Here is a 71,160-nt window from a genome sequence, read left to right as displayed (position 1 = left end):
ACTGCAGTAACTGATTACTCCGCTCACATGAACGCATCCTCTCCAAGCGATCCCATTTGTGGCTCTGAAGCTGGCGTTCAGCGCTCTGATACCTCGGTTAGGTAATACGCCAGCGCCTGAGAGTTATATTGGAGGTGACACCCCATCAGGCCTATAAATAGCTCTGCACTTTCCCCCCAGGAGCCCAGCTGTAGCTTCCTCCGAGGCATTTGATCTCCAGTTTGTAGGGGACTGACATCACCCACTGCTGCTCTCTCTCACTCCTGCACACACAAACACACTAAGAAATAACACACGCTCAGAAAAGACACACACCCTCGGTGCTGTAGTGGCTTCATTACCGCTGGATATAGCATATGTGGGGAAAAAGCTTTCATCAGCGGCGACACTTTTAGGAGAGTGTCACTTCAAAGACGGTTGGCCTCAGGGTTTCCCTCAACTGCATTTAATGATGACTCACCTACTCACTTTGAATACTCCACTATTCAGAGCAGCCGGCTCGGAGGGATGCAAATTCTCTGACAGTGTGTGTCGCCCTTAAATAAATAAAACCAAGCACTTAATTGGAAGAGATGGGGATGGGGGGGGGGGGATACAGGAACAAGCATAACACAAGCCTCATAACAAGTTGGAGGATGAAGTGAGTGCAAACGAGAGGAGATAGAGAAAAGCCCTGCAGGCTGCGTCTGACCCCGGTGAGTCACTGTCTGTACACACTTCTCCAGAAGTGGGCATGACTCAGTAACGAGCAAAGCATCCATGTTGACTGTGTTCCTCCAATTTGGATCAGGTACCATTTTCATGCTCTGGTTTATTTTACTGGGGCTTTGTTGTCAAACGTGAAATCATATTTCTTTCTTCTACGATGGATATAGTTACATATAATTAACAAAAGGTTTGGGTTGCTGGTACCGAGCCATTTAGAAAGGCTTGTGGCTAATGTTTAATAAACTTAATTTCTTATGGAACAGTTAAATTACAGTTTAGGTTACCATGATAAGAGAACATTTATTTTACCTGAAACTACTTCCTTTTGTTAGAAAGCTTCCTCAGATATACTAAGCTTATAAGCAGGTACAACCCAAATTATTATGCTAAAAACACAGGTGTAAAATGGACTGCACTTTCGTGTTTAATAAATTTCATTTTGTTTTTCCCCCGCGAACAAAGATAAACTGTGGCTGGACTTTTTTCTGCCACTACGGAATTATGTAAAACATTCAGGGTTATACATCCTATACAATCTGACACTGGACTTCTGCACCTAGGCTATTTACAACAAATACAAAACCATCAGCTACTGGGACAAACCCCCAGTGCTGGTACAGGATTTTATTGCAATGTGATATTGTTTTGACTTTGGTGAGCTACTTGTTTCAATCTAAAAGTATGGAGTGAAAAGAAAACGATATTTACCGTTATTTCTTCCTCGGCTATTTTTATGAAAAGGTCACATTCTACCATCAATCCTCTCTCTGTATATTTTTGCATCCCAGACACAATTTTCCAATAACAAACAGTGAATCTACACTAGCCACCGGCCTATAAATAATTCATTTGGGGACAGGGATCGTTTTGCCCCCTCTGCCTCTCCGGTGCGCCTGTGCACCTGGTGCCATTTGGCCACGGCAGACGCGTCTCCAATTATCCAAGAGCGCATCCCCGGATTTCTCTGCGTCTGTCCCTTTGCCTCCACATCCACATTGATTCGAGCCAAGTCGAATCAATGCGGGGGACGCGAGAAACTCACGCGTGAATAACGTATAGTATGCGGAGGGGGATTGATGCGTATTTGCGCACAACAAAAATCAAACAACACACGAGGATTTGCTAGAAATGCTACCAGAATGTAGAAAGTAGGGACGGAAGTGTGTTTTGTGACTGTACAAGTTGCTCCTGCAGCTCATGGTGTGATCATTCACTTCAGTAGACTCGCTGCCTCTCCACCCGGGTCCTCCTCAGTCCAGATCACTATGTGGCTGCTCAGTGCGCCGCCTGCTCGCAGTCTGAATGGCCGCAGCTGCTGAAAGACGCGCCCCACACGCACATCTCCACTTGGCACCGCAGCTGTTCACCTTCTTCTGCACCTGACGCGCGCCGGGCGGCGGGTGCGAGTGGTGGCGGCCGCCCGCGTCCTCAGCACTCTGGACAGCGCTCGTCGTGGGAAGTTGGAGAGGACGCGGCGGTGCGCACGGATCTAACTGGAATGAGAAGCTGGAGCCGCTGGAGAAGACGTGCGCGACGCGCGGCCATGGTTGTTCCCAAGTGCGCATTGTCCACAACAGGCGCAGGTAACCCGAGGGTGGGCGCTCCGGTGTGAGACATGGACTTTGCTGACATTATCTTCGCTTTGTTCATCGTCGTGGTCGCGGTCGTGTCGCTGTTGTCCAACTTGTTGGTGCTGCTATGTTTCGTGCACAGCACCGAGATCCGCCGACAGGTGCCCGGTGTCTTCACCATGAACTTGTCCTTCTGCAACATCCTCATCACTGTGCTCAACATGCCCGCCACTCTGGTCGGGATCGTGCGGAACCAGCAGCCTTTCGGGGACTGCGTGTGCCACGCGGTGAGCTTCCTGGAGACTTTCCTCACCGCCAACACCATGCTGAGCATGGCCGCCCTCAGCATCGACCGCTGGATCGCGGTGGTCTTCCCGCTCAGTTACTCCACTAAGATGCGCTACAAGGACGCGCTGATCATGGTGTGCTACTCCTGGCTCCACTCCTTCACCTTCTCCCTCACGGCGCTGCTCTTCTCCTGGGCCGACTACAGCGACGTGTACGCGTCGTGCACCCTGCAGCCGAGGGACCGGGGCAGCGATAGGATTAAGTTCACAATCTTCACGGTGGTTTTCCACGCCACCAGCTTCATGCTGTCCCTGCTCATCCTCTGCTTCACCTACCTGAAGGTGCTGAAAGTCGCCAGGTTCCACTGCAAGAGGATTGACATAATCACCATGCAGACTCTCTTCCTGCTGGTCGACATCCACCCCAGGTACAGTTGCATGTCTCATTTACAAGTTTCTTCTTATAACTCTCACAATATGCATATAGTGTTGACACTGTTTGCCAAATGGACTAAACGTCCATTCCTGTTTCCAGCGTGAAGCAGAGATGTTTAACAGAGCAAAAGAGGAGAAAGCAAAGAGCCACCAAGAAGATCAGCATCTTCATCGGCTCATTCATCATCTGCTTTGCTCCTTATGTAATTACAAGGTAAGTGCGACTGACAGCAGCCATGCATCGCGTCATTTTTATTCAAAGCTTGTTATGACCTTGTGAGTACTTGCAGAGACTTAAAAATACACACATCTGTCACACACATTATCGGATTAAAGACAATCTAACACCTGAAGTGCACAATCACATCAGTGTGTGAGCTCACCTGACACCACACGGCTTATTTGGACCTAATGCTCAGAATTATTATCATTGATCTGAGCCTGGACACAGCTCATTGGTCAGCTGCACTGTGTTGATGTAAACAAGCCCCATGCTGCCTCCATTGGAAAACAGTTAAAACGTCAACAGACAACAACAAAGTGGCTCCCGGAGAAAAGAGGAGAAGCCAGATGTGTCTGCTGCTGATAAGCCGAGTGTGGTGTGTGGTGTGTGGTGTGTGTTGTGTGACAGGGGAACACGGAGCTCACACCCTCTGTGAAAAAGTGTCTCGATAATTGGATCAACCCCCTGAACCGGGCCTACGTACACGTCTGAGTGACAGCTGAGCCAAAACATCTTATTATTCTCAGAATTCCTGAACATGTGCTGTCTGTTCTACTTTTACCTGAGCACTTGAACACATCATCTCCTCATGACAGGTCTCAGCCTTCACACAGTACAGCTGACCATGTCCCCTGGGATGTTCTGAAAGGTCGTGACAATATGGAAGCTTAAACAAATCTAACAAAGCAATTAAATGACAAAACTACACATTTTTGTAGACAAATTATTTTGTGATTTGTGTATGACCTATGGAAGATAAAGAATGTCTATATTCAAATCTAATAAAGAAACAAAGTTGTAAAAGGAAGATTTATTAGTTATTTAAGCCAAACTTAAGCTTTATTTGCTTAATTTTTAGGCATTTCAATTCTTACAAACATGAATAACATTTTAAATCGTGTTCAACTAAATATGTTAAAGGAGCATACCTTTTTTTTACAGTATCAATTAAATTACACGTAAAAAAAATATGGTGGTCATTATAGTGACTCATGCCTAATGACTGCTTTTACTGTTTGAAGGAAAGGCTGAAAAAAAATACAGATCATCTCCTGCTTTTTCTACAGCATGAATAAAAATAGAAAGACCTTCCCCCTTTTGATCCTCTCTTCTATTGTCACACTGTCCCTCACGTGTCAGAGGCTGCTCTGGTGCTTTGTTTAGTCATGTCTTCTGCTGCCGCCCCTTCAGGTTGGCTGAGCTTCTACCTTTCGTGGACGTCAACCGCCACTGGGGAATCATCAGTAAGTGCCTCACATACAGCAAGGCGGCGTCCGACCCCTTCGCCTACTCCCTCCTACGTCAGCAGTACAAGAAGGTCCTGGTGTCCGTGGTCAACAGGCTGCTCCGGCGCGACCTCTACCCTTCATCCGGCCACAACAGCTCTCTGGACACAGAGAGCGACTACTGTCTCCAGAGGATCAGCTAATGGGCGAACGTGCGGACGTGACAGACGCACAACACACAGCGGGGCCGAGAAAAAACAGAGAAGGCTGCCTCTTGAGGAGGAAGAGGAGGATGGGCGGGGGCGAAGAATTAGGGAGAGAGAGAGAGAGAGAAGGAGTGGACAGGATATTAGACGGAAGCAAAAGGAGACTAGATGGAGGGGACAGATTGTGGGTTTGGGGGGGGGGTGGTGGGTGGTGAAGATTGAACAGACAGTAATGAGGGGGAGGACAAACAGGCAAAGAAACGGAAGGGGAAGGCGAGATGGGTGAGGGGGGGGGGACAGATAGGCAGCGACAGGGATGATGTGGCCTCAGACAGCATTGGTACACAAGGGATCTTTAATTCATCAACACACAGGAAAAGCCCCCCCCCCCCCCCCATACACACACACACATCCCATACACATGCAGATTCACACACAGACGAATCAATTCCATGAAACATGGGTTCAAGATGGCGATGAGGGACCACGCTGCCCGAGACGTCTCCAGACTCTGGGAGACAAGACGCCTTTTCGAGCTGGACCAACCGAATCTTCTTTGTCTTTCCTCTGCCGCAAACCCCCCCCCCCCCCCCCCCCCCCGGGGACACTACGTCGTCTTCTGGAGAAAGTAGCGTCACCAGACGGACGTGCTCTCCGGCGTCGAGGCTCAGCTGCTGCACAGTGTTGCCATTTATCTGTATTGACCGCGTTAGACTACTTTGCAGTGTCGTGTCAGTCACTGAATATTGATGCACTTTGTCTAATCCTCTCAGAGCTACTACAGATACAAGAGCCAAAGGCAAATGACATGTACACCACGATGTTAAAGGACGCGGCTGGTGAGGGTCTCTGTTTTTCTTATTGTCCACAAGGGTCATGAGAAGATCAAAACGGAGTTTGCCTCTCAGTGCTGTCACAACTCTCCAGCCTGCCTGCTGCTCCAAGTCTTCAGATACATGCTCTCAGCTGGACTCTGTACATAAGGAGTAAATCGTATATATTTAGTTGCAGGTTATTACAAGTTTGGTGCACAAGTATTTAGCCTAGGAAGTCCTCAAATGTTTTACTTAAAGTAAAAGTACAAATAAATAGACGAGTAAAAGTAAAGTTTTCTACTTGATATGACACAAAAGTCTAGTATTCAAAAGATGAAGACTTGACAATACCTACAATTGTATTATAGCTTTTAAAGAAGAATAACATAAAATATACACATATTGATCATGTACATTTAAAGACATTTAAATAATACAATTTATACAATAAAATAATGGTTAATAGAATCCACAATCCCAGTAAAAACACATTAAAAACGCATAATCTTACACATTTTTCATAAATATCAAGATAAACCAGTATAATGTGCAGTGACCACATTATTTTTGAACAATGGGAAAGTGAATGGAAGCATCAGGATGAGCTCTTCTCTGGTTTGAAGTCTTCTCATGTGTTTTTTTTGCCGACAGTAATAAAAATGCAGCCTCACCAGTCGTCCTTTAAAGTGTGTGTGTGTATGTGTGTGTGTGTTAAAGTGTAACTGAATGTACTAGAGCTAGTCCACTTTTACCGGGAAAATGCATTTGTACAACTGTGCTCTGTTCTGCCAGTTGACCGGAGGGAAAAACGTTTCTAATGGATATTTACATGATGTTATTCTATATTTTGCACTGTACAGGAACAATGTTTTGTTTATAGATGAAGGGGGGGGGGGGGGGGGGGACGTGATGTAGCATAGGAAACGCTTTCAAAGTGCTTTAAAAACACACACTGTTCTGTGTTTGTGCCAGATTTGCATATGTGACTTTCTTCAGCTGCTCTAAAACAGAATAGCTGCTTTATTATTATGTTTATTATTATCAATACTGAGAAAAAAAAAATCTGTTTCTTTGGATGTACTTTACTCACGTGTACTTTTCCTCCCGTGAGCCACTTGCTGTTCTTTGACAGTGTGATTAGCCGTTAGTGGAATATGTGCAATAAAAAACTGTCAATTATTAAGCTATTAAAAATATGAATGTTTTCACGGAACCGCAGAATGTCCTCAGACTTGATTTTTACAACATTACATTCAAACGGTGCAGTCAATTAGGATTATAGAAACATTGTGGGGCAATTCTCAATATCCAAAAATCAATAGACACATGAAACATTATCACTATAACTCTTTGGGTTCCTCTTTCACCAGCAGCTTCTCACATTGTTCTGCCTCGGCGTGGCCCTAATTATATTGGAGATGATATGTGGCATGAAGAACGACCGCGGTGTCACGGCACAATCTCTGCTTCGGCGCCGTTATTGCCGAGTGTAATTAAATCGAGGGGGCAAAGATCCTTTTGGAAGATTAGTGATTCTAATTTATTCAGACTCAGTGATGACTCGGGCCTGATTGGACGCATGGAAACAGACCAACAGTAATTATTTGCAGCATTAGATGAAGGAATTTACATCTGGAAATCGAGCAGTTTTCTCTAAAAGCAGCTTAAACTGCTAAAAAGGAGAATGTATGAATATTAAATGACTTATTCCACAGCTGCTCTTGGAACTACTGTATATTATTATGGGTTTTTGATAATATGCAGTGCATTAATGCATTTTAATGGTGCGATGGTGTAAAAGAACTTTATGAACTTCACTTTATATAGTTTGGTTCAAGAACAACAGAAGTAGCCCACACTGATACTTCAAAACATTTAGCCACAGTTAAAACAGAACGTTTTCTTTGTTAACTTAGCCACATGGTTTTATACCAAATATATATCAATAATAACACAATTAAGTGTAGACAAACTTGACAATCATTTTACTATTATGATTATTGTTGATAATCATAATAGTAAATTGCTGATTATTAGGTTTTAGTTTGTTTTAACAGCTTCCTATTGGACAATCGGTGTCATGTGACTGAAGAAGGCCCCAATAATCAATATAAATCAATAGTTGAGGCTACTGCATCAGTAACGACGATATAAAGTTGATCTAACACTTTAATTATCTTTATCTTCAAATCCTGTTTACTGTAACAGAGAGAGAAGAATTCCAGTTGATCTTATCCCCACTTCACCTCTCAGCCATTTCCGCTGTAACCTGATAGCTGACCGTAATGTTTGTAGTAAAGTGACTCAGAGGGAGTTTCTGCACACACACACACACACACACACACACTCTCTCTCTCTCCCTGCGTGTGTGTGAGGTGCCACATCGGAGCATAACAATGTGTCGGAAAATGAGCATCATGCTTCGGATCCTGCTGCAGTTGTTCGCCCTTGCTTCGTGTTCTCCTCCACGGTGTGACCCGAGAGTCCGAGGTAAAGACCTTCTTCTCTTTGTATTATGGTCTCAAACTTTATTCCCATGTGTGCATCTGGACCTGCTGCACAATGTGGCATCTTTTTTTTTTTATTTCCACATGGAGCCGCTGCACCGGACTGAATCTCATGCAGTAAAAACTTGCTTTTAAAAATCTTTTGTGCAACTTTAAGAGACACAAAGCTGAAAATGATGATGTATTTCATGAGATCGTGTTGGTCTGTGACTCGTCAAATACAAATATACTTGATTAAAGCTTGCTTTTGTAATATCCCAGATAAAACCAGGAACATCTGTGAATTGAGATCCTTTGCACAGACAGATTTTAGAAAAGCTGCAGAAGCCCAGACCACATCTTGAGCACTACACTACTTTGCTTTACAGGCCAGATTGAGACTTTTATAGAAACCACTCTGCCATCTAGTGTCTGCCACCGCGTCAGCTAATGCTCACTGATGTGTTTTGCAGGACTGTGCAAGCCGACCGTGCAAGTCAAACGTAAGTATCCCTTGTGCATGGGTGTCACACTCTGGGCGGTTTCCCCCCCACCAGCTGCCAGTCTTGCTCAGTGCCATCCCTGGGGACTTTGGTTTGGAGTCAGTGTTTTTGAACAACACCAAAGTTGAGATCATAAGTCACACGCAGGGCGTAGTCTTGATAGAACATGGCCCCAGAGCCATAAAACCGTCACGGGTATTTTTAGATGATCAGTGGGGCTGTGAATTATTCAGATTCTAATTTCCAGAGATGATAGTAATATTTGGGAGTAGATGATTGAAGACAGCAAAGTGAGACTCGTGACCTCGGGTGTGATGGATGGAGATGTAGCGAAATAAGACTGATGAAGACTCCTGCTGAGAAATCCCATTAACATCATAAACCTTATCCATCTGAATCTGATGTTTTCTGTTCACCTCAGCCAAATGCACCGATGTCTCCCTGTCCTACTGCGACGACATGGCCTACACCCACACCATGTTCCCCAACATCCTCGGCCACAAGAGCCGCGAGGACGCCGAGGGGGGGGCCGAGTACCTCCTCATGAGCGTGGTGGAGTCCCTGCTAGGCGGGGAGTGCAACCCCGATATCCGCATGCTGGGCTGCTCGGTGCTGGCCCCCCGCTGCGAGAGCGCCAAGGTGCTGAGGCCGTGTCGCAGCACCTGCGAGGCCGTGCAGAAGAAATGCAGCCACGCCTTCCAGGGGATAGAGATGGCATGGCCCTACTTCCTGGACTGTGACCGCTTCTTTACTGGTGATGAGGAAGGATGCTATGACCCACTGGCAGGGCTCAAGGGTGAGAACAAGGACAATCAATCAATCAATCAATCAATCAATCTATCTATCTATCTATCTATCTATCTATCTATCTATCTATCTATCTATCTATCTATCTATCTATCTATCTATCTATCTATCTATCTATCTATCTATCTATCTATCTATCAATCAATCAATCAATCTATCTATCTATCTATCTATCTATCTAACTATCTTTCTATCTATCTATCTAACTATCTAACTATCTATCTGTCTATCAATCTTTATATCTATCTATCTATCTATCTATCTATCTATCTATCTATCTATCTATCTATCTATCTATCTATCTATCTATCTATCTATCTATCTATCTAACTATCTTTCTATCTATCTATCTATCTATCTATCTATCTATCTATCTATCTATCTTTAGATCTATCTATCTATCTATCTTTAGATCTATCTATCTATCTATCTATCGATCTATCTATCTATCTATCTATCTATCTATCTCTCTCTAGCTCTCTCTGTTTTCCGCTGAAAGAGAAGACACAAGTTTTCAAACCCATTTTGAGTTTCAGCTCTTTCTCAAACACATTGTCTTCAGACTTCTGGTTTGTTCACATGCTGGTGCGGCTCACCTCAACATAAAAATCCAAGTGGAACGCCTCAGCTCACCACATGAACCCTCGCTCCAGGTCCCCGTGGCTATTTTGCAAGTGTTTTCACTGGAAAGCCCTGTGATGTAAACAGCGTCTTTAAAGACAAACAAGGGAAGAACTCTGTCTGGTAGTATTCTGTAAAAAAAGCTGTTGAAGAAGAATTGAAGTTTTCCAAAGTAGAGGAGAAAAGACACAGTCATGCTGCTAGTGCTGGAGGAAGAGCTCATGTGTGAGCCACATGAGAACATGAACCACGGGAACATCTGCTCGGACAGGAGGACTTGATTTACACGTCGAGTCATGTCGTTTTGGCTTCGGTGTAAAAGTCGAATGTGTACACGCTCGTCAAAGTCTCGAAGTCGACCAATGAAACGCACCACGCGGCCTCGACCTGTTGCACTGTAATGAAAGGTTACACTTTTTTTATCGGTCTGCTAATTCTGTTTTTCCGGCAAGCAGAACGTGGTTCAGATGTCTGGCAGCAGGTGAATCCTGTGTGATTATTAACACATTCGCATCGCACTCGTGTTTGTGACTGTTTTTAATGTGACCCCGAGTTGGTCCCACAGTCGCACAACACAGTGTGTTGTTTCATGTTACAAACTGGAATGTTTCTGAGTTAAGTACAGACAGTTCCTTTCAGTTCAATCAAGCCTTTTAGCGAAGCCAACAACACAACGCCCAGTTGGACAGTTTCAGATCCGCACCAAATCAATCACGTTTGTTTGGAGAGCTGTTGAAGATTCATGTAAACCGATGATTTGCAAATGAATCCTCATTATCTCAGCATCACGTTGGTGGTAGTTACAGCTTTTTGTTTTTATGCCTATTTCTTTCAGGACAGCAGCTGTTAACATCCTCCCCTCCCATGAAACCACATCTGAATTGGATTTAATTGAAGCTGCACCAAACTGCACACACCCGAATATCAGTCCCTTAAATATTCCTGATTCTTGAATTATTGGTTAAAGTGTCATGATTACAGTTTTTTGCTTATGTCAAAATAAGCGTAAATACGAAAACAAGGACACATTAAAAGTTTTCCAAGGGCAATATCCTGCTGATATTGCCCTTGGAAAACTTTTAATGTGTCACCTGAGATAATAAGCTTCACATTTCATCAGGCGATTGGTTTTACATTGAATTTCATCACATTCCTCCTGGTTTTTCTGCTGCACATACCAGACTCTACGACCATCCTATTTATACCCTGGCAGCGCTGCAGGAATGGAGGCCTCGTTTTTTTTACTAGAGATCTAAACTGTCAGTCAGTAAAGCTGAGACGCACATGAATCAAAACCGATAATTCATTTTTCCAGCGGAGGAAGATGCTGAGGCTGTCGACGGCACGGAGATTCCTCCTCTGGAGGATCCCCTCGCCTCGCTGCAGTTCAAATATCACACCAATCCTCAGATGATCAGCATTTTGAAGAAAACCGAGGAGCAGTGCCCCGGCATCGCCAGGACCTACAGCATCGGACGCAGCATGGAGGGCCGGGAGCTGCTCGTCATCGAGTTCTCAAACAACCCAGGTCAACATGAGCTGCGTGAGTAGAACCCACCGGAGTCTTTAGAAATCCAGCAAATAGCCTTCTCACTGAGTTCCTGTAAATGTGACCCTGTGTAGTGGAGCCGGAGATGAAGTACATTGGCAACATGCACGGGAATGAGGTCCTGGGCCGCCAGCTGCTGATCTACCTAGCTCAGTATCTGTGCTCGGAGTATCTGCTGGGCGACGAGCGCGTGCAGAAGCTCATCAACACCACCCGCATCCACATCCTGCCCTCCATGAACCCCGACGGGTACGAGGCGGCTGTCTCTGGACTCCAGGACAGTAGCTACGGCGAGGAGGAGGAGGTCAGGTCTCCACGTTACATGTTCCAAACTCTGTGTGCATCATGTTTTGAGAGGTGTTTTGTCATTTCAAACACGCTCCCCTGTGAACTCCTCAGGGTCAACGATACGATACCTGGAATATCGGTCGAAGCAACGCTCAGAACATCGACCTGAACAGAAACTTCCCCGATTTGACCTCAATCGTTTACAGCCGACGCAGACAAAAGACCTACCGAACTGACCACGTCTCAATCCCAGACTATTACTGGTTTGGTAAGGTACAGTGTGAACCCTTCCCCATACATGCCAGTGACTTGTACTCGGTGATACGGCCAAGGGAGATGAACGAACTCGCATTTCTCGGTCTGAATTAAGTCTTAATGCTGCGATCCAGGTTGCACCGGAGACGTACGCGGTGATGAAATGGATCCGCTCCATCCCCTTCGTGCTCTCGGCCAACTTCCACGCCGGGGACCTGGTGGTGTCGTATCCCTTCGATCTGTCCAAACACCCGCTGGAACGCAACCTCCTCTCCCCAGCACCGGACGATCAGGTGAATGGGCTCCTTCAAACACAAAGGATCACCTCGAGATCAGGATGATGTGATTTTCACAGACTTTGCTGTCAAATACATTTATAATTTAAAGTTATTAAAAGCACAAGGGTTCATTAATAAAGTAGTAAATTCATTTTTGATTCATGATAAATGCTGTATATGGTGTCATACCTCTGTTCTGATAATCTCCAATAATTAGATGTCATAAAACCAGATTATAATATTAACATTGACTCAAAATCTGACCTTTATTTAACAAGAATCTAAATGTGGTATAAACAGGATAAACAATTAAATGAGAGTACATATGTTGAGTAAATAGATAAATCAGAGATGACACATATTGCACAAACAGTATTGAAAGAAATGCATGTACTGATTATGGATAAATAGAGGTTTTTATTACAAGGCCCACGTTCTTATTTTGTAAATAATTTGACATCATGACCGAAGGAAGAAGGAAAAAGTAATGCCCCGTTTCTTTATTTTATTTTGTAGGTTTTTAAGTTTCTGGCCGGAGGATACGCAAACTCCCACGAGAGGATGTCCAACGAAAACGCCAACTGTGGATCGTCACGTGACAAGAGTGTGAAGGGAATCGTGAACGGAGCCGAGTGGTCCAGCATCGCAGGCAGTGAGTCTGACAAGTGAAGTGTCCAGGAGCCACAAGGGGTCGCTGTACCATCAGTTATGATCAGGATGGGGGGGGGGCATCAGCACTGTTCTCCCAAGGGATTCTGGGTAAAGCAGTTCTGCTCTGTCACTGCTCAGGTATGCAGGACTTCAACTACCTTCACACCAACTGCCTGGAGGTGACCGTGGAGCTGGGCTGTGATCGATTCCCCCCCGAGGAGGACCTGTTCATCGGCTGGCACGAGAACCACGACGCTCTGCTCACGTTCATGGAACTGGTGAGAACAAGTCCCCACTATTCTGGGTTTTGTAAAAGTAAAGGATTCACAAGTACATCATTTAAACTAGTTGATATTGAATGAGAGGGATTTTTCTTAAATCTTAATTCCTGTGTATGAATGTTGTGGTGTCCCTCAGGTCCATCATGGCATTAAGGGAATCGTACAAGATGAGGGGGGGAATCCAATAAAAGGTGCAAGGATTTCCATCAGAGGAGTACGACATGATATAACCACAGGTGAGGATTATCCATTTTTTGTGACACGTTAGGAGTTACTGCAATTATCTGCTCATGTACAAATTGAATTGACATTAAGGAAAACCCAGAATCTCTCTGAAAGCTCCAGGATGTTCAGCTGGAAGTGACTGAAGGCCCAACATGGAGGCTCCTCATCCTTAAAGTTACTTAAGACAGTCGTCTTATGAAACCAAATTGAATATTTCTAGATCCAGATTTTTTATTGGATCTGCACCAAAATTTACTCTCTCATAAATATCAGTCCCCTTTATAGGCCTGAGTTATTTTATCACCAATATCCATGAGTTACTCTGAGAAACAATCAAATGACCTGTAACATTGTTCAGTGTTTATCCTTAAACGGCACATCGGGCCTTTCTGTCTCCCCTCAGGTGAAACTGGAGAATACTGGCGCCTCATCAACCCCGGCAGCCACATCGTGGGCGCCTCAGCTCCAGGCTACACCAGGGTCATGAAGAGGGTGGTCCTGCCTCGTCGGATGCACACGGCGGGCCGGGTGGACTTCGTGCTGCAGAAGGTGCCGCTGGAGCCCGACGTGCAGGAGGAGGAGGCCACCATCACGACCAGTTACGACCGCTTTGACCCTTACAACCAGTACGAGCGCTACACCAGGGCGGCTGACCTGAGCCAGAACCGCGAGGAGAGGTCAGAGAAGCCCTGGTGGTGGAGCTACTTTGTCCTGCCAGGTCGGCCCGCCCCCACCTGGCTGCTACAGCACTACTAGAGCTTTAATGAGAGAGGTCCTGCAGGTATACACATGCACACGCCAGGCTTCCATGTAAAGGACGTGCTGCTTTTGTATTAATGTATATACACAGCTGAAACGTGTATCGCTAGCTGGCTGGCCCTGAGCTTTCACACTTTTAGTGCTTGATGTTTTTATAAAATCTTAATATAAGCACCTCTAATCCCCCAGTGAGCGTAAATCAGGATTTCACAGAGAGCTTTGAGTCAACAGTGCTTCAGTGTACAACCGTGATCAAATGTAAGACTTATATTTGTATTTTACAGCATAAATAAAGAATTTTAATGTGATCTCACTGTGTCACTTACATTTCCACTAAACCTCATATTAAAGTTTACAAAGGTCGTTGTTTTATTCTGAAGGAGTGACCTGCATTTAGGGGTCTGGCTCAAGTATTTCATTTGCAGTCGGTAATGAAGCCAACAGGCCACCAGGGGGCAGGCTACACAAACTGCTGACCTGAGTCCCTACATTCTTCAGTAACAGCAGAAACACTTTCGTGCACGTGTGTCATGGTTGTAAAGTTGAGTCAAGGTTTATTGTTGTTGTTCAGTCTGTGGCAACAACTTTTAGCTTTCGGAGATTGTTCTGAAGCTTCATTTGACGCAGGTAAGAAAGTTATTAACTCATTTAACTCATTGCATTAACTATAAACTAGAATTATCAAACATTCTGCACATTAAACAAATGTATTCAACATTTTATGTATTGCAACAAATAAAAAAAAATATTCAGGAGACTTGAGGGTGTTAATAAACGGTTTTCTGAAAAATCCACCTCCTGCACACCTGAGAAATATTTTGTGATAGTAAAATTAATTTCTATTCATCATTTTTTTACGGAAGAGATAAGTTTAATTTGCATTTTCTGACTTCTATTGCCTTAAAATCATGATCATCTAAGAAACACCCATCACAACAACATGAATTCACCTATAAGCAGAAAGTGGAGTAGAGCCTACTCGAGCATCACCAGCTCCAGGATCTGCTGAAGTCCCAAATCTTATAAACAAAAAAACGCTTCTGAAGGATTCTTACGTGAGGTCATGGGAGAAGCATGGGGAAAGCATATTTACCCCCCCAGACAAAGGTCGAGGAAAACTGCTACAGAGGGATAGAGGGGAGTCCAGTTAGGGAACCACGTGACCCATGACAAGTCAGTGGGATAAAAAAGAAGGTGCCAGGCTTCTCAGGGGATTTACCAAACACAAACACATGATTTGGCACCAAACTCACAAAAGAGCAGAGGAGGAACCTCTATCTAGAGTCGGGCTGAGAAACACTGACCCAGTGACACAAAGGACAGACACACAAGCTGTGGAAATCAAGATATAGTGCAATTTGGAATATTCAGATTTCTAAAAGTAAATATATTAGAAGAGGGAGGCTGCAAGAAAGATGTTGGAAAGTTTGTTAACTTTTTAGTTACCTTTTTGGTTTGTTTGTTTGTTTGTTTGTTGGTTGTTTTTTGACATTTCCACCTATTTTCCTGGTGAACAATTCATAGACCTAGATGAAAAACAAATCAGCCATACTAAGGCACTGATATCTATGAGTGTGTACCTCTTTAGGATTGTTGGTCTTTGGTGTGTGTATATAAAGTTGTAGCAGGTGGAGTGTATGTATTTGTTCTTAATCTAAGTAAAGGTTGCGTCTATAGCTAAGTAAGGAATGTGGAAACCTGACATTAATGTCACAATAATCCCTCACATGGGTCTACACGGAGTGGTCGAACTGATTGTCACCCAAACCAAACACGGTGTCAAACCAGACCTGTAGCTTTCTGCCTTAAGGACCCGACTGCTTTGACTGGTCACATGCTTTCCTCCCAGCAACCATACGACGATCCCACATTGGACTGAACCCTCGTGCCTCTCTGGGGGCCAGCACCTCGAGCCACCCATGTCAGGTGGGGTGCCGGGTCACCAATTACCCGGCGAGGCTGAGAAAGCAGCGGAGAGCCGCCCCCGAGCTGCCATGTTGTGTTAGCGTCACGCTTCTGGCGAGTAGGTGAGCGACGCCCCACTGCAGCTCAGTGAACCTGCTCTCTGTTCTCAAAGGAGCTTTGATACGCTAACGTCCCTCCTCCGGATCAGTTTGTAGCTATGACTATTTATGAAGTCCACCATGTGAGTGTAGTGCCAGCAGGTGCCAGTGGCACAGCGGGGGGGGGGGGGGGGGGGGGGGGTTATTTCCTAATTAGTTTTTAACACTTAAATGATTTTAAGATATGACTGAGTATAAAACTTGAGATATGAAACTGTAATGTGTGAATATGGGCTGCAAATAAAAGGTGATTGATTAATTTGAAACCAAATTCACACCCAGACAAACACAGACAGGAGAGGAAACAACGTCCTCTGTGAAAAGACGAATATAAACCTAGAAGATCAAAATCAAAATAAACAGAATTGGAAAGGAATGTTTTCTGAACTGAGAGCTGTTCAGAAAACCATCAGCTGCAAATGCTTTTTCACTCTCGAGATAATAAGTTAATAAGATCTGATCTGATCTGATCTGCAACAGGTGTATATAAAAGCTGAGATGAGACAGAAGGAAACTGCTGCCGTCACTGATTCTTGATTCCACGATGATATTCAAACCACGGTAAGTGAAGCTCTGTGCTGAGAGCAACAATCCACCAGATCCAAATCCTCTTTCATTCATAAAGTTCCAAAACCTCCAAGATCATACATTATCACTCTCGTCCCGTCTTCCTCTTCCAGGGGAGATCCACTGAGCCCTGCCAAAGTCCCATAATTGCAAAAACAGCATTTCATTTCCCAATAATGGCTCAATGTCAAGTCCAATTCAGTCTGCCTGTTAAGCGGCAGCAATTACCAAATCGTACATGTGCAGACAACTCCTCCACCGGGTGATAATAAGCCACTTTCTTTGTTACGGACCCTGAACAAACTCGAGGGGGAAACACGTGAAGCAGAGATAATGCGGCCGGTCGAGCGTGAGCGTGCACAAAACCCCACCGCTCGCTCTACTGGAAAACTCCTCAGCTATGTAGAAAAAGCTGGTCCAACTGGGTTAAGGTGATTCCCACTTTAACAGTGTTTGGGATCCGCAGCCACAACAGAAGCCAACAATAGAAAGAAAAAAAAAATACAGCTGCTCGTCTGCAGGAGTCACCTCCACTTTGAACTTGGGAGGTAACGCCGAGGATTTGAGGGGCTCTTTGTTTCTGTTGGTGTGTTTGGGGTTTCTCCTTCGGCGTGACGGTCAGAGGTCGCCGTACATCGAGGCCACACAGGCTCTACCGTGACCCCCGCGGGCCCCGGGGACCGATCGTGTTTGTTGACATCTCACTGCAGAGTTTGATTTGCTCCCGAAATGCTCTGGTACTCTCTCATGGTGGAGGGTTCAAAGGGGAGATGGCACGGCGGCTTGGCGTCTGCTCGTTCAGCTGTCGACCCTCGCCTGGTGGGGGCGCCACCCTGACGTCTACTTCCATAAGCTCTTTGAACTCTCTGAACAAAACAAACTATGAAACTCAGGTTGAAAGAGGTATTTCTGTTCATTAACAAGACGACAGTCATGTTAACGTGTCTACCTGCTAAATAACAGCATGTTAGCATCGTCAAACGTTTTTAGCATTGATTTATTTAGATTTTTTTAGAAGTATCAGAGGCCGTAGAAATACTTTCAAAAGTCAAAAAAATGCTAACACACAGTACTCTTCACCTTGTTCTACGTCTTTTTCTAAACCATTCATAAAGATGGACGACATTGTTTTCTTAAACGTGTTTCACAAGATCCTAACCCAGTAGATCTCGTTTGGGATGTGGTAGAACAGGAGACTGGAAGCACAAAGGTGCACGTGAATGTCTCCAACACCTCGTGGGGTCGATGCCATGAGGAGTTATGACGGCTCTGAGAGCAAAGTGTGGGTCAAACCGAGCCCTTGTGTAGCTGTGCCACACATTTTGGTGCGTAAGAGAAAAGAAAAGAATACAAAGCAAAGAAGTTGGAAGAAAAATGTAACAAAACAATGTGGTCGAGAGTCTGTGATTCTCATCGAATCCTCATGTGCTGAGTGGTTCTGGGAAGCTGAGACCTTCTGCTTTGGTATTTCACCAACAACATGTCTGGAGTGAGAGTTGCTCACTATAAAAACTTGAAGACGCAGCCTCCTCCAACCCAACTGTCTCTTTTACTGGGGTTTAGCAAATACTTAGTACATTTGTATATTTACTCGAGGAGCTCAGGGATCCGTCAAACTTTGGACTGTGCAGTACCACACCGAGTATTTCTTCTCCTCTCTCTTGTTTCACTGTGTACAAATGATTTCTGTTCGTAATAGATGGGATGATTTATTACCTGTGGTTAACCAGAGCCCAGGCAGTGATTTATTGATAATATCCAACATGCTGTCATATACACAACAGACAGACTGAGAAGTAAGAGCATGAAGGGACTGGACCACCCCCCCCCCCCCCCCCCCCCAAAGAAGGAAAAACACAGTCTCACTAAAACTTGATAATTTCTCTGACTGTTGGGAAATTTCATGTTGGAAATGAGGATGGCATTTTAACAGGGAACAACTGCAACGTGTGTGTGTATAAAAATGACACCAAATAACAATTTAGGATAACACAGACATAAAGTTGTGTGTCCGTATCTTCCCCAGTGGTAAACCAGTATAACCATCTTCAATATAAAGAAAATATATAATAACATTTAGTCCTGAGGCCTGCAGAGCTCGGATCGATCGCTTACATTATTATTGCTAACATATATAACATATCATGTATTAATGCTGCATTTACCTGCCTTTGTGGTCATCGGTGCAAAACAGAAACATGAAAATAACCATTTTGAGCATTTTAAGTACAAATCAGATGTAGATAAAAGGTTCAAACTCAATGGAAGTGGATTTTTTTTCTTGTTCAATTGAGGTGAATTCATGCAAGTTTGATGCAAAAGTGCAAACTGCTTGTAAAGTGGGATTTCTGACGGGCTTCATTTATTCATGTGGTGCATTTCCTGGTGAAACGCTGGAGGGGGGGGGGGGGGGGGGGATTCTCAAGCACGGGTTTGATTTGACAAGAGCAGTGAAGGGGTCGGGACTTCAGTGAAAAAAAAACTGTGATGACCTGATTGGCTGAGGCCCAGGAAGTGATGACGCCACAGTCAGTAAATTAGTCCCTTTCTTGCAGGTGTCCTCTGAAACCACAGGTGAGATTTGTTATTGTTTCCTTTAGATGAAGTTTGTTGTTATTTCAGTGTTGTGTCGTTTTCAGGCTGCATTTTATTGAACTCTGCTCACAAGCACATGTGTGTGTCTCTCTGTGTGTGTGTAGATGACCACATGGGGTCAGTTGTTTGATTAGTGTCTTGGTCCACGCTTGGCACATGTTAACCCTGATTGGTGATTAAAGATTCCCACAATGTGATCGATCAAGGGTTGAAGCCGTGTCTTTCTGGAGCTTTTCTATCGTGTGGATGTGGGAAAAGTTTGGATTGAAATTGATTGTGTCAGAGGAATATTCTGCTGCTTTACCACGTGTTGTGTTTCACTGGTTTTCTTTTGGGCTCTGATGCTTGAACTCAGTGACGCTGGAGATTGACCTCAGATGCTCTTCTGTGTGTTTCTTGTTCTTAATGATTTGTTAGATGAGTCTTCGAAGCTGCTGTCAGTTTCTGATACTTGTACTGTGCAATGACAATAAAGTTGAATCTGATCTAGTCTGATAGATTCACATACATCCTCCTGCTGCCGTAGAGTAGAGGACTCTAGAATACTCTCGTCAAATACACTACAGATGACCAGTGCACAGAATGATCCACTTGTTATATATTATATTTATACCCTTAGCATATGTTGGAGATGTGTTGAGAGCATTGTTTTTGCTTTGGCTTTGCATTTTTAACTAAGCTTAAAAGGCAAATTCCTTCACGGCAACAAAATAATAGGGAAGATGAATTGTTTGCCTACTTAAAGTCAACTCTGCTCTCACAGCCCCGGATCCTCCCATGCGAGTTATTCTCGGCAAGGCACATGTCTAGACGCTGCCGAAATTTAGGGCCAGAATAAAACATGAAGCACAATTGAATAAGTGTTCTGATCTTAATGCACATTATCGCTGCGTCCCTCGGATGAAACACTTAAAAGTCAGTCATGAAGAAGAGGGCGCCTGAGGGCTCTTTAGGCTGGGTACATGTCCGGCTACTTTAGCTGTCATGCAGCGACATCTCAGAGCTTCGCCGTACCCGGCTTAAGCATTTAGCGGCGGCCTGTTAACTGAAACCGACAAAACTTCTGATTCAGCCCGATCTAGAATAACCCCCTGGCGGTTGTGAAGCTGTCCTGCCCATTTTCGTCCAGCGCGCTCGCACTGACGGAGACGCAGAGGAAGATGCCTCGTGATGTTACAACTGTTGCCCAGAGATTAGATCAAATGGAAACGTTAAAACGAGGAACCACATCTGGCTGACAGTTGTAGACGGGGAAGGGGTGAGACTTGTACTACTGCCGGAGAGGGCGCCGGATTAAGGGCGCACAAGTGCCGTCACATGAATAAAAGGAAGATGGCATTTGGCCACTTAAAGCCAATGGGTTCTCCAAAGGCTAAAGGTGTTGGATGATTCCGGACCAATCTGTTTGCCGAGAGTTGCTCTTTGCACAAGAGGCAGTTGGCCGGAATCGTGCGGAGCAGCAACATGTGGGTGATGAGATGTTTACAGCTGAGCGGACTGGGCACGTGAGGAGTCAAATCTGCTCACGACACTGGAGCAAATTTCACTACACATATCGGATCAGATGTCAGGGAGTGCAGGCGCTGTAAACATGGCTGCTTGTGCAACACATCCCGAGCTGATGCTTTCAAATCTGTGACCGTGTCTGTTCAAATGTCTGGTCGTGCCTTTTTTAAGCTTAAATCTTAGTCTCCTCATTTTATATTCTGTTATTTGATAAACTACACTGATATAACTCTTAATATTATAAACTAAACAAGCTCTGTCCCTATAGTGTTCTACATGCTAATAATGTCAACAATCTCCTATGCATATTGCTGCAGTAATGCTGTCACATTTATGACTTTGTCAAAAGACATTAACTCAAGATACACACATCACATGATTTATTGCTTTTTTCCAGCAGCTTGACTTTGCTCAGGTGTCGTCATGTGACCTCCAACCCAGACCTATCAGGGGCCAGAGTTGTGGACCAGGAGGCAGTGGATGGCTGGATAAAGACCAAGGACTCAACCTGTGCAGAGTGAGTATTTAATATGGAGTTTAAAATGCTTTCCAGTAAAGAAAAGAATGTCCGACAGCAGTCCCCTTGAATTCAATCAAGCTAAACAAATTATAACAGATATCAGGTCCTGATTCTCTTTTTCTTTTCATAAGGATCCATAAAAGATTCCCTGGAAAAGGATCTGGCCCCTAATCCAGATCAGCAACAGGGGATTAGCGGCAGCGAGAGGTAACGACTGTCTACCCCCCAAAAAAACACGAATGCCTCTGACAATGTGACCGTATCTTTTTTTTTTCTGCACTGGATTTCTTCTCCTGCGCTGATGCATCATGGTCCCGACTGTGGCAGCCAGCAGCTCCACTCTCAGACCTCACAGTGCAGTCTGCGAAAACCAACCCTGGTTTATAAAGGCCAGCGTTTCCATCACCGCGTGCTCACGCTGCAAGTTAATTAAGCATAGTCCCGTGCACATGAACTTTAAGCTCGCACTCAACAGTGATCTGCCGTCAGGTGCACCGGGGCTAATTATGCGATGATAAATCCTCCGTGGCACGAGGTAATTTCTCATTGCTCTTTAAAGATGGCAGAGAATGTGGCAGATAACCGCTTGAAGCCTTTGCGAGTCAGCGGCGGCGAAAGCTAAATGTGGCAGCAAGTGTCAGGCCGAATCAATACACGCTTCCCAGGATTCCTTTGGTGCCATAATCCAGGCTGCGGTGGGCACTGACCCCGGGGAGGCCTGGCTTCTTGTTTTCTTGCCCTGTTTTTTTATTTTTTTGCCGAGGCAGATGCACTCCTGAATATGACAGCGCTGAGCACAAGCTAATTACTGTAGAGGGCGGGGGGGGAAAAAAAGTGGAATTTGTGCTATAAACCACTTAGCTCGTATCTCAGACACGTTGAAACCTCTCTACCCAACGCTGGTCAGCGAGCTGTCCACTGGGAGGAGGATGACCTCATGTTCCTCACTAGCTGCACAACTGAACTCTTAATGCGGGGGGGTGCACTGACGGCTTTATGTGTCAAACTCTCCCTCTGGATACAGAGCTTTGGTCAGCAGTTCATAATTTTCTCCTTGAGCATGAGCTGCATTTTGTAGATGTTCCCCCCAACCTCCCCCCCCCCCCCCCCCCCCCCCCAGTGTCTTCCAGCTGATTTCACACATCCCATTAAGTCCTAATCTTTTATTATATGCCCTTAAAATAACAAGAGATAATCCTGGCATCAGCCTAATCAGCCGTGAAATTGAGGAATCTCCTTGACTAACTGGATTCCATCCCAGCAAGCTAACACACGATGCATGTGTGCGCAACAATGATGCGGGGAAAAGTCCATTTTCCATCCAAAAATATAAAGTTTATTCTATTTAAATCCTTTTGAATATTGCAAACTTTAAGTAATTTCTCCTCCTAGGTCCACAAATAAAACCACGTCTCTCCCGGACAGATCATTTAATCCGGGATGAGGGTTTGCAGGAGTGTGAAGGAGGACTTCCCCGAACATTCCCATCTTCCCATGTAAGCAGCGCTCGCTTACTGAAAGCCATCAGCCGGTCATAAAAAATGTAAAATTAACGTTTTTTTAAAGTGGAACATGATTCTGCTTTGAGCTTGGGGGGGGGGGGGGGGGGGGGGGGAGGCAGTGAAGCGCGACGCCTGCATAGGAAATGCGTTCGGTCATCCCCCTGGCAACAGGGAGGGAGAAAGGTGCACTGAGTGAAACGAGAGCAGATTGCTTTTATTCTTTATTTAGCGAGTTATTCTAGACACCGAGTCGCAGATGCCCCCCCCCCCCCCCCCCCCACTGCACGAATCCTTCCTGCTCAATTGAGGCTGTCCGAAGAAAACGTGGAAGGCTCGAGCGTCTTAAGGGAGGAAACGTGAAAAGCAGTCGTGGATTCAGATTTGTCTCGGATATGTTTTCACAGATTTCAGCTGTTCACATTTTATTCTGGAGATTAACAACATTACAAATCATTCAATTTATTATAAGTGTAAGAATGAAATGGTTGAATCGTGTGTGTTTAAGTTGAATGTATTAGTAAACAGCCGGGGTCCTTTTTTATGAAATGTGCTTTAGTTCACACTGATGTTTGGCCTCGGGCCTGAAATGCAGTCGTATTGATGTGTTCCGGATGTGTTGTGTGTAATGTGTTCCATATTGTCGTGTGTCGACTTCCTTCAGGATTTGGTTTAAATTTACCTCCTTTTTTCACCGACATTAGATTAATACAGATGTTTGAATATCTGCACAGATCGTACATGCACTGATTTACCAGATACTGCAGTAGACCGATGACACAATTATTGAACTACCGAGCAGATTTCACTTTCTTTAACATTGCTAGATGAGTTGGATCATGAGAGAATGAATCCCGGATCTTCATGAGACAAAATCTGGAATATGTAGGGGACTCATTTCTGAGAGTGTGTGAAAGTTAGTGCAGCCTGGGTGAATTTAAGGGAAGGATTCATTTAGGACAGTCTGGCCTCGGGGCAGGATTCCGCTCGACTGAGTGTGATTCTAGTTTATGTAATATTATGATTACAAGGCAAAATTATAACCTCATTAATGTCCAGGGTCTAGACCTTTTTAAATCGAAATCAAATTTAAACCATTTTTATACTGACACAGGAGATGGAGCGGGTTGTCTACTAATTGGAGGGTTGGTGGTTTGATTCCCAGTTTCAGACTTACTGGCAAAGTGTCCTTGGGCAAGACACCGAACCCAAATTGCCCCTGACGGCAGCAAGAGAATGTGTGTGACCGCGATAAAGCACTTTGAGTGGTTGTGAAGACTAGCTTTATAAATACACTTGCACATACTTAGTGTTATGATTTTGAATACAACAAATATTCATCTCTTTTGGCCTAAAGACGGTTTATTCTCTTTTGAAATGTGCCAAGGAGGGATTGTAGAAATACAGTAGTCGAACCCCATTTGTTCCCTGTTTTTAGTCGCTCCTCTCGTCTTCACATTTCATTTGAGCTTCCTTTAGGAACTGAGGACGTAAAGGCACAAATCATTTCCCCCCTTCTTGTCATCATCAATCATAATTACGCCACAATTTCTTCACCTTGGATCAATTTGTGCCGTTGAGATCAAAGAGTGGCGTTAATGGGCACCCCCAGACTTCTCCACAGGGTAATCTATATCATGTGGTGCGAGCGGCGGCCTTTCAAAGCCTCCGGTTCTCCTCGCTCTCTGCGTATTGTTTGTAACCGACACAGTTTCTCCCTGCAGCCTAAATGTAAATATATTCTTTTGTCCCTTCCACATGGCTGATCCCCACAGTCAGTCGCGTACTGTTGATCTTCATGGCTCCTGACAATGTACAAATGCCCCTGATGGTTGTATCGCGAGGTGGACACACTACTGTATGTCTTGGTGTTTTTAGAAAACCAATATTTAATTTAGGCTCGCGATTAAACAAGATTTGCTTCTTAAAAAAGCGGTCGCGCCTCTAATCGCTATCGACAGGCGAACAAGCTCTAATCATCATTAGTTCACTCACAACACAAACTGGGTCTTCAAAGGTTTCACCCACGGTGCAATTACATCAAATTACTCTCACCACTGGAGTGGAGGCGAGGGGCTCTGGTTCCAGCCCCCTCTTCCTGTGGACAGGATGTTCCACAACACCACGCTGGATGTTGTGCAAACGGTGGTCGAGAGCTCGCAAAGAAACGCTGCACAGTGTCGAGCGGGGCGGATGCAAAGGAGGGTGCAGCTCACAGGGGCCAGACACATTCAGGGTCAAGGATGTTGTTCATCTGCAGTTAAAGGAAGATGCAGAACAGGATTTACTGATTCAATAGTTCTGCTGCTTCGTCAACTTGTTGTTTGTCGATCACACTTTAAAAGTAAAAGAAACTTTCAAATCACTATAACATGCATGTCCAAAGAGCTGAATATAAAGACGGACGACCCGTCGCCACTTCCTCCCACTGTGCAGGAATTAGGCCCACAATATCCCAGTTACCAACAGGTACACACTTGACCAATCTTGAGGTTTTGTAGCATTAAATAACTAAATTAAACCACACTTATCTGGATCATGAATTATCTGGATCTACAATTATGAAAACATTTAGTAGAAAAATGTGGTGGTGTGTACATTGACTTTAGTTTGGTCCACATGGATTGAACATGGAGGCGGGGTTTATGACTTATAAGGCCATCGAGACACTTTGGCCTCAGTTTTGTGGAGCTGTCATGTCCTCTATTAACGAAAACCATTTCTCCTTCAGTCTACCTACTGGTCTTTTTTAGCGGTTTCAGGTTTAATATAAAAAAATCAATGTCTCCTGATCTGTCAACAGGTCCGTGACGCACTGATGAAGACTGTGGGTTGCAGCAGAAAGCTCTGGAAGAAAGCGAGTGGGCCAGACAAACATTATTATCTGACACTAAAAGGAAACAATCCAATTTTCATATCTACGTTTGAGTATATATTTATAAATTACACGTGACTTTAACTTGCTTATTCTGCACAGCATTAAGAGATTAATGTGCATGTGGGTGTGAGATGTAGCCACCTCGGAACGTTAGAGAAGCATCCGAGTGACGCTAATCTCTTCAGTTTCTGCAGATTGAGACCAAACACTTGGACGATGAATTAAATATCAATTGTTGGACTCCATCGGCCGATTCCATCCCGTTGCCCCCCAACTGCTTTGAACCACATCATAAAGTCGCCGTTGCTTAAAAAGACATTAGCATGCGTACCCAGGAGGTGTAACACTATAGTGCTGGGAAGTACAGTACGGCGCAGACTTGCGGCACATGAAAGGACACGAGCCTTACACGATGTGTTTGTAGTTAGCGGGAGGCGCTTGTTTCTTACCCCCATGTACTGTAGTTTAAGCACCCTGTCACTTTAAACTAGGCAGATCTGATATTTTTGCCGGCTGACTGCAGAGAATGCTAATGCCTTGGAAGTTGTATCCTGTGGCTGGTTTTTGGCTCAAATGAAACCCAGAGAGGCACGAGGAAGAGGCGAGCAGTGCCCACTTGAGAAAGGCTGGTAATGTAATCTCTCAACGAGTCCGTGTGGGATCACAGGGCGGGTTCGAACACGGGCCTGTCGCTCCGCACGCCATGTATTCATCCGTACGTCTAATATCAAAGAGATGAAGGTTGTTCGGGACCGAAACCGCAAAGTTCTACTGGACGATTTGACCACTTGTTTACTTCTGCTGACGTTTGTGGGTCTGAAATATTAGAAACAAAGTACTTTTACTCCACTACTGCTAAGTACAAATTTGAGGTATTTATACTTTACATTAGTATTGGCATTAAGCTACTTTTATACTTTTAAACACATTATTTACTTAAGTAAGGTTTTGAATGCAGGACCTTTACTTACAGCACAGTGTGTTTAAAGTGTGAAAGTAGTAATTTTACCCAAGTAGAGTATCAGAATACTTCCAGCACTGCTTTGAGGCGGGGACACACATTGACTGAATTGGCCATGAAGATCACTGGTAGTGTTGTCAGGCAGTAGATCAAATCTTTTTAGGTGAAGACTGATGACAGATGACCAACCCTCACCTCCCCCTCCCCTTCCATACATGAAAGAGAACCCGTGGTAGACTTCAGTTGTCACAAAAACTCAAAAGGTGTTTAGTTTGTCCAGTTTGGGCTTCTGTATAAACATTGCGGCCTCCGTAGAGAAGAAAAACAACATTTAGTGTTTGGCTTCTGAGACCAAATGCAAGTATCCAACATTATTTATTCAATCAGCAGCAGAGAAAGACTTGGTGTAGATTAGACTCCCATGGATGTTTGGCGTCCTCAGTAAGCAGAGCGTTGGTCGGAGAGTATCAGAGAAGGAAAGTGACCGATCTTCTTCCTGGTCGCCAAGAAACATGATCCCTTCTGTGCACGTTTTAACTTTTTAATTGAACTTCAGCTTCAGGCTGCAGACAAAGAAGCTACAGCTGCTGACCTCAAATATACCATCTGACGATGAAGGTTTAGCAACCGGTCAAATATTCATGTGAAGCCGGGCAAAGTTTGAGCCGTACATTTCGGCAGTACCGCCTGAGAACGTGAACAGAATTAACGTGACAGCGTGCGTTCTCTTTACAGTGCAGCCACATTTACAGCCGAGCAGCAGAGACGAGGCATCGTTGTCCTGTTCTCATCATCAGCTCCTGGCAACCCAAAAAAGGATCTGTCAGAACGGCTTTAGTGTTTTCTAGCTCAGAGGAAAACAGAAATACATTTTTTTACGCACTTGATTGTCTGTGTTTATCACAAACAAAAACCGGGACACATGCAAACAATGGCTGAGATTCGCAACAGAGGGAAATCAAGGGAAATTATGTATTGCAGCTCGTACTGCAAAAAAATGAAGGTTTGGTTCACTCTCCATTCCCGCGTGCTGCTCGTAAATAGCGCCTTTACAAAAGATTCAATTTTGATCTCCCTCGTCCCCTCTCCATGGTGAATAACTGGTTTCTAATTTCCAAATATGTGGGTGTTTAATGAGGCCTGAGACGTTTTATTCTCCCCGCTATAGCGCTGTCGACAAGATTGGCCGCTGCTGAGTGTAGTCATGCAACGCTCCCCGGCACAGACAACACTCCGGCTGCAGCGAGGCAAAACCTGCAGCCCAGAACTGCTCCACTTACGGGGCGGCTGACGTGAGGCGAGCAGACAGGCGAGAGTGGAAAGCCCTCCGGTCATGCAAAATGCAAAAGAAATATGACTTTATTGCGGCTCCCTAATGGTGACATAACAATCTGTTCGGCCACTTCCCCAGCCCCCCCCCCCCCCCCCCTCCCCCCACCACCTCCAAATCTCGGTGCATTCTGGGAGAGTGCTCCGTTCCGCGGGACGCTCTGAAAACGTCCGTCCGACCGTGTGAGCGAGTTTGAAATGCAGCTTCGGCCGGCTCATCTGCGGCGGCTTTTATTTATTTATCTTGTGTTGTGCGTGTCAGTGCAGTAAATGGTCCTGAAAGACAAAAACAACACACAACAATCTGTTAGAAACTGCTTGGCTTCGGTTTATTACACGTGCAGCGTTAAATCTATAACCACTAAAAGAAATTGGTCATGTTTAGTTTTTTTCTGCTTCCATGTATATGGATCTAAAGCTTGGAGGAAAGCAGCATAGCTTAGCATAAAGACTGGAATCAGGGGGAACAGCTAGCCTGCTTTGCACCAAAACTCCTAACACCACCTCATGTCCCATCTAAAATGCATGTTTGATGCCCGGCGATACGTTTTGAACCAGGAACATTTTGCAGCCATCTATTTGTGGATTTAAAAGATGAATGAAATAAACACAGACTCTTGTTTTCTCTTCGGCAGGGCTGTGGAATTAAAGGAGTGAATAATACATGGCTGAAAGCATCTGCCTTCCCCCCGCCCCCACCCCCCTGAACTGCATCTTCTTCTCTGGACACCGGGGGGGATTCCTACGCAAGTAAGCACAGATATTTATGAAGCGTTGTTTGACTTCAGAGGAAACGGATGACGATAAGTCACCTCAGCGCTCAGATGAGGATTTTAACATCACCGTCCACTTTAGATATAGAATAACATGGGAAGTCGACATTTTGGCTTTGAGGTTGTGAAGTTTGGTCTTTAATGGCAGGATTTTTCGTGACCTGCTGGAGAAGTAAACTGTGAGGTACTTGAATTTACTGATGGATGAAATCGGACTGAGGATCATTGATACCTTTACCTTTCAGCGTCTTCTAGAAATGTCAGCTACAGGTTCTGAACTACTTACTAGACTCTTGTTTCCTAATATGCTATTATCATTTTCTGCTACCTTTTCCACGGTTTTCTTATTTCTGTTTGCTTCTCTCTTCAGTCCAGAAGTAAATAATCTCTCTTCTCATCCTCTGCCTTTTGCGAATCTGTTTATATTCCATTGGCAACCATAGTTCTGCTCTGACCCTATATTGTTTATTCCTTAAAATCACATGCAAATACACACGTCATTACCCGCTCCTTCATATTTGATTATAATATGTTTTGATAGATTAATAATAGATTTAGTTCGAAGCAAAACGCCCATAAAATCCCACCTTTTCTTTTTTTAACGTAAGACTGAATTGACGTAGACGCCTGTCGACAGCGTTAAGTGGCTGTGAACTGTGACCTTCTCTGCACTCTGTTCCGTCTCGGAGCTGATGGCTAATGTGGAGAAGCGTGCGAATGGAGGCTCTGATGGCAGCTGACAGGTTGCATGAGTCTTTTGAGCGTCGGATCATGATGTTGACGAGAGGCTCGACCCCGGGCTGCTGTCGGGCTGGATCCACTTGTTGACTCGTCACGTGCCGAGCGGAGCATCTTCGAGCCTCCATCTTCACGGCGTGGAGCTTGTATGTTTGAGCCGAGTGTCCATCAGGGCAGTACCTCACACAACAGTTGGTTCTGCTGCACCAACTGTATCTGCACATCACTGGGTTGGTTTCAGATGAGCGGATCTCAAAGAAACGGCGGGGCTGTTATCAAATTATGTTTCGGAGGAGATTCCAACGAGGGCCGAGAGGACGAGTGGAACGGGAAACTGTTTTTGAATTTGCTCATTTTACCTGTCCGTGGACATTGCAATGATATCCTCATTGTTTTTACTTATTTTATGGCGAGTTCAAAGAGTCTTAGAATTGCTCTCCAGGGACAAATAAAGTTGTTGTTGCTCATAAAATGTAAAAAAAATATATTGAATAGATGTGACTGAACCCGACCCGTATCCGAATATTCAGGTCAGGTTTCCACACGTTAATTCCTACACGTTTCATTTGGCACCTGCTTCTTTCCTCTTCATTCTTGGATGTAGCTGCATCCAAGAAAATGTTTATATAATAATGGTGAGTCTCATATAATGTAAAGGGGCATATTTGTGCCGACAAATCCAAAGGAAATCATCACTCCCATCAGCCCAGTGAAACCCTTTAGTCTGGTCAACATGTTTTGGTTTCCTGACGAGCAAAGTCCCTGTTTCTGATTTAGTCTCACGGATCAAATCATCGGCATCGTCTCCAGATGCAGCAAACAGCTGTCTTCATGGGAAATTGGCTCAAACATCAAGTTAGTGACTCGCTGGTGAACACAGTGGAGCATTTAACAGCTTAAGAGTCAGACACATCCCTCGGGGGGGTTGGTGGAGACCAAAAACGAGTTAGAGGAGAGTAAATACTGGACTCAAATTCAGCCGGTGCAGAAACACAAACACATGGACTTGCATCAACAAACCATCAGAAACCGGGAGGCGGGATTTATGATCTATACTGCAACCAACCACCAGGGGGTGATCATGATATTTTGTTTGTTTTTTTGGCTTCACTTTTGATAGCTGTCATATCATCCGTCTTTATATAAAGTCTATGGAGTGAGACATCCTGTAGTCTTTCTTCTATCTGTGTATAAATGTGATTTAACCGGACCATCTCTTTGCTGTTCTGCCACCACCGTAAAACATCGTGTAAAACGTCACATCGTAGAACGAGGGAAGCCGTCGGCTCACGTCGAACGCTTGATCGCTGCTGAGACAAAAGGTCGTATCCCAGCAGCTGTTGTTTAATGGTTCTCCTGGTCCTCCTCAGCCGTGTGTAATGATTTAACTGCGGCGATGACACAGTGTGTTTAGAGCCGCAGGTGCGTCTACCTGGCAGGCAGCCACTCGGGCTGTTAGCTCACAATCCGATGATCCCTGTTTGGGGAGCAGTTGTCCTCATCGCTGCTTGTACGAGGCGCGCCCGCCGCCCGCTCAGTGAAACGTGTGTTTACAGATGATAAACTCCCACGACCGAGCGGTTGCACTTTGGATTTCGGGCTGTCACAGTGGATGAGCAGAGCGATCGCGCAGCTGCTCAGCCCCCGGGTCAGAGCCCGAGCTCGCCAGCACATGCTGCCGATTCAGAAGGAGGCCAAGTCGGTGCAGCACAGATGAATCACATTTTGTTTTGGTGAGAGATGTGGGTCAAGTTGTGTCCTGTTGCCCGAACTGCCTGGAAGAGGGTAGGGCAAATCAGCAGGAACTGCACCAGCAGTCAATTGTCTCACTCTCAACACAAGCGGTGTCATGTTGAGTCAGCAGTTTGTGAGGAACACGGCTGACGTTTCCTTGTATCATGTTTTGTCTGATAGAGAACTCTCACATGTGGCAAGAAGTGTATAAACAGTGCAGAGACTGACAATTCAGAGAAGACTGTGAGAAATAATGTGACGTGGAGACGAATCCGAAGAAGCCTCAGAAGTCTGGACATTTTCTTAAAATCTTCCAGAGGAGCCGAGCGTGAGATCTCAAATGTTGAGTGGGTGTTTCCTCACTCTGTACCCCTTCCCCACACACACACACACACACACACTCACCTCACTTGTTGTTGTGACCCAGACAATCTCCTGCTGCCTCATTCACAAGTGAAAGGCAAACTTCATAAAATGTCCGAGCTGGAATCCGTGTCTGTAAACGTCTCGAGTTGCAGGTTGAGTGGCGACAAGCTCCAAAGATCAGATAAGTGATTTTCATGGATTCATGTTTAGGATCAAAAAGTTGGGAATCATGGATCTAAGAGGTCAACTGGGTCTCTGGGGTCGATGAGCCTCTGGCTGCTGATGACACCACAAAGAGGAACAGAGTAACAATGAATAAGTGTTTTTAAGAAACACTTATTCACTGTGACTGATCTCGAGGTGTCACCAACTAGAAAGAAGTTCTCTTATTTAGTGTTTGACGGATGATTCACTCTTTTACCTCTGGGGTCGTTAAAGCCCCTGAAAACTTGGTTTCAAATCAAAACCTCAGCTCCTCAAATTGTGATAATTAAAACGGCTCTAACTTCTGCAGCAAACTGTGTGTGGTATGTCATAGTAAGAAGCTGATTGAGAAAATAGGATTGTAAGCAACATTTGTGAATAATGAGGAGCATGTTTGTAACTCTCCAGTTATCTCCAGTTTAATCTTGTCACATTGTCACACCAGTGGCAGCAGAGCAGTTTGCCGTCCTTCCCCTTATGACTTATTATATGAAATGCAGTGGAGCTTTAAAATGGCAACGTTAAAATAGCAGTGTTCTAAATGATATGACACTCGAGCTCATTCATAGCCGCACCATGAGCATCTCAGATCCCCTTCTGGCCCCGAGCAGAAACAAAAGTCATTATGGAGCAACTAATAACTTGCTATTGATCAGAACAAGAATCCCTCAGGGCCGAGAAACTGATATTCACACACACGCCCAGAGAAGATGCACTAGTGCCCGAACACAGACACTTTTATTCTGGTGCGAGCGTACGCAGACTCGGTGCCTCTGTGTTGCTCGCCGGTCACAGAAGCTTCTTTCCGATTCAGTCGATAGGCTTCCATTAAGAGGGGGTAAGCTGTCAAAGCAACCTGTGACCTCCTCTCGCCCTCGTGGAGCCCACTGGCCTGTGATGTCCGTATCAATATGAATTTCAGCCCCTTTGCAGCCCTCAGCTTCAATTCCCAGCGTCCATTAGTCTAAAGTATCTGTTTCCTCCGACTTGTGCTATTGATTTGGGTCTTTTTGTCCGCGGCATGTAGGCAGGTCTTAGATGGGGACAGCCTCGCATGCGGGGGGGCGGATTCTGTCACACAGGCGTCAGGGCTCCTCGGTATTCTGCTTATTAAATGATTTCCATCACCTCTGTCACCCAGAGTGATGCTTTCACTCTCCTCCCGGCCTGCAGCAGCCCTCGCAGTCTGTGAGGCTGAGCAGCTGTCCGGATCGGGTGACACGCAGTTTGAAGTTTGCCCTCGAAGGTCAGGGCTCTTCATCTCCGACAACACAATGAAACGACCCGTTGTTGTCACACATGGAGGAATATCACAGCAAATACTGACGCACAATATGGTCACAAATCCCTCAGGGTTATGAAGTTCCAACATGCATCTGTTACTAAAACGTGATGTGTAGTGCTCGGTCATGAAACAAGTTTCTATACGTAAAGTGAGTTTATTTTAAAACTGAAAAACATAAATTGAAATATCAGCGAAATTGAAAATCACACTAAGAAATAAACAACAACTAAATATTTATATTTAACGATCCACATTTTATCAATGTAAGAAATTACTCGTTAACATGGCATTGAAAAGTAAATACAAAATTATATTGAATAATTAAGGCCAAAATGTATGTATTGATCAATACTAATCAATATATTCTACATAATAACCTACAATAATAAAGATATTTAATGTAGAACATGAGATATGGGACTTTTTCCTCAGTTATCTGGTTAGACAATCTTTTTCCTTCAATGTACTACAGTACTATTAAGTACATGTTATTAAATATTTATATAAATAGAGCATTTGAATGATTTAAGAGTGGGACTGAATGTACCAAGTACAGCAAATATTTTCTTAATGAGCTAACTGAAATAAGTCACATATGACCCAAACAGTATTTTTATCATGTGTGAAATGAATAAACTAAAGTAGGGAAGAGTCAAAAAAACTTTGATGAACCAAACTATTCTTCTTATTGAAGATTGTTTATGAATCTTACCAATAACTGAATGAATATTTGTGTTTTCAACAAGTAAATTTGGCTTGTAATAAAAATGATATAATGTTGAGGGTGTTTGGGTGATAGTCATCAACTGTGAACTGCGCAACACCCCATCTCTCTCTCTCTCTCTCTCTCTCTCTCTCTCTCTCTCTCGCTCTCGCCCCTCATTTCCATCCATCACGTCCATTAGCTGCACCACTCATCCTTTTGGGGGTCATGGGGCCCCTCATTTCATCTCTCCACTATGAGGTGTTAAATAAATAAAACGCATTAAATCTCCCTCAACTTCTATAGGTGCATTCCTTGAAGAGTGGCTGAAGATTGTGTTCTTTATGCAAATGTCACTAAGGTGCACACTTGGAAGCAAAGTAACGAGTTCCTTTTTTAAATTAAGGAAATGGTGATCTATGTTTTATTAAATACTGCATCTGCGAGCTTTATCTTTCAAATAAAATAAATTGTTATTTAAAGCCGTAAACACAAAACTGAACCGAAGATGTCATTTATTTTTGACATCCAACAAAAGTATAATGGTAGAAAGTTGCACACACCTCTACATCCCCCAAAGTGAAGAGGACGTGACCTCAGCTGTGCCTTTTAAAGGGAGACACTTAATTGAGAGAGAGATCTGTCCCATTTGTTCCAATCCCAGTAAAGACTCTGGTTTCCACAGTAAATGCAAAGGAGTTATCCCCCAGGTGCCTCTTTCCTCCTCCCAGCTTCCTCCCCTCGGCGAGTCCCAGCGTTCCCAGTGTGTGAAGAGCATATGCTGACATTTGGTGGCTCCTCACTGCGGTGACATGTCTGCCACTAGGGGGCCCCCAGGCACGAGATTAGATATTCCTTAACACAGTAGCCTGGGCCCCAGGAGGGCAAGGTGGGCGACCTTTGGCTTTATTTATGTCGTCCTCACTCGTGCGGGACCTTTTCATCAGATACACGGTCATTGTAATCCCACAGCCCCCATTCAATTTACAGAGGCACTCTGTCACTGCAGACCACTAAAGTCGACAAAACGAGTGGATCAATAACGCCTCTGAAAGCCTGCCCCCCCGCCCCCAGTCACTATCAAGTTACCAGTCATAATGAATGGGGTGTTGTTTATGTTGTAAAGTGCAGCGTCACTGAGTCCTCTGGACAAACCCCCCCCCCGTTACACCACTGAGGTTTGGGCCACTGTCAAATTGAAATTGTGGAAATAAAAATGATAACATGCAATTTGGTAACTAATATCTTTGCCCAAGGTTGATAAATCTTTATAAGCTAATGGTTAAAACTAACTCTTGTGTTGCCAGGTTGTGAAACAAAACCTGATCCCTTCTCTTCTCACTTATTTGGTTCGTCAGTCAAATAAAGACCCTTCAATTTGTCACTTTTTCTTTATAAATAAACTGAATAATCTGAACCAGAGAACATTTCTTCAACAATTTACCATGGCAGTGTTTTAAATCAAACAAAACCTAATTTCTTTTACGAAGAAACACGTAAGATATTAACATAGAATTGCTAAAACAACTCAACAAATTAAACGCAGCCCGTTTTCTGAGCAGATGAGAAGTCAACACTTTGGACGCTTACACAGTTTAGACAAGACAACAAAGCACCGACTATAAACATTTAAAAAGTTAAACACGAGCCAAACGCAGTTTTCCATAACAAGATATATTGAACAAAACCGTGATACAAATAAGAGAAGAATTCCATAACAGGAAATGAGTGCAGCATTTCAAGCTGTGACATAATTTCCTCCACTTGTCATTCCAGTTTATCTACCAAGATTTGACTTACATGCACGATATGCCAACTTCTGCCAGTAGGGGGCTCTCAATTCCTAAAGGTAGAGTTTGATGACAATATTGTCTTCACCACTAGTTTCGGACCAATTCACTGATAATCGTTGGGTTTTTACCGGAAGCTGAATCATTTGCAGAGAAGAAGAAACCTCTGCAGGATTAATCTGGTCAAAACGCGCCAATGCTGCAGCTAATGTTTGTCTGGAAACTTAACATCGAGACTTCCAAAGGCTAAAATCTTTCATTTGATTAAAAACACAAAAAACAACCAAGATCTGTGGATTTAAAATGTATAACAAGGCAAATACAATGGAAACCCATGTGCAAAGGAGAAATTACACCATTTACAGGCAACCAAATAAAGCGAACTTCTACTTTGAGTAAACTTTCAGATGTTAGTTCTGAAAATGGCTGCATTGGAGCACTTGGGACAACTCAAGTGAACAAGTCAACAAATATAAAATCTGGCTCTTGTTGTATTTATGGGATTTTAATGGGGAAAACTTACATTTGTAGTACTTTTACTGCAGTTTCCTCTCAGCTCTAATGCAGCGTGTTGGCAGAATGAAACCCAGCCCCTTGCAGTGAGCGCCCGCCGCTGCCTCAGATCCAGCCTATCTCCGGGCAGCTTCTACAGTAATTGGTAGTAATTATAAATCCGGCCTGAGAATGCACAAAGAAACGCTCACGGCAACAAAAAGAAGAGGAAGAAAAACCAAGCCTGTTTTTCACCGCGGTGCCAAGAAGTGTGAAAGTAGATTAATGGGTCATTATCAGGGTTATTAAACAACTATTCATACGTGCGGGTCCGGTTACAAACGGGGCCAGGGCCGGATGATTGATATGGAAATCCCAATCAAAGCTGACACTCACTGTGGAGGAGATGAAATTGGGTCTGACAACATGTCGGCCTGTTTGAGACCGGGCACGAGATGAAGATCCTTTGGCCAACACACGCACACACACACACAAAAACACACACGGGAAGTACACACAGGGCTTGTAATACGACGGCAGTTTGTGCAAACTAAGGTCTCCGTTTACGTCCTCTGCGATCTCAACGTGATTTAAAACGACTTATCCAAACTTCACAGGCTCCTCTGATGGGACCTCTTATGGTAAAACGAAGCCTCGGTGGTCGGGTCACATCTCCACATTTGCATGCTAGTGGCGCGGGAGAAACTCCCACCACAGTCCTGCGAGGGGGGGGGGCACATTATCACATGCAATTCACCATCAATGATCTCAAACAATAGCTCTCAGCGTTCGTCCGTTTTTTAGCCGTGGATGGAAACCATGTGCTGCGTGGGTTGTTGCTGGTCGCAGTGGAGGAACGTGCTGACAGCTCTGGACGGCCTTGAGGTGCACATCAGACCCGGGATACCTCTGCCAGACTTGCGGCTCTGCTCCTTTTTGGTAGAGGAGGAGAAAAAGCTTTGTTGCCCCTGTTGGCAGTAAGTCAATCGCATGTATTAAACTACCCCCGAATGCTCGCCAGTCATCGATAGCCCTAAATGAGTGCATATGGTGTCTTGGCTTTTGGGCGTCTTTTTGATCAGGTGGAGATTTTAATGGATTTTTTCTCTCTGCCTCTGACAGACGAGGCCGGCTCGGGGCAGCAGGCGAGCAGCCGGTGGGGTCATTTGAACCTTGTGGTTGCAGAGCAGAGTGCCGAGACGCTAAGAGCCGACGCTGCGTTCACAAGTGTCGGACAGAGGGAGAGTCAGGAAGTCTGGCGACTGTAAACCCCACCCGACCCCGACCCCACCCCACCCTCCACCCGTCTCAGACACACACTCCGAGACGAGCCAAGCGGGCACTTCAGCGCACACAGACCTGCACTGCTGCACTTGTGAGGACATTTGTGGTCACTCGCATTCATTATCTGCCCTGTGAATAAACCTCTACATCGCCTTTAACTTAATTATAACGTTTAAGGGACAATCCAAATATAAACAAACCAGCACTATGAAACCACTGAATGGTCAAATCTTCATTATTAGTGAATCATGTTTAAGAATTTGTGCTACATCAGTAGTATTAATTAGACAAATGTTTGTATTCTTCTGGAGATCATTTAATCAAATTTACATGCACACACAAACATTATTCTAACATTAAGGTTACTTCCTGTGAACTTAAGATATGTAAAAACATTCAATTCAGTATATTTTCAACCACAAATTATGCGTCTTAATATAAATGTGTTATAAAATAGATTAAAAAACACACTTTCCTTGTCATAAATCGTATTAAAGTTAGGTTAATAGTTTAAAAAGTATCTGTTACCTTATTTGTAAATGAAAAATTTTAATACTTACTTTTTATAGTACAACTGAAAGTTTACAAAATCAAATGTTTAAACCCATATAAATGAACATGCAACTGTGTGAGGTCTGGATTTTTGACTCCATAGTTGTGTTGAGAGACATTTGTCTCCATAATATGATGAATAAAAAGTTATTTGCAAAAAGCTTAATTGCATTTCTTAAAAATCAGTTGACTATTTGCCTACTAGTGTTTAAAATGTTCAATGCACATTGGCTGCAAATAAATATGATAAATGATTCAGACCAAAATGTAGTTAATGATAAAATATGATCAACTTGAAAGCAAGAAGCTCTTTATTTACACTGATTTAATTTGCTGTCAGTTTCAAGCTAAAAAGAAGAAAACACTTCATTTGTTACATTTTTTAAATACAAACTACTTTCAAAGTAAAAGTTGGTTTGTTATCTACTTGCTTCCTTTTTTGAATTCTTAAATTAGTTTTGGAGCATTTTCCTAATTTTGAGCATCAAAACTCGATCCTGCGTTTCTGTCTTTTCTCCTTTTCATTTTCCAACTTCACATGGGAACAACCACTGCTCATTTCCCTGTGTGCAAAACAATGTCCTGCACCATTGTGTCTGGGTGGGGTGGGGGGGGTGGATGAGATACAGTACATCTCCACATGCACAGCAAAGGTAGGCAGGAATTTAGCAGAGAGAACAACAGATTTGCAGGCAGACTAAGTGGTTGAGTGAACAGGTTAACGGCGGCGGGGCCTTGAATGCCTGTGACAGGGAGAGAGCAGTGAGAGGCTCCAGCACTGAAAGGGGAAGTGACCCGGAAACGCTGTGTAAGTGCAGCTCGCCGGGCCCTTTAGGAAAACTCTCTCCAGAAGCACTGAGGCAAGTCCGGCTAAACACACATTTCTCTTATTTCTCTGGCTGCAGAGATGCATTACTCAGCTACACTCATGCGCTCTAACGGCAAAGAAAAACAGATAGCGGGGGGGGGGGGGGGGCGCTGTATCCAAAAAACACTCCTGAATCTTGATTTGTGCGTATGTTCAGTACTTAGAAAACACAAAGTACTTGGTCAAAAGGAGGGACCGCAGTGGTATATGATGGATGCAGATCAACCTTTGCTGCCACAGTGTGTTGACTCAACCTGACCAGTGTGTGTGCATAATTGAATTACAAAGCTTGGTTCAGATTTTATTGTGTGGTATGAAACTGCACATCTTTGCTACACAAACTAGATGGAGTGAAAATGTATCAAAGTACCTGTGAAGTTTCAGAAGCCTGTCATTGTGTTTCTGCTCCCATTAAGAAGCCTCATTTGTTAATTTGTTGCTACTCTGTTAAAAAAAATGATTTAAGTCACTTAACAAACTTTTGGTGATTATCATATAACATTTAAAAGAATCTGAATCCATAAAGAGGTAAATGTGTAACCTTATGTTACACTTAACTTTAATTGTAGTTAATCAAACTTACTGTTTACAAACTTTCACTGCATTTAACCTTTTATGGCAACAAAATTTATATTTTTGCAGTAACAGCCAATAACATTCAAATTATATTCTTTTTGTGATGATGTCAACATGTTCCAAGAATTGACGGTGTAAAGCAGGAACTTATCTATTAATATATAAATTCACACATAATGTGGGGGTGTGTGTACTACAAACACTAACTTGTAATAAATTGTCTATTGGAAAAAACTAAGTAATAATCCATAACCAGTTTCCCATCCAACTTGTGACTCGTAGAACGTGAACAGTTTTGAATATTAAAACCATTAGTAAAAATTTATGGGTTATTTTTTTGAATTTCATGTCTTAAATCAAAATGTATAATCTCAGTTTGGGGTAAAGAAAAGTTAAATTTGCATTCGATATTCAAGTTAACATCAGCTTCAAATGATATAATAATTAACAGTAATTTAATTTAGCAATAGAAAATACTTTCTTTAGGGTTCACTCAGTTTGAGTAAAGGTTTGAAGCAGCAGTTTCAACAGAGCGAGCCTTGTTGAGCAGGAAGAGGCCTGAGAGCAAGTTTGTAAAGTTTAAACTTCTTTAGCACAACATTAAAGCCTCACACAGGAAGCAGGACTATCACACACTGACTTGTAGAGCTGAGACAATTCGACACTTCACTGAGGGAGGCAGAGCTTATGAATGAATAAATAAATACAGGGAAGTGACCTGATGTAGCGTGTGATGATAAACTAACGATATGAAACAGGTGACTCGACCTGGAGCCAAATTTGAGCCATTTTCTCTGGGATCAACATTTGAGTTTCATAAAACATTCAATACCAGGAAGTTTGGCACTGCAGAGGGAAAAAAAACTTTAACACGGATATAATCTGTGATCACACAGATTCTACATCTTCTGAAATGATACCAAAGTGTCCTTAGACATCAATTGCACATTAAAAGAATAAGGATAAATAAATAAAAAACTAAAGCCCGAAATAAGTCTAGTTTTGAAGTTCGTTTGAAGCCAAAACACGCAGCAAACAACTTCAAACATTACTTTTATTATTGCAAAATTCATCATCGTCATGATATAGTAACTGTAGTCACAGTTAAACAGTCTGTCATATGAAAGATCAAGTGAAAACAAACCAGAAAAGTGTTTTAACAACATCGACAACAATAATTATATAAGGCCATATAAATACAAACCAAGTATTGCTCCACAGAAACTTCAACATTTCAACACGAGCGATGGAAACGATGACAAAATGCGTTTTTAAACCAAAGTTGCTGCAGCTTTACTCTGAACGTACATTCAGTCTGATGACTTTACTGCGCCGAGTAAGATCTGCTCAGAGGAACTCTAATGCATGCACGACTTCAACATATCAAAAACTTAAAAAAATATATGATAATAATAATTAATAATAAACATTTGGGGGGAGGACAAAAAGTGGCACATGCATGACTTGGATTAGTTGATATGTTTACATCAAAGTTTCAGGAATTATATGAACTCAAAAAAATAAAATAAAATAACAAAAGTGACCGGCTCATGTAAAGTCCAGACATCCAGAGGAAACGATCAGTCCGCGTCGAACAGCCCGAAGTACTTGCCAGTGTTGGAGAAGTAGATGTACGGCGCCGCGTTCGCAGTCGGGTACATGACGGGGAAAGGCATGGGCATCAAACATCCGTTCAGCAGGCTGCTGTCTTTGTAAAAAGTCGGTAATTGCACGTTTTTCCCCGCGTCCGAGAGGTGCTCGGCGGCCAGCGGCCCGTCCATGTCCGTGGACAGCTGCCGCTTCAGCTTGTTGCGCCGGTTCTGGAACCAGATCTTCACCTGGGTCTCGGTGAGCTGCAGCGAGCTGGCGAGGCACGCTCTCTCCGAGCTGCTCAGGTACCGCTTCATGTCGAACGTGGCCTCCAGCTGGAAGATCTGTCTCTTGGAAAAGATGGTGCGCGTCTTCTTCTTCACCGTGGCCTTGGTGTCCCCGGGGCTCTGCTGCTGCTCCTGCTGCTGCTGCTCGGACTCGTCCTCTGCGCCGTGCGCTCTGTGCGTCCCGGGACATGAGGCGGTGGTAAGCGACGGTGTGTGTCCCCCGCGGTCCGCAGGATTGACTCTGGGCTTCACTGCGAACAAAGCGACAAAATGTCATTAACAGATCGAACATTATTCATAAAAAAAATGAGATCCTCATCCAGACATTAACAGGAAATAGTTCACTCGTTGGTCAAATCCACGTTTTACGCATGGTTCTGTCTCTACACGCGTAAATCTGTATTTAAATGTACTAACCACTCTAATAAACCACTTTGCACAGACTGAATAAATCCCCCGAGTTACCTGTCCCCTCTGAGCCGCTGCCGTCTCTCCTCCGGACGTCCCACACCTCCTCGCACTGCGCCTTAAACTCATCCTTGCACCCGCCGTCCCTCTGCGTCCTGGCGCCGTCGCTGTCCCCGGCGTCCCGCTGCTGCCGCAGGTTGAGGATGCTGTCGATGGTGAACGTCAAAGAGGCGCTGCGACCCGGGGCGTCCCCTTTGCTCATGTTCCCCGGCATTTCAGGGGCTCCTCCGAGATTCCCGAACAACCTACGTCCCCGGACGCTCCAAGCACCATCGCTCCACGGTTGCGACTAGCGCGCGGAGGAGCCGGCACGACGCTCTTCTACGACCCGGAAGAGTGCGGTTTAGAGGCTCGTGATTGGTGCGGGTTGCGGGGCAGATGAGGGCGGGATGCAGGTTTCCCGTCTGGCTGCCATATTGTTGCTTTAAACACTTCGCTGTCATCAGAAGCTCAGGGCGACCGGTTATAGGCTCCCGACCAAAAACAAGACGTGGCTCGAGTCCCGTTATTTTAAACCTCGGAGTTTGCATCATCATAGATTCCCATGACTAATGTGTTATTTATTTTCTTTTATTTTGAACATTATGTTATTTATATGCCACTTTCACATCTTCCCTTTAAACATATGGAACTAAAACAGTATAAAGACCAATCCAAAATTATTTCCTTGGTCGTTATGGCACAAGAAGACTAAAGTTTGTTATAGTGAATATAAAGTGTGCTTGAAGTAACAGGGAAGCAAACACGTGTCAGTCAGGAAACCACAACACAATTTGTGCATCAATTTTATTCACATGTAAACATCAGTGTACAAAAAAATCTGTATTATAATCCTCGTAAATAAAAAATGTCAAATATTTTTAGGGGTATTGCTAATGCTATCAAAATTCACAAACACAAATGTATTTTTCATAAATTATGGAGTTTCCAAGCATGGTAGATTTCAATTTGTTTGCATTTGTCAAATGATCAAATGACTTAATCCCCAGGACAGGATGTGTATGAGCTCAAACGAGGGTCAAAAAGATTTAGAGCTTGTGAAGTAAGGCTCAGAGGGAACTTTTAAAACCAGTGGCAAACGTCAGGAGAAGGTTCCAGCTCATGTTGCACAATGAAATAAAATTTAAAACATTCTTTGTAAAGAAAAAATGTTTGAATCTGTACATTTTCTTCTTTGTGTAACTTCTCCTTGATAGAAGTCCACCACAATTTTTTTCTGCCCATATTTTTTCTTGACAACTCATTTGTACTTCTCGTGCAGTTTCGTTTCCCAGTCAAACACAAACACTAGTTTTGGAGTGATGTCCGAACCCATTATTCCTCAAGCTTGAAATATTATGACACTTGAGTGTTCCCATCTGTCTTGTGGGTCATCCATACAATTTTGAGAAATGACCACAAAACAGAACCATATTTGAATACTGTGTGATCTTGTGTGTAGTGTCCTCGGGGCGGCTTCAAGAGTCCCAAAAAATATCCATCATCCTTATTAAAATAAACAGAGACTCATAAAAAATGACAGATTTTTAACATGAGTTGAAATAAACACTGCTAATGTGCAGAAATTGTTTTGTTCAAGGTTGTTTAAAAAAGCTACAGAGAAGGATCCCGATGGCTTATGATCCTCCTTGAGTTAAATCTGGCTTTATTTATCAAAAGTTGTTTTTAGAAAAAGTCCCAAAGAATCAGTTTGACACAGGTTGATTTATCTTCCGTGCATGAGATGAAATTAGATTTTACAAAATCTGAACTGGAAGTAAAATCAACATTGTTGCAGCATCTTTATTTAATAAATTGTCCAAAGTGTCACAAGAATCGCCGTGACTTCTCGTGCATCTTTTTAAAGTCCCACCAGTCCGGCCATCTGTGGCGTCAGGAACGACACAGGATGAGTGAAGTGAGAAGTCAATGGATAGCTAATCGCATTAGGGAAGCCCACAGACAGGGGGGACACTTGGCGCAGGCCGCTCTCGCGATACAGCACGGGAACTCTGATGACCCTCTGGGCAGCGTAGGGACGCGAGGCCGCCGCGCTGCCGCCCGCCTCCATGTCCTCGGTGATCTGCCTCTTCCACTTGTTCCTGCGATTCTGGAACCAGATCTTTACCTGGGTCTCGGTGAGCTGCAGCGAGGCGGCCAGGCCGGCCCGCTCCGTGCTGCTCAGGTAGCGCTTCAGGTCAAACGTGGACTCCAGCTGGAAGACCTGACCGCGACTGAACACGGTGCGGGTCTTCTTCTTCCGGGCCATTTTGGTGTCACCTGAGAGGAGGAAGAGGGAGAGGTGTTTTTTGTTAAAGGTTCCCATGGCAATTTTCTTGCACATGGTCCCTGGGTGTTTCTGCTACGCCCCTGCTATTTCAGAAGACTGTCCTGAAAACAACTCAAATTTACCACAAACTTCTGTCTTATAAATTAAGGGTGTGGCTCTATTTGTTCTGGCCTCACCTGGGTCAGAACCGTCCTCTCGAGACAAGCAGGAGGAAGGTGCGTCGTCCTCTCTCTCATCCGTCAAACTGTCTCCCTCCTTCTCCTCCGCCTGTCCCGTTAAAGCCGGGGAATCCCGGTCGCTGCTCGGTAGAGGGTCTTCGTGCTCATCTGGGTAGCTGGGCCTGTACCGTGGACCTGCAAAAACAAACGTCCCTTATTCATGCCACATGCTGATATTTGGAGTGTTTGGGTGTTTTTACGCACAGAGGCAGTGAACCGTGCTCCAGGCCATTCGACGAGCCAACTTGTGACAACCGCTGATATATTTGAGGAGAAATAAATAGATAAATAGACGTTAGCGGCTGTCATGGCCCGATTCTGATCCACGTGGTGATTCCAGACCTTTACGCACGGGATAGGATGGTTTTACGCGTGACGTAATTAATTATATCACTGTACACGAGTGATGCTTTTCCACCGATTTGTTAGATCAGCTTTAAGTGTTGTCACGACCCTATAAGCGCGTCTTAATCCTTCTTACCCAACGTATAAGCGAGGTTATCTGCCGGTCACATTAAAGAGATGATTTATTGATTTCAAATCATGTTTTGAGAATCTCACCTTTTATTCGCTGACAAACATATTAAACCATGAGGAGACGGACACTCACTTCTTGAGCCGTGGATCGCTGTGTTTGATGACGTCCCTCTCCAGTTCAGCTCCTCGTTCTCCAGACGTCCCGGACACACCATCGGGCTGTGCACGATAACTCTGGAGTCCAAGGTCTCCACCCGCTCCTCAGCTGGAGCTCCTCTGTCTGTGGTTCTCAGCAAATTCTCGATGTAAAAAGACGAACCTCTCGATGCAGAGTGGCGCTTCGACGTCGGCGCTTTATCGTCCAGCATTGTGACGTTTAACCCCCGAAAAACACTTTCCCCTTCTGAACGTTATAAAATCATTCCCGGGAATTTGTCCGCTTCCCAAACAGGAGTGTCCCCTGCTCCGCGTAAAACCGCCCAGACGCGATCCATGAGCTCAAATACAGCTCTAGCCTCCAGTGGCAGGAGATCCGGACGCAAATTCAAACCGTCCCCACGAAGCGATGAAACTCCAGACAAACAAAAAATAATAAATCAAAACCCGAGTGTGTCTTGTGGTCGGGAGCCGCTCCTGTCGGAGTCTGTCTAGTGTCAGCGCAGAGACGATGTATTTAGGTCAATTAGGGAGCGAACCCAGGCAGAGACGCAGTGTTGTCCTCAGGGCTGCAGAGATGTAGGGAGCTTCATGAAGAATGGCACAGTACCGCCTATTGGTTACATCGGTCCATGCACACTTATATATTTACTATGCACTGTATAATCTAAAGATTTAAACCCTGAGTTGCGCCATAAAGATTAAATCATAGACTATATGGATTAAATGCACGATTTGGGAAAGGTTATGTATTTGTGTTGATCACTCACATTAAACCAATTTCCTTTAGTTTGCATCAGAGAAAAACAGAAGGTTGTTAGAGCAGAGCCTAAAATACTTATTATTCTAATTCTAATTATTATTATTACACTAGTTTAGCATTATTAATCATGGTAATGTGTCAAGTGATTAACAGATTATCAGAGTTTTGAATGTGTGAGCCAAAGACTTCTGAGGCCTCCGAAAACTAATTTCTTTCTTTGTTTGGAACAAAACGGAATAATGTTCCTGATAATTCTTCAATATGCTCAGTCCCGTTTGAAACCATTTCAGCTGTCAAGTGCAAAAATCTTCAATAGTACATTCACAGTTTTGCTTATAGTTGATTTGCAAATTTCTATAAATATACGATAGTCTAATATCTATATATATGTGTAAACATGTATTCTATTATCCTTGTAAACCTGTTTTAAAACACACAAATATATTTATCATTATTATCTACTCATTTATTGTAATATATTTCTTGGAAAATATTTTAAAATGTATTTAGTTTAAAAAGTCACAGTTATTTACTTTTGCCAGCTTAACATAATACATAGTTTATGTAAATTAATTATAAAAGTTGTAACTGGATTTTACTTCACTGTTAATTCTCTATATGTGTTATTTATTATTAAGTTGCATTTTGGAACCAGAAGTGCTTAACATTTTGTGATTCTTCTGAAACTCTTGATTTATTTAAGCTGAGCACAGAGAAACTTTGATTAAAGTAAAAACAACTTTCCAGTGTCAAACTCTCCTAATGTCAACATGAAGTAAAAACAAAAAAAAACATCTTTGATCATTGGAGGACTTTAAAGCTCGATTTGTGATTTTGCACAGAGAAAATGATAAACATGAGATTTTCTTTGTTTGTGTGTTTCCAAATTAACCATAACACAAACACAGGCATGAACAAATTCACCATCAAGTCACTTCCTGGACTTGTTCCTCCCTCAGCGAGGCTTAAAGGACCAATCAGTGTCCAGCACAGGCCTCACAGAGCTGTCTCCTTTCCACCCTGACAGGCTGAGGAAGAAGCTTTTCACCACAACCTGCCTGAAACACTCAAGTGTAGATCATCTGTGGAGAATTGATATATTTCTCTTCCTGGAACCAGCCCCTGTCAAATGCCCGGAGATGGACTGGACAGTGTGTTGCAGCTTAAAGCAAAAGAGTTGATTAACACTGAAGGGGGAAAATTATTAGACAGCTGCAAGAATGAACACTGGCGTAAAAACAGCAGTGCACGTTTCGAGTTGCAATGGGATTTAAACACTGTGAAATGCTTACTTTCATCTGTGGGGAAGCTTTAACAAATGCTCAGGACATTCCAGGCTGCATGTTGACAAACCACAGCAAATCTGACTCTTGCATAGAAAGACACCTCGCAGCACTTCAGCAAATATCAGAAAACAGAAAGACACCACAGCGGAGGATTGATGTTAAATCTCAGAGCTGAGCGGTGAAGAGAGAACAACAAACCATTTGTGTTCTCTGAGGAATTGCTCACTCTTCGCTCTTCACTGTGCCACAGAATTGACTTTGTAAAAGCCTCTTTGGCTACCAATAGCCTATGAACCTATTACTCTGGATTCTGAGAGGCGCACCTCATTTTACATGAATTCCCAAATATGTTTTTTTGTAAAATTTAAAACATGTAAAAGTGATTTAACTAATCAAGCAGCATGTTTAATGTATATTCAGCATTCTGTGACCCCACGCAGGCAGAGTGTTTTGTTATAGTAGCAAATGTATTTCATGAGCAGTTAAATTAGAAGAATAAGAAAAAACTTCTCTAAAGTAAATTTTACTCTATTTTGGTGTTTGAATGCATAAATAGCTCAATACAGAAATTAATGGTCATTATACACAGGATTAGAAAGAGTTCTTCACCTCTAAGACCCTGGAAATGTGTTTTTTTTAGATAAAGGTTTGTCTCTTTAACTATTATATAATCAAAAGGGTAACAATTGACTTTTAGGACCTGCTTCCTGAGTGTTGTACGGATGTGATCAGATCAGGTGCAAGGAAATATGTGCAAATTAAGTCCCCACCCGGCTTTAAACTATAAGAAAAATACAAACATTTCTCTGTTGTTGTAATAATCAACGTTTATAAGTTAAAACAATACAACGTGAGATAAAGTTGAAGGAAAGTAAAAGAAAAAAATTACACTACTATAACTCTGGGATTGCGGGAAGCTTCTACATCATTTCCAGGCATGTTGACTCCTTTTTCATTCAGTTTTCTGTGGTTTGACCAAAGAATCATTTTAAGACTTCATTTTGACTTATTCTGTAGTTTGATAAAATGTCCAGAAAAACTGTAAAAATACTCAGATGAGTTTTTTAAAGGCAGTAAATGCTGTGAGGCCCCATTTGACACACTTGTCTGAGTCTCCTTGCAAAGCGGAGCAGAGTGTGAGCTTTTTTAAAGATGAAGGATTTGACTTTTTCTATTCTCCAACAATGATTCCGATGGACATGTTTTTGTGTCATTTTGAGGGAAGTTAGAAATGATCTCGTGCCACTTTCGCCAGCAGCAACACTAACATAACACTTCCTGTCCTGTCTGGCCTCATTGTGAAGCGTGGGGCATGTTCAGGATCTTTTAATTGAAGACGACACGTCAACCTTTACAAGGTGGATGCAGACTGAACCTCCAGACTACCTGATGATAAGAACACTGGGGATAAGAACAATCTTCTAGTACAAATGCACGAAAATACCTAATAATCTTCAACTCAGGAAAAGGGAAAACTGCTCATCCAGGCTGAAAAACTGAAGTACCATAAATATAAAGAAAATGTACTTTATGCGTATCAATAGCTAAAGTACTCGTTGGCCCCTGTATTAACATGCACAACTAATTTTAGTGATATTACTAATGGATTAATGTACAAACAGCAGTTTAATGTTGCTGATTTAAATACTGTTGTCCAGTTAATTAAGATATTGTGTTCATATATGTTCTATGGAAAATGGTGGTTTTTAACAGTAACTATTGTGTTACTACAAAATAAATGTAGTGGAGTCAAAAGTCTGTGTTTAAAGTAAATGTAAATACTATATACTAGATAAATGTAATGTAATCGAGTAAATTAAAGTAAGATCCAGTTATCATCCAATATAGATACTGAGTAAAAAGTCTAGCATTAAATGTAAACATGTGGTTGTAATACAATGGATTAAAGTACAAGACAAAGTAGTAGGACATGTAAATACTCAACTGCATTAGAACTTATGTTTTCTTGTAAACGAGTTTGAGTTCTTAATAAAACATCAGCTCTTTTTAAATATTTCTTCCATGTACATCGAGCATACATCCTGCTGATTACTATGATTTCCTGATGTCAGCTCATCCGTCACACAACCATCAAAATGTAGAGGAGCTTCTCCTGCAGTGTTGTTAGCACGATGAGAATCCACGTATGGGGGGGTGTAACTCCACATCATTATTTCTGCCACTATAATGGGCCACTGTGGCGATTCAAGCTGCTGAGGTCAAAGCCACGGCCCAGAATGCAATAGTGGATATGAGGTCAGCGAGGTCCAGACATCTTAGGTCGGCCTTAACGGAGGCGGTCAACCAGAAGGGCCTCTTTGTGCCACATCGAGCGTGGAGCTGTTGACGACCCTTTTTTTTTTTTTTCCGGGCTCTCATGCGACCTCTGCTCGCCGTCTGCTGCTGCTGCTCCACCCTCACTTCTCAAAAAGCCACGTTCACACCCATCAGATGAGATGTTAGACCTGAGTTCTCTCTGGCAGCTCACGGGCGGAGAGAGGTCGTGGTTCGGGGGCCCCCCGCGTGAACACAGACCCTCCAGACTCCCAATGTCACTTTATCAGAAACGGGCCTTTTAATATGCAGTTTTTATACCTGCTCAGAAATTCCAAAAAGAACACTCCGGATCACGACCATTGAAACTGACACATACTTCTCCTGCTTAATCCCTATTAGGGCTCCCCTCACTGCACCCGCAGCCCGATTCATGCAGTGGACAAAGCGAGAGCATTCTGGGAGCTGTTTGGGTGTATTGCAACAGCTTCTGCAGCCGCGCACAAAAGCCCTGTTAACAAAAACAAGCTTGTGTTGTGTGTGTGTGTGTGTGTGTTTTAAAAAGTTTTGTGAGTTTGATTTTTTAAGTCTTTCAAGCCTGGAAAGAAAAACACGTTTAGCTCCTGGCCGGAATAAACTATTAATGCCTGTTTGTTTAACCCCTTGGACGGCAAATTAACCCCTGTTAGAGCCAGCTTGTCAGTTCAGCACAAAGGGGAGGGGGGGGGGGGGGGCGGGGGGTTAGCCACATTCTGGCCTAATGCCACACATCCACACCCCTGGGAGAGAGAGCACCCAACCTACTCCCTTCACAAGTGGTAAAATGAAGTTTTGCTTCATTGTTCCATATAGATAAAGATTTTAACCTCAGAAGAAGAGTTTAACGAGCCTCTATTGGGAAGAAAATTAAGCTGCACCATCACAGGAAAGTTCAGTTTTTAAAGTAGCATCAATTGTAAATTCTGTAAAGCTGCCAGATGAATGTAAACATGTAAATGAATATGTATAGTCCTTGTTATTTTAGCTGCATTGTGGCCTAATTTCACACATCTAAACTCCACTGGAAAAGAAAAGCAAACATTTCTCCCCCCAGAAGTTTGAAAATTTGATTTGTCTACAGAAAAAGTGAGTTTAAAGCTTCTATTGGGGGGGGGGGGAACTCCAGTTAAAGCTGCAACAATCACTGTAAAGTTAAGCAAAGTAAAGTACTACTACTATGTAAAGTATTCTATAGCTTCCAGGTGAATGCAAACAAGTAAACTTTACACACAGAGTCCTTTACGGCCTAATGTCACGCATCTAAACTCCCCTCAAAATGAACAGCGAACACCCCCCCCTCCCCCCCCCCGCCCCCCAGATGTGTGAAACTTTGTCCCAAATTGATTCTATCCTCAGAAAAGGTGAGTTTGAGGAGCATCCACGGGAGAAAAACACTTTAAGCCGCAACAATCACCGGCTCCTTCCCCAGCGCGGTGAAGCCAGCGAGGTTAATCACATGAGATCAGTGCAGCAGCCGGCATGCAGGTACGATATACCTACACAGGAAACAGGGTTTATTCCCGTGGGGGGTGGGAAAGACGGGGCACTTCTGACGGATTACAGGCCCCAGCACAAATACCAAGGCTTATGGGACATCAGATCAATGAGAGAACATCAGCTTCCTTGTGATTCCACTAATGTCTTAAGCTGTGCCAGGAACTGGGGTCAAATGTCACTGTTTCTTTTTTGGTGGGGGGTGGATTTCAGCTAAAAGGTCCAACTTTTAAAGGTTTGTATGAAAAGATGTAGACGGTTAAAAATAAAAATCATCTTCTGCCGACCGGTGTCCCGAGCAGCCTCTATCTGACCCGGGACCTCTTTAGATAGAACTGTGCAGGAGGAGGCGCAGGACGAGGGCCCGAGGAGGAGTTGCGTGCGAAAGGAGCGAGGTACACTCAGAGGTAGCAGCTGATGTCCGTGGAGAGTGCACCGCCCCCCCCCCATCCCCTCCTGTCCGAGGTCAAAGCACTTCTGTCATATTAGCTTATACACATGGTCCATATTTTTCAATAAATCATGGCCCCTGAAGGAGAACGGGAGTACACGAGCTATTAGAGCTGCATGTGGGAGTCCTCCTCCTCCTCCTCCTCCTCCTACTGCTGCTGCTGAATTATATTTAATGAGGAGCTCATTCTGTTAATAACTCTGTAAATTATTTGTATAATTATTATGATTATTATCAACTTTAACAACTTTTTATTGTGATCTACCCTGAAATTTAAGTTAAAAATTATACTGAAGGAGACTGCAGGGTTTATTGATTAATCATCTTATATGAATAAAATAAGGGCCTGAATGAGAATTGAAATAGTTTATATGAGATCAAATACAAATCTTTGAAAACATGTATTCAAATCTGCAGTGTATATAAAGAAAATACATTACTACTACTAATACAAAAACTACTACTACTACTGCTAACAATAATAATAGTAATAATTTATCTGTTATCTATAATCTAATCTATAAATCATAATAATGTAGAAGGTAATACATGTATTGGTATTAGTGATAGTATTGTTATGATTTATACTATTTGTTTTAGTTTTAGTACTAGTAGTTGTACTACTACTCCTACTACTAATAACAATAATATTATTATAACAATATTGCAGCTCTTAATATGATTTATTGTTTATCCTTGTTATTATCAAGATTTATACAATGATGATGATAATCATTATTAGTATAGTTATCGATCAAGTTGTTATCGTAACTATTACTTAATGATAATAATATAGATCATAACACTACCATTAGTATTATTATTATTATTATTGGTATTATTATAAGTAGGAGTAATAGTAGTTTTCATTAGTAGGAAAAGTTAAAATAAGATTCATTCTATCATCGGTGTTATAATATATTATTATTATGATTATTTAAGACGATAGGACATGTAAAGAATCTATAAAGACATTCTCCTTCTCTTCTGTTTCTCCTCCACTTTTCCTCGGTCCCCAGATGATGCAGTTGTTTTTCCCTGTTTGATTGGAACGAGTGAGGATCTCGGATGTGTTTGAGCTTGAGCTCCGTCTCCTGTGATGAAACATGTAGGAGGCAGAGCAGGAGCAGCATGAAAGATGAAGGAGTCACTTTAATGTTTGCCTGCAGGACACTAAGTCCCGTTTCTGTTTTCTCTCCTCTTGTCACGCGACTCCTGCTCCATACATGCACAGGCCACATATATATCTATATATATACATGCATATACTCTGCTGCTTCCCTGGGAATCAAACCTGCATCACCGCCACAGGGTTCTTTTTCTCTATCGTGAAAGGTTTTGGCCTAGAAAGTGTTTTATTAAATAGTTTTTTCAAATCCTTGTCGTATTAACACCAAACCTCACCTATGGAAATGGTAGAAACACGCATGTTATATTCTATACAATATTTAACAGTTATTTAATATTTGGACCAATTGGGGAGGACTTCAGGGACCGTTTTGTGGAACCGTTAGACTTCAAGCAACTAATTTAAATAAACGAAATAATAAATAAATGAAAGATAAAAGTGGATCAGAGCTGTAATTTAAAAGTCAGATTTTCTTTACTTTCTTTAATTTGCTGCAGATTTTCATCATTTCTATGAGGAAACACTTTTTAAAAAGTTTTTACACTTTTTGGTATATTCTTAAAAAGTATATAACCTACTGTCTAAGTAGCCTTATATAGAGACATCCGCTGCCTCTATATCTGAGGTTTTAGAAATACTTTTGTTATTGTTTAGAAGAGCTTATAAATTTTGAAGAACGTTCAGAGTTCTAGACTAAATTATAATCGTACAGTATTGTGTATTTATCAACAAAAGTGAATTTCTATAGAAGTCGCATTTATAGTTGTTGTTTTCACGTGTTAACGTTAATTTAGGAAACTCCGAGTTTACTATTAGACTCGGTGAGAGCGTCAACACTCGGACTTTGTATTAAGAGCATGTTTGTAAAGTTTGGAAGTTTGGCGTTAGGAAGTTTAGATGAAGAACAGATTGTTATAAAGAGATTTAATCTGTCGATGAAACACTCGCTCGTTCTTCTGCCGTGAGAAGTGAAAGCTGCGCTGCTTTTATTAACTTTAACAAAATGAAGGTTTAAAGTACTGAGGCTCTTCGTGTTCGTTTGAAAATCGGATGTTTTGACGGAGAAGTCCGACGTTTTATTATTTCACCCGTTTAACGCAGCGCGAACACACTTTTATCACGTTTCTCTCCAACTGCGATTTACGTAGGTCAGATGATTTTGTTCAAAAGTGAGAAATAAGTAACACAAAAAAAAAAGAGTAGCCCCGTGTGGATTTATAGACACATTATTAATTGTATAGAGAAAAGATATTGAATAAAAACTCGTTTTAGCTTACTTTTGTTGCTTTATATTATATAGATATATAAATTATTGTTGTAAACATTATTTATTTAAATTATTGATTGCTATTAAATACTTTTTATTAACTTCCAAGGAATGTGTAAAGCCTATAACCTAACCATAATTATCTCTCTCTCCCTCACACTCATTGTCACACACACACACACTCACACTCACTCATTCTCATACACACTCACAGCCTCCAACACTCAGTCTCTCGCTCTTGCTCTCTCTCTCTCTCTCTCACACATACACGCACTCATTCTCACACTCTCAGTCTCTCTCTCTCTCTCACACACACACACACTCTCACTCATACTTATTCACAGCCTCACACACTCAGTCTCTCTCTCTGTCTCTCTCTCTCTCACACACACACACACACACACACACACACACACACACAGTTTGATGTCTGCAGTCCATCATCTATTGGCTCTCTGTGCTCGTACTCTTGACACATGAAAATGATATAAAAACTCTAGGAAACAATTACACATTTCAGTTTACTACAATCCGAGGCGTCTCGTCTCTTGTACAGTAAACAGGCCGAGTTGTAAAGTTCATCACACTTGAAGCATCAAGCTTTTTTTTTTTTTGACTTGATACCCATGTGTTCCCGGTTAGAAGAGATTTTACTTCTTTTGGTTTAGAGAGTTGTACTCGTGCACTGCTGATTATACTTTTGATTCTGTGACATGAAAGAAGAAAGTGGATAATTTGCAGCCCTTTCTGAGGGAGTGGGAGAGGCAGGTCCCTGCTGTGGCCTCCAGCTGTTTGCAGGGCTGGGACTGGGAGGCCTGAAACTCCACTTATTCTAATGTGCTGCTTGACTCTAATGTGTAACAAAGAAAGAAAGGAAGGAAGGAACAAGACTTTCATGTATGCTCGCTGTTCGTGACGAATGCTTTTCTGGTTTCTGTCATCATTTCACGCCATATGATATAATGAGAGCAAATGAGGAATCCTGACAGAGAGAGAAATCAAACACCCTCTGCTGTGATTGGTTTAAATGTTCAGTTTGAGGAGTTTTATCTGTGCTAATAAACTGAAAAGTAATGAGCTGGATCAAAACACGGATACAGCTGAAAACCATTAATACAAACAGAAAAGTGATGAAGAAGAGCACATAAACACAATTCTTTTAAAATGTATTCTTATTACCACAATCAGCAGAGGGCAGCAAAGCAAACATCTCTTTACCTGTGATAACTCAAACTAGACGTCAAACTATAATTTGTTTAAATATAATAAATAGTGTAATGTCCATTTTCTTTTGTGTTTATGAATCACAATGGAGAAAAATAAATAAATCGGATTTTAGCAGTTATGTTTTTTACTCATACTAAGATGAGACTGTTTCTCAGATGTGTGCTCGTAACACCACTCTTATGCCACTAGATGGCAGTGTAATGACGTTTCTTTCAACCCATTCCAAGTACTTGAGGTGGTGATTCAAGACACAAAGTTATGATACCACCACTACCACTAATAATTCATAACAATAATAAACTTACTATACAGTCATTTTCTTACCAATGTTAGATACTAATTTACAATTTAAAAAAAAATGAAAGTAAAACGATGGAACATGAGCAGACAATAGAACGCTATAATAATAAACGCCTGCTGGTCAGAAGGCTGAGCTACACGTGTATGAAGCTTAAAGACTCCTACTAATCGATGGTTTTCATTTTAAAATGATTATTAATCCTGCAGCCTGCACATACAAAATTAAATGTTAAGTTGATATTCGTGAAAGGCACAGGAAGTAAGAAAATAATGTACTCTATAAGGTTTTTACATAATAAATGACTTTCATTTCTAACTGTCCCTTGTGTCCTACAACATTTCTGACATGTATCCCCTCGCTTGCTTCACCAGCCACAGTTATTATGCATGATGCAGTACAGTTGTGTCTATGATTGTATCTTTATTGAAGTTCCATCCATTCCCCCAAGGGCACCAGGAGGCCCTAAAGCCCCAGCGCCAGTCAATCAGAAGCTCATTTATAGATCATTTACTTGAGGGAAATTGGGAAAGCCTCTTCTATCAAGGAGAAACAGAATCCATTAACCTGAGATTATTGTGTCTGTGAGCAGAGAAAGTCAAGAAGAGAGGGGCTCGGCTCACATATATATACACATGTTCATCTTCAAACAGTGTATCTGATCATGTGGAACTTCTTGTGTCATTAAGGTTTGGATGTTTGATCAAGTTGTTCAGTTTGTGACACACACACTTTAAAAACAAGGATCCATCTGAGACGTCTGGTTCTATAGTTTTGACCTTTAATGAAACCTGTTGCTTCCCGTCCTTGTCGTTTGACCGCTCATGTTTACAGTGACCGAAGATTATGAAGCTCACTTTTTACAATAAACATGGTTATAGTAAACCCTAGAGTGGGGGGGCTATATAGACATATTTATAGAATTGTGTAGGCTAGAACCACAAAATTACAAAATACAAAAGCAAATCCATTCTTGTGTGAATATATGTGATGTGACTTTTGAATCATTACAGTGAACGTTGTCTTCCTGTTTACTTACCTCTCTCATACCTTTTCCTTTTTGCTCCACGTTTCCTTATTTTCATATTTATACACCTCGCCTTTTGTGATCCAGCACTCCTTCCTGTGCATGATCTGAATCCTGTGGAGCTAATTTGAAGACGGGTCACAATACATCAGAGCCTTTTCAATTTCTCCCAGCCTTGATCTTCCGGGAAGAACAATACCACAGTGGCCTTTAGCTGCTTATCAGCCTCCCAGACGGTGCTGTGGCTCTCAGCCTAACTGTGCTCTGTCAGCCACCTCTCCACTGCCAATGGGAAGTGTGGGTCTGCCAGCCGCAGATGTGCCCCCCCACCTGGCTCTGACGGTGCACAGAGGCCACAGTGGTCGGCAACCCGCCACAGGGCCCATCATGCTCTTCCAGCAAAGGGAGCATAACAACACAGTCGCACTCCGGCAGCAGGGGAGTCAGTGATGAGAGTCAGAGGAAGATGTGGGTTTCAGGGTGTTGATGACATTTTATTCCGCTTCGTTTTACAACCTCAGTTTTTCCGGCAGAGGTATGAGTGATGCGTCTCTTACCCAAACGTGTCTCATGTCTGGTGGCTTCGTTGCGGTCTCTCCGGTCAGTGGAGACTCTGGTTTCCTCGTCTCTTAAACTCATTCTTTTAGTCTGTGGTTTTTTACTGTGAGGCTGAAATGTTTGAGTTCGACATTCATGTTCCTCTTGGGGCTGTGAAGGATTCAGAACTTTTGATTTGATATTTTAAATGTATCTATAAAAAGTTCTGCCTTTTATTGACTATAAAAGGAGCTTGAAATTAATTGGAAATGTATTTTATTCCACACAGAGAGAAGTATTCAGACACTTGCTGCTTTTATGGCTCTACTGTTCCATCAAATAATCTCACATTTCATTTCATGGCAGTTAAATTAAGTTCTGTGAGTTTGAGAAGTCTGTAATGGCTCGGGGTCAGTCTCAGGTTAATGAGAGTGGTTCTCACATCCTCTTTACATGCTGAGCTCCATTTCCACTGCAGTGTCACACACACCAGTTACAGCAGCCCTGGTGTATTCTGGTTATGTGACTCCTCTTCCTGTGTTTGCACATCAGGACTTTTTCCTGATGTTTCTGCTGAGGGAAGCTTTTGTCCTGGTCGCAGCCTGATGCACCAGCTACAATTTAAATCAGCAGCAAATTTGCAGGAAACATTATCATAATGCATAATTTATAAAAAACGTTTAAACCCAGGTCTCACTCAATCTGTCCTCCCACACACACATACAGACCTCGACTTGTTCTTATCCACGCTGCTGAATAATTTACCAGTGCCCACCTTTCCTGATACACACCGACTGTGGCCATTTTATTATGCATGAGGTAAAAAAAATGATGGTTCTAGATAAACAATGACCTTGTGGACCAAACGACAAAGTCAAAAACTACGAATCACCCAGTACGAAAAAGAGAAAAAGCAGGCGTCAGAACTTAATGCAGATACACATCTCTATTCCTCATGGAGAACCTATTCTTTGCTCAACCAGCCCCGTCCTCCTGTCGCAGACCTGCATGCACGAAGCACTCAGCGTCGCGGAGTGAGCATTTGCAGAGATAACAGGCACCGCTGAGGCAGGTGGGGAAATAATAGCTGCTCTCCAGAGGGCTGCGAACAATGTGAAATCCCTGACAATGGGCTTTTCCAGCACTCATGTACAACGACAGAGCTCTTAAGGGGAAGCTGGGTTTTACCTTGGCACCGTGAAACACCCAGGTTACTTTTACAAGTAGGATGGAAGCCTTTAGAGTTGTGCCGATTAGAGTTGGCTGCTGATTGACGGGTCGATTCCCTTAATTAATCCAGCAGGGCTGTTTTGGCTTCGGCCTCTTGTCTCCTCATCCCGTGCTGATTAGAGCCGGTGGATGAACTGGTGCCGTCTCGGTCAGGAATTGGCTCGCAGCCGGAGCAGCCTTGACATTCGCTTTTATTGACTCGGAAATCAGCAGATAGCCCGATGACACCGATGATAACACTGTGTTTCCATTAACAGCCACATCGATCAGACAACAGTTCATTCTGCCGCCGAGAGGAAGCAGCAAATAGGATGAGCTGTGAACGGAAGCAGTTTATAAAACCGCCTTTTCTCCTCACATCCATTAAGAATAATCATCCTGCGTCTGTATAATATATGTAATAAACGTATTGTCAACGGGCCTTTGATTGTTGAGCACTTGGGCTCGACACTCAACACAGGCGAGAGACACACTAGCTGGTGCTGTGGCTCTTGTCTGTGTTCACGGGGATTGTTCTGTTGGAATGGATTTTTTTACTGGAGATTCTGTTAGATTGGTTTTCAAGGAGAAAATGTGATGTCGCTAACGACTGTCGTCCACTGGGCTCCCTGTCGTCCCATCATTTCCCCTCTGAACAATTTCCCATCTGCTCTTATTTCGTCCTGTTGTTTTATAGGTGTACAGATGTGTATTGTTATTCATTAGACATTGAGATGATTGTGTTTGATTTGATCCCATAATATTTAGCTGTGCACGTTTTGCAGGGTTTCAATTCTATTCGGTTTTGCTAAAACGCCGAGAGGAACCCAACAGTTGGTCACAGTGGAGGGGGAAAATAGAATTTAATGAAAATTGTGTTGCAGGGTTGGATATTTTCGTATTAAAACTCGCCAGATGTTGATAAACTATTTTATTTGCTATAGGAAATGTGGTGTTTAAAAGTATTCCCTAGAGCAGAGGTCTTCAACAGGGGGTCCGCGACCCTTAGGGGGTCGGCGGAGGTACTGCAGGAGGGTCGCAACATTTTTGGGTGATTAGACAATTTTTTATTTTTTTCCAACCAATTTTTTCCCCCCACAAATTGAAATGTCTTTAAATATACATTCACATGAATCCAACGTATTGTAGCGAATGGATAAATGGAGGCATAAACGTTATCTTTGTGTCAGCAATGCACACACTGCACATGTTTAAAATAAAAAATGTAAATAGCTTAGTATTGAATGCCTAATAACAGGGTAGCTATGTTTATACATGGCACAACGCCCATTTTAATATAAAACACAATTTTATCCAATATATATAGTAAGGGTTCCCTGCAGTTGGGGGTCCTTTGCCTCAAAAACATTGAGGACCCCTGCTCTAGGGGACAGGGTTGCCATTTGGAGCTCGGGTCAATATGAGCAGAGGCAATGAAGCTCAGAAGACATGTTGTCAGACTAGAAAAGACTTGGTTGTGACCACGTTGTCACAAATCCTCGGTCACTTTCCATAACCCTGCCGCCGCCATCGTGTGACGCGTCTACACGGTTCCCCTGTTGATAAACAGAGCTTTGTAGGTCATGATTAAGGGACTCGTTTGTCTCGCCGGCCCCGTCTGCTAAGTTTCAGCCTTCCAAGTAATTAAGGAGCCGAGAAACAACCGAGCGTTGGACGGGCCCCCGGGGGTTTTCACTCGTACTTTCATGCGTCCATTAACAACGCGGCCCAATGCCTTCCATATGTACGCTCACGCTCGGGGATTTGCTGCGCTCTTCATGGGAGTCCTCATATATATTGCAATTGATGTAGTAATTATTCTTTGAGATTTATTGAAAGAAGAGGTTCCGGCGACTGGGAAAGAAAACAACAGATGTAATTATTACCTGATGCTGTTTCAAAATGACCTTTTATCTCCATCACGGTTTTTAGTGCCCATCTGTGCAAACGCAAGGGAGATAAAGACATTATGGAAAAGGGAAGATGTTATTCGGCGCCCTTTATCCAATCTCCCGACGCGTTTATCACAAGAGCATCAGGACGAGAACGTTTTTTTAATCTCATTACCTCTGAGGCTAAATCCCATTTCTATCACCTTGGCTTCGGTAGAATTTGTGTGAAAATTGGGTCTCGGGCATGAAAAGCCTCCAGTAGTAAACACACAGGTCACAAACAGGGGGGGTTTGGTGGCTCGTCTTAGTCTGCAGGTGAAACTCACACCATGAATACAATGTGCATGTGATGTTGGATCTGTGGATGGAAGCATGGAAGTAATGAGGAAGCTCTGCAGATACAATTAAAACACAGTCAAGTGGAGGGTTTTCTTTTTACTGTGCAGCTCCATCCAGAAAATACTGTCCGGTATGAAAGAAATTAGATTGAATAACTCCCCGGGGTCACATTTACATTCAATGCAGCAAGAATATAAGTATCATTCATTAGCATAAAGTGATGAGCTGGTTTTAAATGAACTCTTCAATCTTACGAACGCAGTTGGAGATTATTACAATTTTATCTTAAACTTCATCTTCATGCACAACGTTCTTCTGGGACCTTTTCAGTGGAGCCTCTCACCTTCATGTGCTGATTAAACGTTTGTACTTTAGTTCATCAGGAAACAGCAGAAGAAGAACAGACTGAACACTGGTTTCATTTTAAACAGGAATTAAAAAGGAGAAGTTGTAAGTGCCCGGGCTGCAGCCTTCTACGAGGAGCCTGTAGGAGGTGTCTCTGATTTCCCCTGATGGCTCTGCCTGTAATACACAACGTGATATTGAATTTGGCGGGGGGGCAGTTGTTTCAGTAGCAATAATCCGTAATAGAAGAAGAACACTCTAACGCCTGTGTGGTGTGGGACGAGGCATGAGACACTCCATTAACTGAAAACCTCAGACCTCTTCCCCGGGAGCCGAGTTCCACATTGACGTAGATGATGGGAATTAGCAAAAACTGCTACGTCAATCATTTCTCTCTGTGTGCTCCCCGATGACTCCCCGTCCTCTCCTGTCGTCTCAACTCATTTCCTGTTTATCCGGCCACATCTGAATGACACAATGTAAGATACACACACACACACACACACACACACACCTGTCAGCAGTTGATGGAAAGTAAATATTGAAGCTAGTGCTACGATTTACACTGAAAAAAGAAAACTGTTGGATCAACTTTAAAAATTACTTCCGACTGATAGAACACAATTAAATCAAGTTAGTGCAACTTACAGTAAAGAAGTTATGTTAACACAATTACTAACTTTTATCTGAGAAAAAAACCACAAGTTTCAGGGTCCCTTTATACGACAGAAATCGTAAAATCTACAAAACACTTGATTTTCCTCATTTCAAACACTCTTGTTTTCTTAGACTCGCTGAGTTCCTGTCGCCCAAAGGTACCAAATCCAAATCTGTGAGCCGGCAGGTGATCAAACAAAACCAGCGATCCCACAGCAAACACCCAGTTAGTGACTGAGTCAGCTGTGGCAGGATGAGACTTTCACCCACACAGAGAGAGAGCGAGAGGCACATGACGTTCTTGAGGGACGCTGCTGCCGCTCATCTACTGAGGCTTTTGTTAAGCAGTGAAGTCACAGTCGCTGTTATGAAGCTGTTAAGAGACTTGAAAAGAGCTGCTTCAGGAAGCTGACGTTCAAGGCCTTTGTGAAACACTGTAATCTTGGTGACGCGACCCATTTCTATCTAGAAAGACTTTTAATCACCCCATCTCGGGGATCTGGGGACGCTCACACAGGGAGGCATCCTGCAGGATATTTAGATTTTCTTATGGCAAACCCGCCTCTATAAGAAATACGTGACTTTTTAACTACATCTTATTGACCAAATTTAAAGATGAAGGGGTTTTGGCTCTAACTTACTCTGCATCAATCATTTTACACATCTTTAGTCGGTATACAATTTTCTGTCTAATTTCTATGGTGACAACTTCATTTTGAGGCTAAATAACTTGTTGGATGACGATTTCAGAACCTTGTGTTATTTGACTTTTCACCTTCTTCCACCTGCCACTCTTTCAGTTTACTCTAGGTTAGTGTTCCCTGGGAATTTGTGTTAAACAAATTGACTTGTAAAGGAATCGCTCGAGAATCTGCAGCTGCGTGGCGACCACCTTTTCCGATGTTGGCACAGTTTGAGTTTTGGTGCACGCAGATTGAATCCTGCCCTCATTTTTCTTCTTCTTTCTCATTTGCACTTGTGTCGCCCTGCAAGTGTCCTCGGGTGGAGAGCACGGCAGGGAGTGTCCTGAATGGCTCTCGGTACGAAACGAGTTTATCCTGTCTCGCCTGAAGACGTCTGAGACTGGAGCTCATCATCCCAGCGTGACTGAGACGACTGCTGCCGTTGAGACTTCAGATGCTTGAAAACCCCTTTGTGATAGATTAACGGAAACAAAGTCTCATATTCCTGCTGCAAACACAACTATTTGGACCTTTTAGTTTAGCGTAATGCTATAATGTAGCTTATTGAAAGAAAGTGGAATTGGTTTTAATACATATTGGATTTAGATTTTCCACTTGGCGATGGTTGAGTGTGTAAAAAAATAGACTATGTTGCGAACGAGATGCCGTTTCCCTGCAGGTTTGTTTGTTTGTTGCTCTAACAAATGTTTGCACATGACACGGTCGCATTACGAGATGATAATAAATCCCATCTTGTTTCCTTTCGCCCTCTTAACCGGTAATCATCACCAAATTCACCCAGTGTCACAAGGCTTTGAGTTCCAGGCTGTAATTCATATTACCAGTTCGATTTCGACGAAAAGAGCCGCCCTGCGTGGTTGCCAATGCTGCCATGGAAAAGTAGCTCATTATGTATGATTGGATTTGAACAGCTGCAACCGGTTGTGCAGTCGTGTGTCGTGCGGAGGAGTTGTTGTCGTGCACGTTGTTTGCCTTCGCGCCCTCCCCGAGGCTGGATGAGCTCACTGAGGCAAACAAAACAATAAAAGTGACTTAAGGGGTTTGTTCTGTTTTTCTCTCAAGGGTCTGTCTTGTTCCCACAACACGAGATGATAAAAACAGAGAAAGCTGAATGTAAAGATAAGTAATGTGGTGTCGGGTGAGGTTGCTGGATTGTTTACAGATATCAATTAACAGCTCAAGTCAACAGAGTGATTCTGCAAACTTAGAAACAATAGTATGCAGTTGTTATAAGGACCATTTCCTCTCATTGAGTCAATTTGATTTGATACATTAAATGTATTTTCTTAATGATACCTCAGGTTCCTCACACATTTTAATAGTGCTTTACTTTAGTGTTTCTTAAGTAAAGGACATGAATACTGAAAATTGCTGAGTTGTGTCGGTCTTAATAATTGGATTTCATGTAATTGTATTTACTTCTTTAGCTATTTAAACTATTTATTCCCTGTAGAATCCATGCGATCTCAGCTACTGGGAGGATTTCCCTAATTGAGCAGCTGACCTACCCCCTGAAGAAACCACATTCAGATCCAGGTTTATATTTGGATCTATTCTGCACCAAATTGCAACACACTCATAGTTTTCTGTTCCCTAAACATGCCAGACTACTGGAATCAAGATCCCATGAATTATTCTCTCAGAAATCAGTGAAAGCCCCTTTGTCCAGATCCAAGCCAAAATGTAATGAGGTCTTTCTTGGTCGGTCTTCCGTCCTTCCACCAAGTTCAGTGGAAATCCCCTCTGTAGTTTGTTAGCAAGCAAACATCCTCCTTGGTTGAGGTAATACATCTGGCAAAGAAGCCTGATGTGACTCCCCCCCCCCCCCCCCCCCGTGCTGTAGAATTCGGTTGTTTTCCAAAAACGATTAGAAAAGCATCAGTGATTCACGCTGGTGTTCGTTCATTACCCTGAACGTGGGCACTGTGGTTTAGTTGAAGTCATACGCCTGGAGATATTACTCAGGAGCTCGCCAGATGCATGTTACTCCATAACAAATGAACCGTTCACACCTGCTTGGAAAAGGGATTGGCTGAATACTGCACTGCAGGTGTTTGAGCTAATGTTCGGTGGTTAGCCTCAGGATTATTTATTCATCCTTGGTTTTGGTCTTTTTCTGTGGATTTTGTGGACGTGAATAAATAAGAGTCTCATCTAAGAAAGATGGACGACATATCGGTTCCACCAAAAGTGAAGCCAATTTATTTCTGCGCACCCACTGGTGGCTGGCTGCAGTACAGGTCATAAGCCCCGCCTCCTCCACGTTAGCAAAAGGTGTCTTGTATCATTTTAGGTAGTTTATCACACTGATGTTTGTTCAAGTGCACATTTTCCAATGTGTTTGGTTTTGATTATTTATTTAATGCAATAAAAATTGAGGTCAAGCATCATGATTGACAGATGAGACTTGACCTTGGTCAAGAGCATGTATCGGCTCTGTTTGGCTTTGTTTTCGTCGTCCATCTTTATTCCCAGGTTACTTTAATGAACTTTTAACACTATTATCATGTCAGGTTGTTAAAGAAGTTGTGGCTCAAAAGCTCTTTTTAAGAAGTCAGAGATGCTAAGTTCAGTTGAAGAGAAAATCTGTTGTAGGTGTTCAGCCTTTTCTTTCCCAGCTGAGTCACGTCTGACCCGCCTGACGGGACGGCCCGGCTACTTTCTGCTCAGGCAGCAGATTGTGGGGCTCAGCTGAGAGCCAGCGTGCGAGGGAGTCTGTGTGTGTGTGTGTTTGTGTGTTTGTGTGTTTGTGTGTGCGTGAACGGGAGCCTGTGGTGCTCTCCATCATCATGTGCGACAGCCACACTGCGATGCACGATTGCCTAATTCATCACACTTTGAAAGGAGATTTAGGAGTCATGATGCTTTGACGCTGTTTCAGCAAACTTGACTGTACGGCTGTCTATCAAATACTCATCTGAAGATAAATATTACTGCCAGGCAATCAGCTAATTTCACAATGTTTGCAGCCCCACTGAAGGCTCAGCTTGAAAACAACCTGTGTCATAAAAACCCATTTTTATCCAACCTCAGACATTTCACTATTAACCACCATCCTATTACATTATAACATGACTTTCAGTTGTAGTGCTCCAGAACATAGACTTAGCCGAAATATCCCACGACACATTTCAAACAAGCAAACCTCTCCCTTTTGCCTTTATATCCTTTATCTCCAAAATGTTATGCAACATTTAAATCTTTGTGCTTATCTCTGTGCAGAGTGAGTTGAGTGCACATATAGATGCTGTGTGTGTCCAACAATGACAGAGACTGGGAAAATGTTTTTTCTATAGTTCTTAGTGAGCAGCACCGTCACAAATTCAGGAGTAAAACAACAGGAGTTTGGTGAGGGGAATTCAGTTTCACCTCACTCCTGTCCATTAGGGCTCCGGGGGAGGAATATTAGATCACGAGGCAGCCAGGGACAACATCAAACGTGTTGTGGTGAAAAGGTCACCGGCACCGGAAACAAGCATGGCCACAGTCCAACAGAGGGACTGGATGCTTTTATATCACCCTATCATGGCGTCCTGGCTGATTTCACTGTAACAAAGACATTGTCAATGTAAAGTCTGATGATAGCGGTAATAGCCTGGTTTGCAATTACCCGAAACAAAACGTACTTTGCGTGTACTTTGACTTTTTAGTCTGGTCCACGTCCCATCCACCAACATGGCTCAGGTGGGATTCATGTCCTATATTGCAGCCAGCCACCAGGGGGGAATCTAAGCTGCAGTGTCATCCACCTTTATATAAAGTCTAGATTCAATTCATGCCTCTGTATCTGTTTTACAATTGAAATAACATACAAAACATTTAATGCACATGTGCATGTCATCAAGGCTCCATGTGGTAACACCACAACTCTGCTTACAAACAGGACTTTGTCATCTTTTATTTGTGCACGACAGCAGACAGCTAAAGCAGAGGAAAGATGTGTACTGCACTTTGCAAAATATAAATAAAAACAAATAAAGAGGTAGCTTCTTTCAAAATGAGTGCAAAGTAAATGCCTTTGATCATAAATACTCAGTAGTTATAATATCTCTTTAGCACATGATAAAAAAAAAGAAAATAGCTTATAGCCTGGAGCGTCAGCCCTTCACTGTGCCATCCCGAGGCTTTTAGGTCCAATATTAGATGAACACACCAAGACTGTGGTAAGTAAGTCTGCTGCTGGGCCATTAGTCAGTTTCAGACTCTGGTTACAGCAGAGATGATGGAAAAGCTGAAAGCTGACATGGGCAGAACAACATCATGGCAGAAAGGACACAAGGAACAACATGATATAACTGTATTGACTGAGTCAGTGCTTAGGACCTGCAAAGAGATAAATACGGGGGGTGGGGGGGGGGGCGGTCATGAAGGAGAATCACAACATATTTGGCGGAACCATTCTTTTTCAGACTTTTCTCCAAGAACCTTGCTTTATATTTATTCATTAAATACTGATAGTTTTAGCCTTTCAGGCCGCAGAAGTTATTTAAATGGAACACAGGGAAAATAACTTTGGTGTAACTGCTGTAGGCCTCAGACTTACTGCATGTGGACAGGCTTGTGCTCTTTGAATTACATTTACCCTTGGAGATCCACTCCTGTATGCACTGGAAATCTGTAGCTGTTGGCTTAGCATAAGACTGGATGATGACAGGGGTTTGTGGTGACCTTTCACCTCTTATGTGCAAAAAAAAAGCTGAGAACTTTTTCTCAAACACAGATGATCCAATACCTTCATTAACATAGAGATACAGATATTAATATAATATAACTCAACAGTGGATATTTTACATGGTTCATTTTAATAAATGTCTTTCAAGGTTTTCCCCACAAAACTGCTCCACAGCTCACGCTAACCCCCTCATCGTCACACGTGTTGAAAAGTAACACAACTTCTCGTCACTTGTCAAACATCCCTGGATTACCCACGATGCTCCTGTGCAAACCTCCACAGTGCTGCGCCTCCTCCTGCTTGAGAAATCCCAGCTTCTGTCACTGGGACACGACAGGAAGCATTACGGGAGTTATATCGGCTTATTGTCCGGAGACAATAGCCTACTGTTGCCACAAGAGGGCAGTAAATTACAAGATAGAAGCAATGGTCCTGTTCTGAGCTCTAAGGAGAGATGTGGGTGACACTTTGGCATCTTTTTGATTGATGTCTATTTTAAGCTTCGACAAATCAGCCTCGCTGGTCCTGCCTCTGAAAGATGGCTTACACTGATTGCCTAGCAACAGGTTTCAGCCAAGACACACATTTTTGCACCTTTCAAACTGGGGAATTGAAGATTTCACACTTTGTATTAACGTTTAAACAAATAAGAGGGAGTGTGCCAAATAGTGAGCTATAGAGATGTTAAGAGACATATTGTGTCACCTTTGGAGAGAGCCATGCTAGCCTTGTCCCTTTGTTTCCAGTCTTAATGCTAAGCTAAGGTAACCATTCATTGAGTAATACCATTCTTTTCATGTAACCCTTTTCTAGAAAGTGAACAAATGCCCTTTGCCCTAAAAAGGTTATTGTTGATCCAAGTCTCTTACTTGAAAAACATGACTTGTGTCAAAATCAAGATTTTAAAACTTTTTCTCATTTTTGTGCAAATCTAGGGCCAGGTAAATTTTGAGCCCGGGAGAGATGAAAATACTCAGGGGGGTTTGAGGGGGCCCTCTGTCAATATCTGCCCTTGGGGCCTCATAGCAGATAAATCCAGCCATGTGTGCATCTTGTGTGGATGTTGAGGAAAGCTTGATTGACGTTGATGGACTAAGCATTACAGCAACACTTCAACATGGAAAAAAGAACTGAGAAGCTCACTTCGGAAAAGGCTGTAATGGAAACATATTTCACGTTGCAGCTCTTAGAGAGAGCAAAGCCCATGGCTGAATTACAACAGGACAATGAGACTCAACAGTGAGTAACAAGTGGCAGTAACAAGCAGACACAGGGTCCTTCTCCTTTTTTTTTTTTTTCAAAGTTCAATTAGATATCTCCTGTAAGATTGTCTGGGTGCAACAGGTCTGCTTTTGTGACCTAAAAGGACTTTTTCCACGTCTTGCAGAGGATCTTCTGGAAGGCTCGCCTGAAGTCCCGGTTGAAGATGGTGTAGATGGCAGGGTTCAGGGAGCTGTTACAGTAGCCAATCCAGAAGAAGAACTTAAACAGTGGGTCGGGGATCTTACAGGAGTCCCTGCACACGCCGTACAGGCTGTAGCTGAAGAAAAAGGGGAACCAGCACACCACGAACACCCCCATGACCACAGCCAGGACGAATGTAAACCTCTTCTCCCTGGCCTGGGACACCTTCTTCCTGGCGAAGGAGCACCGGCGTCGTTTCCTCCTGGAGGCAAAAAGGTCCATGGATTTGTTACTAACTCTGGCGATGCGAGAGGGCTGTTTGGTGAGGGGGCTCTTCTTTTGGCTGGGGCTCTTTGCTCTCTCGGAGTCCTGGTGCTGGGGCTTGTGACCTTTGCCCTCTGAGGAGCTGCTCTCCTCCATGTCAGCATCCTCGGTCTGTGCGCCCACGGTGACGGTGGGCTGGCTGGGCGTAGGCGGGCACTGACAGTGGCCGTTCTCCTTCTCGCCATTGAAAGGGGAGGTGGCTTTGCTCAGCCCATTCTCAGTCTGTGTGGCACCATCGGGCCTGGGATCTTTTCCCGACATGGCCCTGGTTCTGGTTTTGGCCACCTGGTATATCCTGATGTAGACCAGGACCATGATTACGCATGGCGCAAAGAAGGACGCGATGCTGGAGGAGAGGATGTACCAGGTGTCATCGTTCAGCTCGCACTGAGGCAGGGAGCTGAGATCGCTGTGACTGTCTATAGAAATCAGAGGTGGAGATGAGATGATTGCAGATATGAGCCACACGATCAAGATGATGCACTTGACGCGTTTAGGAGTCCGCTTCAGGTTGTACTCGACCGCCTGCGTAACGGACCAGTAGCGATCCAGGCTTATTGCGCACAGATGCACAATAGACGAAGTGCAGAACAAAACATCCAGAGCCAAATAAATACCGCACCAAACTTTTCCAAAATACCAGTAGCCCATGAGCTCGTTGGCCAGAGAGAAGGGCATCACCAGCGTGGCGACCAGGATGTCCGCGGTGGCCAGTGACACCAAAAATAGGTTCTGTGGGGCTTTCAGTGCCCTGCTCGTCAACACGGCAATAACCACCAGGATATTCCCAACCACGGTGAAGAGGATGAGGAAACTTACAAGCGCTGCGATGCCGGCGATCGCTGCCAGAGAATATCCACTGTCCAGGCTCCACGAGGAGGAATTCAGATGGATCACCGTGAACGCGTCCATCCCGCTCGCGTTGAGGGAATCCATCCTGACTGTGAGCACTTTACATGTGCATAAATCCCGTGGTGGAAGGATGTGGGCATGGAGTCACCCTCACTCCCTCATTAAGAGGATGGAGAGTCCAGGGGAAAACGCGCGGCGCCGCGGCCAATTTAAGAATCTGACGACATGGATACGCGCGCATGGAAGGACACCCATTTAGCAGAATCCGAGGGCTGCGATCTACATCCTGCTCACCAAGGTGAATAAAGCCCACTTAGATGGAATAATAAAGAATCTCCCGTGTAGAATAGAATGGTTTTATCGTGCGTCTCCATGTGTGCCAGGAGTTGTGCCGTCCAGCCGCAGCTCTGCCTCCCTCATGGTGCGCTCTGGTTCCTGACGAGACCCCATGTGTTGCTCTCATAAAATTGCCACGCCCCCGGCCTGGACCATTATTATTATATTGTGGGAATGTGATACGATCAGGAAAACACCTGCAATTCAGCCCAGTATTGTCAAAACAAAGTTTTTGTTGTGTGGCAATTTTAACATTTGAGGACCAAAAATGAGGGAGAAGCCTTGAAATGAATGTGCACGTCATGTTTTTTTTTGGCTACAAGATGCAAACGATTGTCTCTGAACACAAGTAAAATAACTTAACTTAAAGCCATAATTCAGAATATCGAGTCCAAACAGATACCTACTCCTCATTCTTTGGAGCTGTGTGTCCTCAGGGTGAGGGAGGAGTGTCTGTGAGAGTTTTAATTTGGGACCTTAGCTCACCAGCTGAGCGTCAAGGCTGCACATCCACAGACACCAGGTATGGAAGATGGATTGGATTTATAACAGTCGGCTGCGTTTCACCTTCAGGCAAAGCGTACGTGCACGCTCTCAACCACATGCAGGGGTTTGAATCCAGGCCAGACATCTGACAGCGCGAGTGGAGAGTCTGTTGTTTCCTGTGATCTGTTGTAATGTGTTAACAGATGAAAAATGAACCCCCCCCCTGCTGTGGCTGTGCTGTAACACTTAGTGCTGACATGGGCTCCAGGTGAAACAGATTATATTTGACAGGAGAAAAACACTTTTTGGCTTTGTCATGTGTGTCAACAGGGTAAAAAATATTCTCATTAATAAAGCTTTTTCTCTAATAACACAGATTCAGGAAAGGAGACAATGCTCTGGTATTTTAACTGTTATATCCCAACACTGTAGAACAGTATACAATCATGTTCAGTGGGCAAAAGGTTCAGGACTTCAAGGGACTATGGGGGCCCAGGTAAAATGGACCTGGGGGGGGGGGGGGGGGGGGTATATCCTCAAAGGTGCATAATAATAGTAAATTAAGTCCTACAAAATAAATACAGAATCAGATTAAGTACAGTCAAAACTATATAGCAAATGGAATAGCATGTCCGGTGCTTAAAAATACCCTAATTTCAAAGTACAATAACATTCTGTTGTAGTTATTGCCTCACATTCTAATGTAGTGATGTAAGAAAGATGGAGGACTTATTGGATTTCATGTTACAAACGATTTTCTTCTATAAAATCTCTTCCTGCTCCACTCAGCAAATTGAAACTGTAGTTTAATCTTCATGTTTCAAAACATTTATGTTTTAATCAAAGCTCCTGGCCTTGATCAAATGCTGGAGCTTTGCTTTTTGTTCTTGAAAGAGAATTTGTAATCACATAAGAAAAAATCTTTAATCTCTGGGTGAATTCTAATCATTTTTTTTTATTTAGTTGAAAATGTTGTGTTTAATTTTATTGCTGTTTTGTCCTCTCATTAACCACTTTGTCATGAAGAGCGCTACTTTCTTTTTGTGACCCTGAAGTAAACACACAATCTTCATAGCTCTTTCAACTGAAAGTAGCGCAGCACAAAGAATGGATTAGAGTTTGTCTATAAGTAGAAGTAACTGGTAACATGTCTGATTGAGTGAGTTCATTTCGTTTTGAATGAATGTTCCAGGCATTTCCTGTTGTTGTGAACGCCCTCTGATCTG

General features: G+C 43.2%; 5 protein-coding genes across 5 annotated transcripts; 2 read left to right on the top strand and 3 right to left on the bottom strand.

Annotated features, from left to right (window-relative positions):
* The first annotated feature begins 1,716 nt into the window (after positions 1-1,716).
* On the top strand, positions 1,717-4,825 carry LOC133949552 (G-protein coupled receptor 26-like). The gene is made up of 3 exons (XM_062383463.1): positions 1,717-2,994; positions 3,102-3,215; positions 4,416-4,825. Exons 1-3 carry the CDS (start codon positions 2,324-2,326, stop codon positions 4,651-4,653), a joined length of 1,023 nt encoding a protein of 340 aa, XP_062239447.1. The 5' UTR covers positions 1,717-2,323; the 3' UTR covers positions 4,654-4,825.
* A 2,994-nt stretch (positions 4,826-7,819) lies between these two features.
* On the top strand, positions 7,820-14,482 carry LOC133949903 (carboxypeptidase Z-like). The gene is made up of 11 exons (XM_062383976.1): positions 7,820-7,961; positions 8,431-8,460; positions 8,882-9,256; positions 11,204-11,431; positions 11,512-11,741; positions 11,837-11,998; positions 12,115-12,273; positions 12,775-12,910; positions 13,048-13,187; positions 13,327-13,426; positions 13,819-14,482. Exons 1-11 carry the CDS (start codon positions 7,868-7,870, stop codon positions 14,169-14,171), a joined length of 2,007 nt encoding a protein of 668 aa, XP_062239960.1. The 5' UTR covers positions 7,820-7,867; the 3' UTR covers positions 14,172-14,482.
* Positions 14,483-40,540: 26,058 nt separating this feature from the next.
* LOC133950085 (homeobox protein HMX2-like) lies at positions 40,541-42,071 on the bottom strand. The gene is made up of 2 exons (XM_062384268.1): positions 41,800-42,071; positions 40,541-41,585 (listed from the first exon to the last, which is right to left on the bottom strand). The coding sequence occupies exons 1-2, from the start codon at positions 42,014-42,016 to the stop codon at positions 41,038-41,040; spliced, it is 765 nt and encodes a 254-aa protein (XP_062240252.1). The 5' UTR covers positions 42,017-42,071; the 3' UTR covers positions 40,541-41,037.
* A 570-nt stretch (positions 42,072-42,641) lies between these two features.
* On the bottom strand, positions 42,642-45,393 carry LOC133950129 (homeobox protein HMX1-like). Its single transcript, XM_062384342.1, has 3 exons — positions 44,900-45,393; positions 44,248-44,424; positions 42,642-44,061 (listed from the first exon to the last, which is right to left on the bottom strand). The coding sequence occupies exons 1-3, from the start codon at positions 45,132-45,134 to the stop codon at positions 43,643-43,645; spliced, it is 831 nt and encodes a 276-aa protein (XP_062240326.1). The 5' UTR covers positions 45,135-45,393; the 3' UTR covers positions 42,642-43,642.
* A 20,877-nt stretch (positions 45,394-66,270) lies between these two features.
* LOC133949904 (alpha-2 adrenergic receptor) lies at positions 66,271-69,453 on the bottom strand. Its single transcript, XM_062383977.1, has one exon. The coding sequence runs from the start codon at positions 69,194-69,196 to the stop codon at positions 67,892-67,894; it is 1,305 nt and encodes a 434-aa protein (XP_062239961.1). The 5' UTR covers positions 69,197-69,453; the 3' UTR covers positions 66,271-67,891.
* Between the last annotated feature and the right edge of the window lie 1,707 nt (positions 69,454-71,160).

This window comes from Platichthys flesus, chromosome 24, assembly GCF_949316205.1.
Source record: "Platichthys flesus chromosome 24, fPlaFle2.1, whole genome shotgun sequence".
NCBI classification, from domain to species: Eukaryota; Metazoa; Chordata; class Actinopteri; order Pleuronectiformes; family Pleuronectidae; genus Platichthys; species Platichthys flesus.
Note: the sequence above shows the minus strand (reverse complement) of the source record. Positions and strands in the feature narration are given on the sequence as shown.

Bases quoted from the DNA above. Each gene is read 5' to 3' on its own strand.
- LOC133949552 (XM_062383463.1), top strand. From the start codon at position 2,324: ATGGACTTTGCTGACATTATCTTCGCTTTGTTCATCGTCGTGGTCGCG. The intron at 2,995-3,101 runs GTACAGTTGCAT...TCCTGTTTCCAG, and splicing joins CTGGTCGACATCCACCCCAG to CGTGAAGCAGAGATGTTTAA. The intron at 3,216-4,415 runs GTAAGTGCGACT...CCGCCCCTTCAG, and splicing joins GCTCCTTATGTAATTACAAG to GTTGGCTGAGCTTCTACCTT.
- LOC133949903 (XM_062383976.1), top strand. From the start codon at position 7,868: ATGTGTCGGAAAATGAGCATCATGCTTCGGATCCTGCTGCAGTTGTTC. The intron at 8,461-8,881 runs GTAAGTATCCCT...TGTTCACCTCAG, and splicing joins GCCGACCGTGCAAGTCAAAC to CCAAATGCACCGATGTCTCC. The intron at 11,999-12,114 runs GTACAGTGTGAA...GCTGCGATCCAG, and splicing joins ACTATTACTGGTTTGGTAAG to GTTGCACCGGAGACGTACGC.
- LOC133950085 (XM_062384268.1), bottom strand. From the start codon at position 42,016: ATGCCGGGGAACATGAGCAAAGGGGACGCCCCGGGTCGCAGCGCCTCT. The intron at 41,586-41,799 runs GTAACTCGGGGG...CTTTGTTCGCAG, and splicing joins CAGCGGCTCAGAGGGGACAG to TGAAGCCCAGAGTCAATCCT.
- LOC133950129 (XM_062384342.1), bottom strand. From the start codon at position 45,134: ATGCTGGACGATAAAGCGCCGACGTCGAAGCGCCACTCTGCATCGAGA. The intron at 44,425-44,899 runs GTGAGTGTCCGT...TTGTTTTTGCAG, and splicing joins AGCGATCCACGGCTCAAGAA to GTCCACGGTACAGGCCCAGC. The intron at 44,062-44,247 runs GTGAGGCCAGAA...TCCTCCTCTCAG, and splicing joins AGAGGACGGTTCTGACCCAG to GTGACACCAAAATGGCCCGG.
- LOC133949904 (XM_062383977.1), bottom strand. From the start codon at position 69,196: ATGGATTCCCTCAACGCGAGCGGGATGGACGCGTTCACGGTGATCCAT.